The 71,426-nt window shown below is 48.5% G+C and overlaps 2 protein-coding genes across 2 annotated transcripts; one reads left to right on the forward strand and one right to left on the reverse strand.

Moving 5' to 3' along the window:
* Window positions 1-6,964: 6,964 nt before the first annotated feature.
* CAV3 (caveolin 3) lies at window positions 6,965-19,154 on the forward strand. The gene is made up of 2 exons (XM_047097662.1): window positions 6,965-7,084; window positions 18,813-19,154. The coding sequence occupies exons 1-2, from the start codon at window positions 6,971-6,973 to the stop codon at window positions 19,152-19,154; spliced, it is 456 nt and encodes a 151-aa protein (XP_046953618.1). The 5' UTR covers window positions 6,965-6,970.
* Window positions 19,155-27,037: 7,883 nt separating this feature from the next.
* OXTR (oxytocin receptor) lies at window positions 27,038-44,562 on the reverse strand. Its single transcript, XM_047097442.1, has 2 exons — window positions 43,641-44,562; window positions 27,038-27,285 (listed from the first exon to the last, which is right to left on the reverse strand). The coding sequence occupies exons 1-2, from the start codon at window positions 44,560-44,562 to the stop codon at window positions 27,038-27,040; spliced, it is 1,170 nt and encodes a 389-aa protein (XP_046953398.1).
* Between the last annotated feature and the right edge of the window lie 26,864 nt (window positions 44,563-71,426).

Raw genomic sequence — 71,426 nt, forward strand, 5'->3', positions numbered from 1 at the left:
CTGCAACCTTCACATCGCGTTCCCCCTGTGTGTGTGTCTGTCTCTGGGGCCAAATTTCCCCTTTTTATAAAGACACAGCCATACGGGATGAACACCTACCCTAATGAGCTCAACAAACTGGATCACCCCGAAAGACCATATTTCATTTTTTTTTAATGTTTATTTTGAGAGAGAGAAAGAGACAGCATGCAAGCAGGGGAGGGGCAGAGAAAGAGAGAGAGAGAGAGAGAGAGAGAGAGAGAGAGAATCTCAAGCAGGCTCTGCACTGTCTGTGCACAGCCCCATACGGGGCTTGAACCCATGAAACCACGAGATCACAACCTGAGCCAAAACTGAGAGTCAGATGCTTAACCGACTGAGCCACCCAGGCACCCCACAAAGACTGTATTTCCAACTACAGGCCACAATCACAGGTGCTGGGGGGTCAGTACTTAAACGTTGTCCCTAAAAGCAGCCCTTCTTTACAAAGCCCGGGGAAGAGGGTAATAATTCCTTCCCTGCAAAAAGAAGCAATCTCTGCTGCTGTCCCCTAGTTTCACTGCCACCGGCCTGAGAAGCAAGTGCTGGATACCCAGTATCCACCTATAACTCATCCTACTCTGCGGGGCCTGTAGGTGCTGGGGTGCCTCTCCCGGCTACGAAGTCCTCCCAGGCGGCAGCCGCCTCGGTCCCTTCTGCCGTAGCTCTTGCAATGTTCGCCTCCCATCCTCAGCACCTGCCACATGTCACACATCCAGTAAGTGTCTGTTGCAGGAACACACTCTTCATCTGTGTTTCCCGTCCGCTGAGCTCAGCAGAAAACACCAGCACTAAATCGATGTGTGTTGAATTAAAAAATGACCCCAGGAAACTTTCCGTGGACACAGAGGAGCTGACCTCAACCTGTTGTCAAACGCGGCATTGTTTATGAAGTGGTGACATTCTCTGAATCACCGAGACTCTGCAGGCAGCTCACATCTGCGGCTCAGGCGGAATTAAATTGGAGCCAATCCTTTTTGAAGCAGAGATTGAGGTCCTATGGGATACTAAGGAGACAGGGAGCAACAGACTTCTCTCTCTCATCCCGGCCCGGCAGAGCTCAGCACGGTGTTTCAGACAGACACATGGCCTTCAGGGCCTAGAACATCAATGGGGTTTTGGGTCAGCTCAAAGAGATGCGGAGACCCAGCCTGCAAAAGCACGTCCAGACATCAGGTGTCTATGCATTAACGAAGCCGTGCCAAACACAGAGGCTCCTGCTGTTCTCAGAGACCAAGGCCTGCTCCGGGGCTGAAAGGAAACAGTAAACAGTGCTCTCCTCCAAGGGCACACACAGCCCCTCCCCCGGAGCCCACTCCAGTGTGGTTTCCTAAGGGTGTTGCTGTTGGCCCTTGAGGCTGGCAAACCTTCCACCTCTTTTCTCTCACCAGCAGGGCAAAGTGGACTCCACCTACGCAAGGGCAGGGCTCCTAGTCTCCCCTGTTTTGGTAAGGACTCTGGCAGAATATGGTGACTTGGGTTCATTTATTTGCTCACTCTCATTCCCTGATGGAAAGGGAGATGAGGATTCAAGGAATCGCAAGGAGGTGTGGGACTCAAGGCAGAGACAGTCTTCCCTTGGGTGGGAGAATGAGGCCAGGAGAGCACATCTCCGCTGTGGTGCCATCCCGCTGTGGCTCCAATGAGCCTCTCAGCACCCTAGAGCAGAGTTAGCAAACTACATACAGCCTGTGGGCCAAAATCTGGTCGCCACTTATTTTTATAAATAAAGTTTTACCAAAACACAATCATGCCCCTTGATTTACATACTGTCTATGGCTGCTGTTGTGCTATGCCCGCAGAGCTGAATCATTGTGACAGAGACTATATGGCCTGCAGAGCCTGAAACCAGGGGCAACTTCATGGCCATGCAACCCCCAGGGCCCTGGGCTTAGAAGACACCTTAGTTTACTGTTCTGCTGCCACTGTCTTGAAATTCCTAATTATTTTTAGCAAAGGGCCCCGCATTTTTGTTTTTCACTGGATCCTGCAAATTATGTACCTGGTCCTGCCTAGAACATTTACTTGCTGGCCCCAAGTTTGCCTACCTTTGTCTGTACTTTTCCAACTCTCCCTTTCATGCCTCAACAATTCCAGCCTTGGGAAGCTCACTCCTTTCTGAAGCAGCCTATTAGACTTCTGGACAACTGAGAATGAGTGCTTCCTGGTACCCTCAACAGTAATCCCATCAGTTGTCATTATCAAGAAGCCCACAGTGAGCCAGGCACTGGTTTGAATGAAGCCAAAGTCTGCCACTTACTCACCAGTCCTTGGGACCATTCAGAATAAATCTCATCCCTTAAACGTGTTCATGGATTTGAGTAAGGTTCTTCTGTTCTTCCCCTAAGTCTTCTCTCCTCCAAATTGACATGGCTTTGTTTCTCATTAAGACATGCTTCTAGTTCTTGTACCATCTTACCCACCCTATCTAGATAGGATCTAGCTTCCCCAAAACCCTCTTAGAGAATGGAGCCTGAGTGCACAAGGCTCCAAGTGTAGACTGACCAGTGCAGAGTTGAGTAGGTCAGTCACCTCCATCATTCTGGGTATATATCTTTATTAATGCATCCTGACATCACATTGCCCTCTTTGGAAAGCATTCCAAGAATCTCCAAAATCTCTGGTAGGAATCAGTTACCAAAATCTGGTAAGAGGCGATGGTGTCATTATCCTCATTATATAGATGAGTACACTGAAGCTTGGAGGGGGTGGCCTGCTGACTGGCAGATGACCAATTACTTCCAGTTCTGTTTCCAAATGCTTACTTCTCCCGTCCACCAACCAACACCCTTTAGAGGGCCCACAGTTTCTTCATCGGTAGAGTGCAGAAACTGGGTCTCTTCCAGCTCAGGAATGCTGTGATGTGTCTGCTAAATGCAGACTCCAAAAGCCAAATAGTAAACAGAAAATAGATGCCCTCTGCCTAGATCTAAAACTCCTATGAAAAACTAAAAGGTTTCCTACTCTACTCATTCTAGCCTTATCTCTCTTGGAGACATCTGCAGACATGATCAATCTTGCCGGTTAATGTAGCCTTAAATCTAATAGTTATTTGAGTCTTCAGATTGTAGTGCTATGACTCTCCCGGTGCGTCTGTCTATATCATATTTCCCATTACTTCCTCTTTTCTTATTCCACAGATTTATGAGTTCCTGCACATCCCATTTGCAAAGATTTTTTTTTTCCCTCTCTCCCTTAGCAAGCCAAACAACAACCCTTTAAAATAAGAACGCGGCGTCCTCCATAAAACCCCGGACACCAAATGGGCTTCAGAAAATCACTCTCTCTGCTTTACTGGGCTCTCATGTCAGGAGCATTGCCCCAGGGTTGACTTGAAAGCTTCATCTTTCAGTCTGTTCTCTGTAACATCTTCTCTGTGGGTACAAGGGCCCACTGGTGCCCTGTGAGGTTTGTCCCTGTGTGTGAGGTACAGAGTCTCGGCGTGAGGAACGCGGCCGGCTTCACCATCCAAATTGGACAGGTGAGGACACTAGGCACAGAGAAGGTAAAAAGCCCACCCGAGGTCACAAAAGTGGCAAATGATGGGGCAAAAAAAGACCTCACGACGGACAGTTCCTGAGTTAAACGCTCTTTCGTTGCCACGACATTGCCTTTGGAAACAGGATCGTCATAAATGAAAAGAGAGACAGCTCTCTTTCTGCCTCTGGCTTCTAGCTCTCCCCACCCGCTTCTTGAAATCCAATCATCCTTCTGGTCCCGCTGAAGTGCCACTGCCTTCAAAAAGTGCACCCTGGTCACCTCAGGCCACAGCATTTCCTTCCTCGGACATCCAAATGGGCATTAGTTGCCCCACATCCTTGGTTCCTCAGCATCGATTGCCATCTCCAGGCAGCAACCCTTCCAACGTGACAAACAGGACAACTCCGTTACACCCCCGGTGAGGGGCAGCACACAGCGAGCCTCAACAAACAGCAGCTGCTGTTACTACCAGTGTCATTCTTTGTTCCAGTTCCCATGACTGTGAAACCAGCTACCCTCAAATTGAGTTCGTGGACTCTGTGGCTTCGGTATTGGGACAGGACACAGAACAGCTTGTCTGTTGCACGACGTCTGGGCTTCAGCCGGAAGGCACAGAGGTTCAGGGCTGACGTGAAGCCCGGGGCCTGGAGTCATCCAAAGCCTCAGGCATTCTCCCCTCTGACAGGCCGATGCTGGCTGACAGCCGGGGGGCCCTGGACCCTTCGCATGTGGTCTCTCCCCTTGGGCGAGTCAGGGCTTCCTGAAAGCGAGCAGCTGAGTTTCAAGGGTGGGAATCCTGTGAGGAGAGAGCCAGGAAGCTGTCTCCGTCCTATGGCCTGGCCCAAAAGCCACATAACATCAGTTCTGCTGTGCTCTGGGAGTCGCAATCATCTAACCCCCTGCCAGGATTAAACAGGAAGAACACAGACCACTGTGGTGGAAGGAGAGTGTCCTACTGGAAGAGCAGAGATGTGGCCATCTCTGAAAAATGCAAATGTCCATGATCTGTTACCACTGCTTCTACTTTAGGATGAGCCTCTTCCTGATGGCTCCGTCCCTTGTGAAATGCCATTGCCTCAGTTGCCCTAGCTTTTCACCGGGCATCTGGCCCCGCAGTGGACAAAACTCAAACTCAGGCTGAGCTCCCTGGCATATGGCAACACTTTCTTTGTCCCAACTCTTTACAGGAGAAGGTACATACTCCCACGAGCTGGGGGCCCAGGCAGGGGGATGAAGGAGAAAACAAACAGGTAATTCCTAAAAGAGTTAGTAATAGACTTTTCTAGTTGCCTGCCATTTACCCCTAGTGACCACTGTGGAGGCTACCAATGTGCTCTGCCCACAAATCTGCATTTCCCAGCCTCGTCTGCTGAGAGGGATGGCCGGTGAGAAATAAACAAAAGCTGTCAAGGGGGACTTCCAGGAAAGCTTTCGAATGGAGCCGACTCAGCTGGCCGATGCCTTTTCCTGGCGCACCTCCCCACATTTTCTTCTTCCATATGCTAGCTGGAAAAGCGACAGCCACCTTGTGCCCAGGAGTTGGCTGTAAGAATAGCAGGACAGAAAGAGGGAGGTCTGGGAGCCTGATGCCACAGTGGAGCTACCACAGTAGTTCTGTACTATGTGACAGGGGGAGAAAAGCCCCCACCTGGCACCAGCCACTAATATCTCGCATTTTATTAGCGATAGCCGAGCACAGTTACTTGCCGAGCCCGGCTTTTACGCCGTGGTCACCTTGACTGTCTTCCTGCCTCAGACTCACTCAGCTCTGATCACCAGTGATCTTCCTCGCACATCATTCCGAAAAAGACCGCCTGCTGTGCCGAGGTCTTCAATGGCTTCGCTTTTTATTGTTTATTTATTTATTTTGAGAGAGAAAGAGAGTGCCTACGCCTACGAACAGGGGTGGGGTGGGGGGGCAGAGAGAGAGAGAGAGTCCCAAGCAGGCTCCATGCTATCAGCAAGAGCCTGATGAGGGCTTCCATCCCACAAACCATGAGATCATGACCTGAGCTGAAATCAGGAGTCAGACACTTAACCGACTGAGCCACCCAGGGGCCCCAAATCCATACTCTTTAGTAGGACATTTGAGTCCTTCCCACATAGGCCCGAGCTGAGCCCCATCACCTGCCCTGCCCCTGCCAGACAACCCAGGCCCCAGCCACTGCACACGGCTCAGCATCCTAGTTCACACTGGCCCTCTGAAACTTATGGTCTTTCCACCCAAGAGGTTCTAGATAGTGAACTCCTGCTTACCCTTTAACAAACCCCAAAGGCACCTCCTTTAGGAAGCCTTCCCTGATTCCCTCAAAGTAAGCTATTGCCTCCTGTGGACCTCAAAGGCAAGTCCTTTGTAAAATATCTCTGATCCGTAGCACTTGCCACACCCTATTATAATTACTTATTTTTGAATCATACTGTCCTCCTAGACTGTGAGCTCCTCAAGGCAGGAACAGAGCCTGATTGCTCTGTTTATCCCCAGCTGTTGGCAAATCCTGAATGAATGAGTGGGCAGATGGATGAACGGATGCACAGCCCCTGGAAGCTGGGGACTCCGACTCTTCACCCCTCAGGCTGTAGAGGCCTTGAGTGACGGCCGAGTTGGAGGAGGACCCAGGAAAAGTGAGCAGGCACCTAAGACAGGTGCATCCCGCTGACACCCATGCAAAGTCTGGGGCCTATGGACACCCTGGAAGCCGTCACCGGGGGGGGGGGGGGCAGGACAAAGGGCAGCATGAATGTGGACCTCCTATCCCCTCCATGTGGTACCAAGAGGGCATGTGGTGTGCGCTGCCCCATCAACGGTCTGCTTCCCTGGAAAACTCCAGAAGTGGGAAAAAGTTAGCCCTGCTCCAGGCCACCAAACAGCAAGGCCAGGTACTAACTACCCCAATGAGAATCCCTACTGGACAGTAATTCTGTTCCCGAAGCCCTTTCCCGCACAGGAGCTCATCTCCTCCTCTCCGAGAGGGTAGGCAGAAGGTTCTCGCCACGGCCCCATTCCACGGGTGGGAACTTGGTGGACCAGAGAGGAGAGGTGTGCCCAAGCTCACAGTCAGCAAGAGGCGGAGCTGAGGACCAACCCCACCCCCTCCCAGAGAAGCCCAAATGCTGATGGCAGCCGTGCGAATTCTAGGACCCACTCCAACCGCCGAGCTGCCCCATGGCCCACAGATGCCAGAGCCTCTGCTCTCTCGGGTGAGGCCCTGCACCCTCGGCAGTCCCTGTAGGGAGTGCTGGGCCTTCCAGCAGAGCTCCAGTCTTAATTTTAGCTTGGAGGCCTGCCACGGAGGCTTTAGCGAAAGGCAGGCTGAAGTTATGTGGGACAGCTGTCAGCTGGCATGCTGGGTGGGGCCTGTTGAGCCGGCAGGGGCACAAGTCTGGGGACACCAAACCGTGTCCCTGCCCCAAGTCTTTTCAGCCCCGCTGGCCACACGGCTCAGACCTCCTCCTGCGGTCCCCCAGCTCCGCGATGATGGCCGAAGAGCACACAGACCTGGAGGCCCAGATTGTCAAGGACATCCACTGCAAGGAGATCGACCTGGTGAACCGAGACCCCAAGAACATTAACGAGGACATAGTGAAGGTAGGATCGGCGGGCCTGCCTGGGTGCCACCGCCAGGAGGGTGTCGGGTCTGCAGAATGTTTGGACGGGGGACGGGGGACGGGGGAGAGCTCTGTTCCACACACAGCCGGCTTCCCCGACAAGAGGCCCTGTTCCTCTGTCTTCTCCAAATCCTCCCTCAAAAGCCAGCATGTACACCCCCCAAGGAACATTTAGCATAAACAAGAGCAGGACCTCAGCCGCACAAACGTGACGCAGGTGTTGCCCAGGGCGGGAGACAAGTCACAGACCAGAGTGCCTCCCTACTCCTCTGAGCTTCTTCCCATTAGCGCCTGGCCCTTGTCCCAGGATGGAGAGCAGCGGGTGGCCGACTTGGGCTCTTTCTCACGCCAGGGGTCATGTCTGCGGTCTCCATGGTGGGCGTGGGGTTAATCCCCAAAAGGTGGCTTCCAGCAGGGCTGGCAGCCACTCGTGGGGGCACTCATCTCCCCAGAGTACTACCCCATGTCCACAGCCCATGGTGTGGGGGCTGTGCCCAGTGCTCATGCCAGGTCCTGCGGCCAGGCCAGGGCAGAGGCCTCTCAGACGCACCCAGGCCCCTGGAAAGGACCACTCGGAGGGTGGTTACCGGGCCTTTGGGGAGTCTCCCCAACAGCCACTGCCTGAGTCAGCCCCTTTCCTCATCTGGATGCCCCCAGCAGCCTGACTGCCTTCAGGCCCACACCCTCCCTCTAACCTCCAGTTGGTAGCCACGGGGATCTTCCTACAGCAGAATTCCTGGAAGCAGGGTGGCCAACCACTGGCATCAGAGTCACTGGAAGGGCTTTTAAAAGGGCAGGTGCCTGGGGCCTCCAGAGTCCAACTAAATGCATCAGAATCACAGATCAGCCCTGTCCAATAGAAATGTAATGCAACCCATCATACAATCACCAGATGTCATTTTACATTTACATTTTACATTTTTCTAGTAGCCGTGATTTTTATTTTTTCAAAAACAAATTTTTAACATTTATTTATTTTGAGAGAGAGAAACAGACAGACAGAGCACAAGCAGGGGAGGGGCAGAAAGAGAGAGAAACACAGAATCCAAAGCAGACCTCAGGCTCCGAGCTGTCAGCACAGAGCCAGACGGGGCTCGAACCCACAAACTTGTGAGATTGTGACCTGAGCAGAAGTCAGATGCTTAAATGACTGAGCCACCCCAGCGCCATGATTTTATTTTAAAAAAAAATTTTTTTTAATGTTTATTTATTTTTGAGACAGAGAGAGACAGAGCATGAATGGGGGAGGGTCAGAGAGAGGGAGACACAGAATCTGAAACAGGCTCCAGGCTCTGAGCTGTCAGCACAGAGCCCGACGCGGGGCTCGAACTCACGGACCGCGAGATCATGACCTGAGCCGAAGTCGGTCGCTTAACCGACTGAGCCACCCAGGCGCCCCTTAAAGGAGAAAAAACAAGCAGATGAAATTAATTTTCATGATATTTTTCTATTTAACCTAATATTTCCAAAATAGTATCACTTCAACATGTAATTGATATAAAAAACAATTATCAACGTACTATTATACAGTCTTTGTTCATCTTTGAAGTCTACCATGTATCCTTCCCTTACATTGCATATCAGTTCAGATTCCAACTTTATCAGAAATCCTTGTCCTGTATTTAGATCTCATAAACTGCGCGGCTGAAATCAATTCAACACACCCAAATTGTTCCAAAGATTTTAAAAAGTTTTCCAATCTCAGAATTAAGTATCACTTCTCACGTTTGAACTAAAATGAAACAAGATTTAGAATTCTTCTGTTGCCCTGGTCATAGGTCAAGTGCTCAAAACTCGTGACCGCTGCATTAGACAGCATGGCTCTGGGCTTGCTCTGAAACACAGCCCCTGCGTTATCTTCTTCTGGAGGAATACCTCCCATGCTGGATAAAGTCTAACTTCTCGGCCATGGCTTTCAAGCCCCAACTCAATCCGACCGCAACCTTCTTCCACCTTCCAGCCCTCAAGCCAGGAGCTGGCCATACCAACCAGAACATACTCCTGTGTCTGTACCAGGAGCAACCCCCACCCCCTTCTTCCCTGGGGTGAATGCCCTACTCAGCTTTGAAGACCCAGCTCAAAGGTCACCTCCTCGAGGAAGACTGCCTCAGCTCCCCCAGGCAGTCAGTAACTCCCTCCTCCATGCCCACGCTTCCCTCAAGTCACTTCTCCGTAATAGCTCATCTTATGCTGTGACTGTGTTTATCTGTATCATTAGTGGCAGAAATAGGGTAATTATGGCACAGTGAGAAGAGCTACAAAGGGGAAATTACTATACGCATGTAAAACAGTATTCATCGTGGTTTGTGCAGTGCAGTCTGGAGGACATAGTCCCAAACTCGGCTTTAACAGACCTGCTTTCAAATTCACTCTCTTCTACCTCAAAGCAGTGACCCTGGGCAAGTCACCTAGGTTTTCAGAACCTGAGTTTTCCTCTGTAAAATGAGCATAATATCATTTACTCCACCGGGTAAAGGACTCTCAGAGCAGCCCTGTGCAATAAAAGTATAATGTGAGGAGTAATGAAAATAAAGGATTTGAAAGTGCCTAACACAGTAACTGGTGTGCAGCAAGGGTGTGACAAGTGTGAGCGGAGTTGGAGCCTGGAAGAGCTTGCAGGACGGGACAGCGAAGCCATGGGCCAGCTTTTACAACCAGGTTCCCCCCTGGCGGTCCCTAGGCGGCTGCTGGGGTGGAGAAGAGAACCCCAAGGGAGAACGTGGCTTCTGAAAGAGACCCACAACAGGTGACAAGTGTAGAGAGGCTCTCAGGCCCTACTGAGCCTGGAGTGAACGGGCTCCAGGCTCCAGGCCCAGGTTATAATCTCAGTGAGGGATGGGGGCAGCCATACAGACATGGCTGTTTACACAACTCTCCCCTGGGGCTGAGACCTGTCTCTCCTGAACCCCAGAAAACAGCCCTCAAAGGCTAAGCTTTTAAAAGGCCCTGCAAATAATCTTGTCAAGAGGAGATTATTATTTGGTATATTTATTGGACGCTCCCTGGCTTGGGGAGTTATTCTGTTTTTAATAACTGAGAAATGAAAAAGTTTTGAAATTCAGGATGAGGATCATAAAACGGAGTTGGATAAATAGCACAAACAGGTTGAAGTAGACTTCAGGTTTGTGTATGGTCTGTGAAAAAAGAAAGAAAAGGAAGAAGGGAGACAGGAGAGCTGGCCAGGAATTGGCGGGGGGTGGGGGGGCTGGGGGGGAGGTGGCCTGGCCAGTCTGTCTGAACAGGAGCCTGGGGCATCTCGGCTTCTTTGGCAAAAGACAAGAAGGAGGGAGGAGGAAGGAAAAGGAAGTGAGGAGGCAAGAGAGACGGAGAGAAAGAGAAACAAGGCAGAGGCTGAGATGAAGGCTCAGGAGGGGCCTGTCAGGGTGGTCATGAGGACTAATAGGCTCCTCATGGCCTAGGATGGGAGACACAGTAAGATCCTAGAATAAGACTGAGCTACAGAGACCCAAGTTCTAGTCCCAGGCCTGACACTAGCTTGCTGTGTGACTCCAGGGAAATCCCTTTCCCTCTCTGGCCTGAATCTTGGTGTAGACACACGCTGGGTGGAGAAGAGAAAGACCTGTTCCCTCTGCAAACAGCTGCTGAGGTTTCATACAGGATGCAGAGCAGGAGACAGACCCATGGTGATGTGGATTGGACCCCCAGCAGATGGGAGGCACTCTGTTTGACTTTATCCAGAGTCAAAACTTCCCCAAACTTCTCTGAGTAAGGCCTGGTACTGCCCTTGAACCTGGGCTGGAAAATGAGTGCCAGATGCAGAGGGAGAGCCTTGTCCAGCCTAACAGACTTGAACTGTGGTCCCCAAGGTCCAGGGCTAGGTCTTGGGCAAAGGCTCATGGGGATTAGAGCTAAGGACCTGGGATGAACACACGCAGTTCCCTCCGCCCCGCCCTCCACGTCACCGCCACTCACAGAGTACCGCTTCCACGAATCTTTACTGAGCGCCTGCTATGCACCAAGTCCTGTGCTCAGAGGAGTTGGGGATGAGCCAGACAGACCCACAGCGCATAAACCCCCCATGCCAGGCTGAGGGGGGTGTTAATGTACAGCAACAGTCCCCAGGGTTCTCCACTGTTCCCTTTAGACCCATGTTGTAAACCTCCAGCCCTCTTTCCATGCATTCCTGCAGGACCTCAGTCCCAGCACAAAGGCCTCTGAGTTATTTCTGAGAGGGCTCAGGGCCGTCTCCCTAACCCGCACTGAGGCACTCACACCCTTAGGCAGGAAGGAATGCTTGAGCCCAAAGCATCACACAGCCTCTTCAGCCTCAGTCTTCAACTGCTCTCCCCTCGGCCACTCAAGGTCAAACAGGGGGACAGACCTGACCCCAGCCCATCCTACTTGTTCCCACTCCACCTGCAACTGACATCTGCCGCTAAACACCCTTCTCCCTTGGGAAAACACACACACACACAAACCACACCCTGTGCCTATCAGCTCAGGCTAACAAACAACCAGAAGACCCAGTAGCCACCAGCTCTGTGAACCCTGCTCCCATTTGGGGCCCATCTGGACATTCTGCTGCAGAAAGATGAAACTGACCTGGTACTTTCTCTGGAGAAGACTCCAACCCAACAGACAGGATGAGACTAAAATCATGAGAATATCTGGGAGAAGGTGCTAAATGCCATAAATAAGTGCCCGATGAAGTGTCACGGGGTTTAGGGAGGAAGATTTTACTCTCGTCTGGGAAAATCAGGAGCCACCTTCACGGGGAGGTGGTAGCCCAGGTGCATGTACAAATGGGAAAAAAATGAAAATGTGCAAAGGGAAAATAAGGCTTTTGAAGAAAAGGGAACAAAATAAGCAAAAGCCACAACATCAACAAGGATGTGGGTGGACAAGGATGTTGCGTGTGAAAGAAGAAAGAAAAGGAAGAAGGGAGACAGAAGAGCTGGCCAGTCATTCCTTATTGGTCTTACCCTCCGTCAAGTACCTCTAGAAAGGGCTACATTGCATGAACTCACAATGAAGTATTTACAATTTAGTGTTATGGGGACTCCTAGGTATTAACTGATCTAGTTTTTCAAAATGGCATCCTCTTTCTTGGGGACCTGGTTAAAATGCACATTTCTGGGCTCTGCCATCAGAAATTTTTATTCAGCATGGCTGGTGAATGTTTTGCACTTTCAAGTACAAACAGGTCTCTCTTGTCCGGTAGAAAATAAACCTGGAATCCAGCTTTCCTTAGAGACACGCTGTATAAGTTATCTATCGCTGTGTAACAAATCATCCCAAAACTCAGTGGTATAAAGCCACAACCAAGTGATGGTCTCCCACAGTTCTGTGGGTTGACTAGACTCAGCTGGGCAGTTCCAATGCTCTCACTGGTGGCCTCTCAGGCAGCGGCAGCCACCGAGGACCTCTGCTGAGCTGGAACACCCATGACGGCTCACTCCTATGCTTGGTGCCTTGGCGGGGATGGACGAAAGGCAGGGCTAAGCTGGGATGCTGGGCTGGCCGGGTCTCTCCCTCATGTGGCATCTCCCCCAGATTCTAGAGCAAGGTAAAGTAATGGACTTCTAACTCCACCAGTCTCTACATCAGGGCATAAAACCAGACTTTTAATTTGGCGGCTCGAGGCTCCCCAAGGAAGAGACTTCCAGGCCTTTGTAAGGCTTAGTTCCAGACCTGGCACATCGACCCTTCTACTGCATTCTAGTGATGAAAGCAAGTCACGGGGCAAGCCCACATTCAGTGTGGGATGAGAAGAGGCAAGGGCACAAACCTTCAGGGCCATGACTAACTGGGGGTCATCTTTGGAGACTGGTTAACCACCCACCAAAGGTGGACAGAACACTAAATATAAGATACATGGCCAGAAACCAACACCTACAAGGGCCAAATTGGGAGCAGTGCACTGGTTATCCCAGACTGTACACAATTCTATTGTTATTACCACTTACAACCCAAGAAGCAAAACTTTGCCATTTTTCAGCTGTTTTACAGCTAACACCTACTTTTAGCTTCCTACTGTATACGCCAATGCTTCTCAAATTATCCAGCTGAAGGGCCAGTTTTTATCATTATAATCTCAATCTGTGGTACACCAATACTTTTGTAAAATTCAACAAAAATGTATGACCAGGGAGGTGAAATGAAAAACGGGCATCTCCAGTGTAAGCCCCAATTTTTATTATCTTTAGACTTAACAGACCTAAAATTACTGGCTCAAATTTCTGTGACTGTTTTTAAATGCTTACTCTCAACTTCTATACATACCTTGTTGAGAAGAGGGTCACTGGCCATGGACCGCCCTTTAGGCAGCAAGGCAATGGGCAGGAAAAGGAAGACCCAGCAAAACTAAGCCTCCCCCTTGGGTGTTCGGACTCCAAATCTAACTCTGAGTCACTAGGAATCTTGGCCCAATCCTCCTGGTGTAGAGTTTAAAAAAAAACAAAAACAAAAACAAAAACCGGAGGCCCAGAGAGGGAAAGTACCATGCCCAAAGCCATACAGTAACTCAGTGGTCAAGTGGAGACTGGAACCAGATGTCTATCCCCCTGCCTAGAGCGATTTTCCTGCCCACAGATACTCTATCTGAATTGTCCAGGGCCAGGGCACCTGGGTAGCTCAGTCGGTTGAGCGTCCGACTTTGGCTCAGGTCATGATCTTGGGGTCAGTGAGTTCCAGCCCCGTGTCGGGCTCTGTGCTGACAGCTCAGAGCCTGGAGCCTGTTTCAGATTCTGTGTCTCCCTCTTTCTCTCTCCTCCCCCACTCTGTCTCTCTCTTCTCAAAAATAAATAAACGTTGCATTGTCCAGGGCCCCGGATGCCCAAGGACTGAGTCATACAGGAATCTGGGGAGGTATTTTTGACAGGGGGTGGCTGCTGGCCTTCCCCGAATCCTCCGGCAATGCCTGGACCTGCTGTCTTGCACCTTCCCCGCCCTCTTGGGAGACAGCGGGGGCCACGTTGGCTGGTTCCGATTAATCAACTGGCCCTCTTGCTGTTCCAAAAATAAATACGCCAGAGAAGGGGACACCAACTGAACGAGCAGCTACATTCACCCTTCCCACCCTTTGCCCTTCCCTCCAGCTGCACACCAAGCCCTGAGGCTCTTTTGATGGATCCAGCCCACACCCAACCACCTTCCCAGAAAAAGCCATCTCCTCTCCGCTTTAGAAAGGAATTAAGAAACGAAGTCACTGTGTGCTTCTGATACACTGGCATGACTGCCTAGCCCTGCCTGAGCCGGGTCTTATAAATACCTCCCCAAAGTAGGTGCTGTGGACAAAGCTGGCCCAGTGCTCAAACAGCTGGGCCTGACAGCACAGCCCATCCCTCTGATAACACATTTTCTGATTCCCAGAAAACGGAGCAGTCGTCCCATGCTCAGTGCCCGAAGGCGTCATGGGCAATAATTCAAACGTCAGCATCAATGTCTTCTGCAAAGTAATAATAATTAAACGACGCAACAGAGAGGTCCCTGGGAGTAAGATTACTACCGTAAACAGCAAATGAGGGAAAAGAGGCAGAATTATGCGTGCACACGCACACGCACACACACACACACACACATTTATGACTAGGTAGGCTGGAGAGTTACTATACTTAGGATCTGGGGTGTCAACAGATTTTCTGAGATATATTTGCATAGGAACTTCAGAACAATTGAACAAATAATTACCTTCACTGAGCACCTACCACGTGCTAGGGATTGGGCTGAGCGTTGCCCAAGAGGTGGTATGCCTAGCACAAAGTGGGTGCTGAATAAGTATGTGTTGGGATGGGGGACAGGCATGGGTGTCTGTGAATGGATGGGGAGATCCATGGATCAATGGATGGATGGATGGATGGATGGGAGATAGGTAGGTGACTAGATGGTGGGGAACAAATGGATGGATTGGTGATAAATTATTTCTATTCCTCATAACAAGATTGTAAGACATAGCAAATGCATTTTTGCAGTTGAGGGAGTGAAGCTCAAAGAGGTAAGTCATCTACCAAAGTCACTCATCAGAGTGGCACCTGCCCTGGGGTGCAAAGCCACCTTTGGGGCTCGAACATCCTCCCGAAGCAAGCACTCCGTAACAACCAACATGAGCTAACAGTTATGAACCAGGTATTCTGTGCCAGGAAGTTTTCTGAGTATTTAGATGTCTTATTTAATCCTCCAACAAACTTTATGAGATGAATCCAGGAAACTGAGGCACAGAAAAGCTCAGACACTTGCTGAAGGTGACAGAGCCAGTTAGTAGCAGACCTAGACTCCAGCCTCAGCAGCGTGACTTCAGACAGGGTTCTTTTCCACTCTTCAGCCTCTTAAAGGCCAGACACAAATACTCAAAGGTGTTGAAAGGCGGAATACGCTGGACTAGACCAACAAGACAGGCTGGGCTACAGAGGAGCAGGGTGGGTGGCTGGCTTTAAATAAGGGGCTGGGAGCTCTGCCATGGGGCAGGTCTCTCTGGTCGACAAGGACCAGACCTCAGATGCTCCACAGTGAGAATCCACCTTGGGGTCTGGCCCCAGCTGGGGCAGTATGCAGAGCTTAGATTAGAATCAGGACACCTGATTCAGTCTGGGCCCTGCTCCCTCCCACCTCTGGGCTGTGTGGCTTCCTGTGAGGTGAGGAGGCAGGCCTGGGAAATCCATGAGTCAGGGGTACACCATCCTATGGAACAGCCACAAGAAGGGCAGGGGAGGCCACAGGCACTGAGTGGGAAAGGGCAGGAAGGAGGAAGTGCCTGCTGGGACAAAGGCAGGGAGGCATGTCTCCGCCCTAATGTCTCCTTCTGCTGGCAAAGGTGCTGGGGCTGCACTATGCTCCAGAAGCCAGCCAGGGTGCTAAGAGGCGTCAGGCTGAGGCACGGCCATGATGGAGGAGGGGCAGGCTGCAGAGGTCAGAACTCCTCAATCCAGGATCCAGGCCCCAGGGATCTAACTGCACCTCCGTAATCATTATGGGTGTCCCCAGGTCAGGGCTGGAATGGTTCTCCCAGACCTATCCTCCCCATCTTCTCAGATTTGAAAGCTCTCTGGGGCGCCTGGGTGGCTCAGTCAGTTGAGCATCTGACTTTGGCTCAGGTCATGATCTCATGGGTTGTGGGTTCAGGCCCCACATCGGACTCTGTGTTGACAGCTCAGAGCCTGGAGCCTACTTTGGATTCTGTGTCTCCGCTTCTCTCTGCCCTTCCCCTGCTTATGCTCTGTTTCTGTCTCTCAAAAAAAAAAAAAAAAAAAGAATAAAAAAAAATTTTTGTTAAAAGATTTGAAAGCTCTCCCAAGAAACAGCAACTCTGAATCTTTGCCCCCATATAAGCCAGATGTAGAAGATGTCAGCCCTTTCCATCCACTGTCTAAAGCCATAAGATGTTCCCCAACCAACTTGGGCCTTGTTTTCCGCATATCCAGCACACCACTTTTCCATCTCTGCCTCCAAATCCCACAGTCCACCAAAGTCCCAGACAGCCACCACCTCCTGGGAGCCCTCCAGGAATAAGTGCGATCTTTCTGAGAAGATGAGGACCATATTTGTATTCTTCCTGCCAGCCCTGCCCTTTCACCCAGGGGGCCACAAATGACCTCTGCTGAAACCCCAGAAGAGAAAGCTGGAGGCTGAGACTTAGGGAGGTGGGGGTGGGGGGCGTCCTGGAAGGCCCTACTGACTCCCTGAGTCAGCTTTCCGCATCACCTGTAGCCTGAAATATCAGCACATCCACTCTGTTCTCCATAAACATACCATCCCCTGGGTGGGGCCTCATCCTCCGATGTCTCCAGGGGGATCTGAGGCATGGCACAGGAACTCAGAATCTAGTCACGTGAGAAAAACAGGACCCACCATTGTACGTGCAACATGGATATGTCCAACCCCTCCCCCAAAAAGTTACCCTGGAAAGGAAAGTACTAAAGCAATGACATCGTTAGTACTAGGGAAATACAAATTGGAGGTGCTTTTGTTTTCTTTCTGCTGTTGCCTGAATCTTCTGCAATGTGGCTATGTAATTTTATAACGAAAAGACTTTGAATCTCATGCCTAGATGAGAGGACCCCCTTCCTCCAGCAAAAGTGGGGAAAGGGTTGACCCTGGAAGAATGATGTTGGAGCTCTGCCCCCACCAGCCCCCACACGTGTCCCCTCCACCATTAGTCTGATTAGTTTGAGCATTCATTCAACCAACTTTTATTAAAGTAGCCCAGGAACATGGAAGATGGCCCATTTTACAGACACGACAGCTAAGGCTTAGTGACGCTAAAGGACATCACATGCGAGAAAGAAGCTATGATGGTCTTCAATGCATAGCAGGGACTCAAGAAAGGTTAGTTAAATGACTTGGCTGAAAGTACAATGTTTTTTCCCCCAGGTTTACTGATTATTTTTTCCCACTTCCCAAATGGGGCCTCAGTCACCATTTCAGTGGAATGTGTGAACCAGATTCTCTGAGCGCCCATGCTCCTCCCAGCTGCCAGACTTAGGAAAGTCTGAGGTTGCCACAGGACTAGAGTGAGGGAAGCACCTGTCTGCTGCACAAGGTGCTTCAGGCCTGCAGACACCTTTGCTAGCCAGGACGACATGGCCCTCACTTTGCCACATGCCACATCCTAAAATAGCTCTCAGACCTGTTTGCCTCTCTCTGGCCCCCCACCATCACCCCAAAACAGCCTGTCATCAGGTCTCACCTGGAATATTGCGACAGTTCCCTGCTGGACCCCACCTACATCCTCTCTCCCAACCACCACTGGCCCAACAAGCTGCTCAAAATTCAGATCAGAGAACAGAGAACAGACTGATGGTTGCCAGAGGCAGGGGTAGGTGGCGAGTGAAGGGGGTCCAGAAGAACAAACCTCCACTTATAAAATAAGTAAGTCACGGGGATGTATGGTGACTGTACCTAACAATACTGTGCTGCACATACAAAAGGTGCTGAGTAGATCTTAAAAGTTCTTGTCACACACACAAATTTGTACCCATGTATGGTGACAGATGTTAACTACACTTACTGTGGTGATCATTTCCCAATACATCAAAATACTGAATCATTATGTTGAAACTAATATAATATTATGTATCAATTATACTTCAATTAAAAAAAAATTAACTCAGATCTGGCTAAGCCAGTCCCTGTGCAAAAAAGCCTTCAGAGACTGTTTATCACAGAGTGACTGTCCCTCCAGGCCTCTCCAGCCCCACTCTGGCCACTCCGGGCTTGCCCTCGGCCTTACAGAAGCACCTGCATCACCCTGAGGGCACACACTGTCTATCTGGTTAGGTCCTAGCCCCACCCAACATGCTGTTCCAGCCCATGCCCCTGCCTCCACCTGGCTACCTTCAAGTATTGGCCTGGCTGGATGTGTCCTCTTTACCCCCAGGATGACTAGGACTGTCCAACTCTCTAGGATCATAAAATATCAGAATTTGAGAACCACACCTCTAGGTCTGCACCTGCATTACTGATGGCTTTAAGCAAGTCACTTAATTCCCCAAGGGCCTGCGTATCCACCTGTGAAATGAGGGGGCTGGACCAGCCCCTGTGTCTCACTGCTCTAGGGAAGCACCGGCAGCACCGGGGGGCTCGCTGGAAATGCAGTCTCAGGCCCTGCCCCGGCTGTGCGGGTCAGAAGGCCCAGCGGTGGGGCCCAGCCATCAGGTGCGACAAGCCCTCCAGAGGGTCCTGAGGCTGGCACCCCAAAGCCCGAGGAGTGGGTGGACGCTGTGACCCAAGGGTTGCCCCTCCCGCCCCTGCAGGTGGATTTTGAAGACGTGATCGCGGAGCCCGTGGGCACCTACAGCTTCGACGGAGTGTGGAAGGTGAGCTACACCACCTTCACTGTCTCCAAGTACTGGTGCTACCGCCTGCTGTCCACGCTGCTGGGAGTCCCGCTGGCCCTGCTCTGGGGCTTCCTGTTCGCCTGCATCTCCTTCTGCCACATCTGGGCGGTGGTGCCGTGCATCAAGAGCTACCTGATCGAGATCCAGTGCATCAGCCACATCTACTCCCTCTGCATCCGTACCTTCTGCAACCCGCTCTTTGCCGCCCTGGGCCAGATCTGCAGCAACATCAAGGTGATGCTGCGGAAGGAAGTGTGAGGCCAGGCGGGGCGGTAGGGGTGGCCGGGCAGCAGGGAGAGTCAGGGGAGGCTGGCCCCACCGTACTTCTCCATGGGCCTGCCGGCGAGCTCTCTTTAGGGACTGCTATTCCCCCCCCCCCAACTCCCACCCCAAGATGGGAGCACACCGTGTAGGGAAGCCAGAAAGAAAAGACAGCCCCGCCACAGAAGCACAGTGGCCCTTCGCTCTGCCCCCCACCCCTGCCCCGCCTCGATGCCCCTGTGACCGGGCACGAGGAAAGGTAATTTGCTAAGAGGCAGCTACTGTGCAAGTCTTTGCATTCACTCGGACTGTAACAGCATAAACCAGCACTCCGTTCCCACCCGGAGTCAACCTGTTGATGCACGCCGCCCAGGGAGGCTACCGGTGACTCTTGGCATTAGGAGGGTGGCTCCAATAAAGGGTTTCGGCTGCATTTTGGGAACGCTGTGTTTTTGTGTGTCCGCAAGGTAGGTGTGTGTCCTGATGAGCTCCAAAAATACAGTTCACTGCCCCGAAGAATGAGCGGGGCAAGTTGGTTGGTCCTTCTCTCTGCAAAATTGAAGAGCCAGAACAGAACTTGGTTTCTCTTGGGCTTCTTCTTGTTGTCTGGGTATCCTGCTCCCCTGTGTTTCTTAGGAGGTTATATTCCCACCGAGGTCTGCTGCCCTGGGCCAGCCAGTGGTCACCAACAGAAGAAAATGGCCCTTGGGCTGGAAGGGGCAGAAGACCCTCCCTGGGCACCACTGAGGGCAGGACTTGGGTTCAGAACCCTGTGAACCTCCCCTTTGGCTCACCAGACACCGAGCCCCTGGCATTACTGCTTGGCACACATATGCCTTCAGCCCTCAGAGAAGTGATGAAGGCATAAGGTCCAGTTTGTGCATGTGTGGACCCACTACGGACATAAAAAACAACAGCAGAGGCATGTCACCTAACCCCACTGGGGGGAAAAATAGCAATCTCACATTCTTCAGAGATGCTTTTCCCAAGAGTATTATCCAGATCTTAGTCCTCAAAAAAAAAAAAAAAAAAAAAAAAGGTGGGTACGGATTTTGTGATTAAATTTCTCTGGAAAATGCTATCTATTTCTCTCAGAGATTTTCAATAGACATGAGTACATTAAAGGCTCTGACAAGTCCTGCAGTAAAGAAATCTATTTAGGCCAGTGTGTCTCAATCCCACTTTTTTTTTTTTTTTTCATACAATACCCACTTACGTCTCATAAAATTATGGTTCCACAGCAGGTTTTCAGAGGCATCACCTCACTGGTGCCTGGCCATGAGCCCAAGAGGGCTTTGGGGGTGGGGGGTGAGGTGGTGGGCAGTGTGGTAGAGCGGATTGAAAGACAGGGAGCAGGCAGTCTCAGTTCCAGTCCTGTCTCTTCTCCTACTTGCCTCTTCTGGCCTCAATTTTATCATCCATAAAATGATCTCTAATGTCCATCTCAGCCCTTAAATTTTGCCTGTTTTTGTTTTTTCTAGCATCTTATCATGAAATTTTCAAACACAGAGGAAAGTTGAAAGGGTTTGCCATGAACACCCATACGCATGCCATCCAGGCTTTGTCACATCTCTGACACCCACCATCCTTGGTTTTTTTTTATGCATTTTTATAATTTTTTTAATGTTTATTTACTTGAGAGAGGTGGAGAGAGCAAGCACACACAAGCGGGAGACAGGCAGAGAGAGGGAAGAGAGAGAGAGAATCCCAAGCAGGCCGTTGGTGCAGAGCCCGACATGGGGCTCTAACTCACAAACCGTGAGATCACGACCTGAGCCAAAACTAAGAATTAGATGCTTAACCAACTGAGCCACCCAGGCACACCTCTTTATGCGTTTTTAAATAAGCCGCAGATATCAGTATTTTTACTTCTGAACACTTCAGTAGCCATCCCTTGGTTGTTTCCAGGTGGGGAAGTGACAGCCCAGAGAGGTCAGCAGACTTGCCAAAAGGCACACAGCTAGCCAGCATTCGAGCACAGCAGCTCTAGCCCACCTCTCTTTGCTCTATCCTGGGGCTCTTCCCATTCTCAGGGGGACTCAATGAGCCCAGCCTCGTCCTGCTTAAAAGGTTTAAAGTCAGTATTACTTACATCCTCCTCGGAGGGGCTGCCCTTTCAAACATTAGCCCATCAGTTTCAGACTTGGAATCTTGGGTTATGCAGAGATTTTTCACCATCTTGGCATTTTCTATAACCTGATTTGACTACAACTCCAATTTTTCAAGCTTGCTCCCTTTCTCTAGGGGCAGACTATAACATGTGCTCAACTATCCATGAAGTTCACGGAGCTGGAGAAAGGACACGCATTTAAGACGCACGTATGGCCGAGGAGTTCTGTTCCTTCCAGAATCTCCTTGAGAAGCAGCAGGAAGAGCAGCACACTGGGGGACCGTGGGGATAGGCCAGAGGAGGGAGGCGGAGTTTCACTCTCTGGCTACATTCAGCTCATCAGGGAGTCCTGCTGAAAACGCAGGTTTTAGGGTCCCAGCTCCAGAGTGTGAGTTAGTGGGCCCAGGAATGAACACGAACCCATCTGTGGTTCTGCAAGTGACCCCCATACCTCACTGGAAGAAATAGGTGTTAGGGTCCCTTTGAGGTGACAATCCAGAGTCTTCTTGTCTCCAGAGTTAGCCCCAGTGAGTGTGGCTAAGTCGTACCAGAGGTCCATGCCTGGGTCTTAGAACATCTTCTGATACGACTCTGACAAATCTTGACCGAAGACAATGGCACCAGGTCCCTTACCCCCATTCCAGCCACAACCCAGGTGCACCTCTGTCATCATCAGGAAGAAAACTCTGCTCCCCTCCCCCAGCCCCTGCAGGGGACTCCGGGTCTGCAAGTCATCAGACATGGTCACTGTTTCGAAGAGGGAGAAAGAGAGAAAAGCAATGTATGGGGGAAAAATGTTTATTCAGTGCACCTTTTATAAAGCAGTTAACGAAGCAGACATCTTGCTATTGGGCACATCATTCAGCGACTGGCACAGTCCACGAGGGTACCACAGAAAAGTCACCACAGGAGAACACAGTCAAGGAAGTCACATTTTGTATTCAGTGGTGTTTCGTTGCAATTAAATACAATAGGTGAAGCACTTTGAAACCAGGATCTTTGTAAAAGGCAGCCTCCTGCAGGTGTAACCCACAGATCCAACCCAAAAGGAGAGCAAATTGTGTGACACTTTTTTTTTTCAGGGCCTAAAGAAACAAGGCTCAGAGTCCTCAAGTGTTCACATGTCACTTTTGACCATCAGAATGAAACATTCCAGGAGAAAAATGCGCATGGTTCAATTTACTGGCACCTCCAGCCACGCGTGAGGTTTGTAAACAGGTCTGATGCTGTGGGAAAAGATGGTTCACAGACCCCAGACCTCGTGTCTGGACAGGAGGACAGAAACAACTGAGCTTCAGACAGCATTCTGGACCCCGCACTCATGCTTCCAGAGTTTGGTTGGGGAAAGCCCGAGATGATGGAAACTTCCTCCAGCATGAGATTGGGAGGGGAGCGGTGTGGAAGCCACGGGTGCAGCTGAAACCAAATGCCACTGATAAGTGGTATACATAAGACAGACTCTGGCACCATAATAAGACCCAAAGAACCATCCAGAGATACCATAGGAAGAGAATAAGGGAAGCATCCCAGCTGGTTCCAGTGCCCAAGAATCTTGCAGCTCCAGGGGTCTCAGGAAGGTTGTGCCCCTAGTCAGGAAAATCTGTGAGTTGCTGTCCCCTCAATCCCCAGTGGCCTCCGTTGGCTGCTAGGGCAGCAACTTTCCCAGGAACAGCAGAGGCTGGGGCATCTCTGGCTGGTGAGCAGATAGGCTCAAATGCCAACAGACCCCACCACGGGTGCATTTGCACCCAGAGTGCCCCATGGTCCTGTATGTGGCCACAAAGACCCCAAATCAGCACCCAAAAAGCTTTCCAAAAAGCAAGAACTGGCTGGTGTTGATGCTGTCAGTACGTGTGACAGCAACACTGTCTCTGGGTCCAAAGATGATATAGTCTTCAGTCCCCAGTCAGTACTGAAGGTCTTGTACTAAATGGTGAGAGTCTGAATACTGGCATTTCAGTGCTTGCCTCTCTTCTCCCCAAACATCAAGACTATGCCAGCTTCTTCTGCTGTGTGCATACGTGTGTGTGCACGTGTATGTGTGTGCATAATGCAGTGTGGAGGGAGAAGAGGACAGTGCATATAGAGAGTGGATCTGTGACTTTCGGGAAGTGCTCTTGTTTGTGAGTCCAAAAAAATATGTGTAGAAATTAAAAAAAAAAAAAAAAAAAAGAGTCCCACAGTGTCAATGAGCTGGCCAGTCCCAATCGGAAAACCTCTGATCCAGAATATCCTGTATTTAATAACCAAAGGTATTTCCTGGGCATGGTCACGTCCTACCTCAAGGCTGCGAGGACCCTTGAGAACATGTTTCCTAGGTAAGTAAAACCTTTGAGACCCCTGGTGAATTGCTCTTCTAAATAAAACACAACAGTGTGCAGCCTCAAGACATCGCTTGTGCCTTTACTAGAGCAGGAAGAGAGGATTATCACTGCTGGGAACCTTTGGCCAAGCGGGAAACACCATCTCTTGCAGAAAAACTGAAGAAGAAAACCATTCCTCCTAAATGATGAGTTACAGAGAGAAACAAACAAACAAAAAAAGCTCAGAGGGATTCTAAGGAATTCATCCTTCCAGCTGGCCACGTCTGAATTCAGCTGGTAAACATTTTGTTGTTGTTGTTGTTGTTGTAAACTTCTTTTAAAGTGCTCAACTCAGTGGTATTGGCCCTATTCTAAAAATCACATGCCATCATCACTAATTCCTAAAAACTGTCATCACCTCCCCGCCCCAAAACCCTGTATCTATTAGCATCCATGGCCTTCAGCCCCTGGCAACCACAATTCTGTAGACTTTATAGATCTGCCTACTCCAGATATTTCACAAAAATGGAACTGTACAGTAAGTGGCTTTCTGAAATGGCTGCTTTCACTTGGCATACTCTTTTCAAGGTTCATCCATGTTGTAGCATGAATCATGATTTCCTTTATTTTTAGAGCCCAATAATATGCATCGTACGGACAGACCGTGTTCATCCATTCATCTGTGGATACACCTCTGGGCTATTTCCATTTTGCACTATTATAAATTATGATGCCATGAGCATTTATGTACAAGTCTTTGTCTATGTGTACGCTCTCCTTTCTCTTGAGTAAATACTTCAGAGTGGCATATCTGGCTCATATGGCAATTCTATGTTTAACTTTTTGAGAAACAGCCAAAGTATGTTCTAAGTGGCTGGACCATTTTCTATTCCCACCAGCAACGTATGAGAGTTCCAATCCCTCCACATCCTTGCCAGCACCTGTTAGTGCCCATCTTTTTGATCATGGTCATCCTAGTGGGTGGGACATGGCCTTTCACTGCGGTTTTCATTTGCATTTTCCTAATGAAAAATATTGAGCATCTTTTCATGGGCTCATTGGCCATTTTTATGTCTTCCTTGGAGAGGACAGGAAAATATGTCTTTTTGTTTGTTTGTTTGTTTATTCAAATATCTTATGCCCCTTTTCTTAAAGATTTTTATTTTCAAGTAATCTCTACCCCAAATGCAGGGCTCAGACTCACAACCCCGAGATCATGAGTCACACACTCCACCAACTGAGCCAGCCAGCCACCCCTATTTTGTCCCTTTTAAAACTTGGCTTATTTGTCTTGTTACTGTTAAGTTGTTAGAATGCTCGATATATTCTGGATAGGAGTATATGATTTGCAAACATTTTCTTCCATTCTGTGAGATACCTTTTCACTTTCTTGATCATGTCCTTCAAAGCACAAAAGTACTGTACCCCGTTTTGATGGGGTTCAATTTATCTACTTTTCCTTTGTGTTTGCTTTTTGGGTATCATGGCTAAGAAATCACTGCCTAGTCCAAGGTCACAAAGATTTATGGCTATGTTTTCTTCTAAGAATTTTATAGTTTTAACTCTTACATTTAGGGCTGGAAGCACTTTGAGTTAATTTTTACATACAGTGTGAGGTAGGAGTCCAGCTTCACTCTTTTTCATTGAAGTATAGTTGACATACAATGCGATATTAGTTTCAGGTGTACAACATCGAATTCCAACAATCCCACCCATTACTCAAGGCTCACACCATGACAAGTGTGATCACCACACAACTTGATTACAATATCATTGACCATACTCCCTGGGCTGTACTTTTTATCACTGTGACTTATTTATTTTTCTAACTGGAAGTTTGTACCTTCACCAGCTTCATTCTTTTGCATGTGGAATCCCATTTTCCCAGAGCCATTTATTGAACAGATTGTCTTCCCTAGTGAATTCTCTTGCCACAGTTGTCAAAAATCAATTGGCCATAAATGTGAGGATTTATATCTGCACTCTCCATTCTACTGCAATGGTCTAGATGTCTACCACTATACAGTACCACACTCTTTTAAGTTTGAAACCAGGAAGTGTGAATCCCACTTTGTTCTTCTTTTTCAAGGATTATTCGGCTATTCTGGGTCCCTTGCATTTCTGTATGAATTTTGGGATCAGCTTATCAAGTTGTGCAAAGCAGCCAACTAGGATTTTGATAAGAGATTGCACTGAATCTGAAGATCAATTTGGACAATACTGTCATCTTAACAATATTTAAAGTCTTTGATCCATGAACATGGGATATCTTTCCATGTATTTAAGTCTTCTTCAATTTCTTTCAATGATATTTTGTAGTTGTCAGGGTATCAGTCTTATACTTTTTTTCTTAAACTTATTCCTATTTTATCCTTTCTTAAATTATTATATATGGAATTATTTCTTAATTTCATTTTCATATGGTTAATTGCTAGAATCAAGAAATACCACTGGTGGAGCACCTGGGTGGCTCAGTCGGTTGAGTGTTCGACTTTGGCTTGGGTCATGATCTCATGGTTTGTGAGTTCCAGCCCCACATTGGGCTCACTGCTGTCAGTGTGCAGAGCCGGCTTCAGATCCTCTTTCCCCCTCTTCCTCTGCCCCTCCCCTGCTCACACTCTCTCTCTCAAAAATAAACATTAAAAAAAAAAAGAAATACCACTGGTTTTTGTATGTTGATCTTGTATCCTGCAACCTTGATGAACTCACTTATTCGTTCTAATCGGTTTGTACAAGTGCACGAATTCCTTAGAATTGCCTACATACAAAATTATGTCATCTGCAAAGAGTTTTACTTCTTCTTTTCCAATTTGGATGCCTTTTATTTCTTTTTCTTTCCCAATTGCTTCATACAAATATTAGCTTCTTAAACATTTGTAACCCAGGTTTTAATCAGCTGCCGATGCCAAATGGTTTCATAAGGGAATCCCCTGTTCCTAGGGCCACCTTCTGACATGCTGTTGCTCCAGGATGCTGGGATGGGTCCATGCAAAGGTAAAAGCACTCTGAAGTCAGGAAGATATTGGTACCACCCTCCGCAGCTGAGCTCACTCCTTATTCTGAGCTCAGAACACTAGGCTTCCACACCCAGGGAATCACCAATCCTATACTTACTTTCTCGAGATCCCAGCATAAAGGAGTTAAAAGATACTGGAGTGAAATGACAGGTCCAGGAGAAAAAAACAACCCATCCACCAGCCAGGGGCAACAGTGGGGTCAGGGTACACAAACATCTGTGGGAAACCAGGGGAGATCCAGGGATTGGATGGATCAGTCACCCCATCATCTTCCACCATGAGGACTACTTCCCCAACCCCCATGTCAGAATTCCCCGCTCAAGCTACCCCAAGGTGTGGAAGGGTGCAAACTGAAAGGTACCTCAAATACACGCACACATGCCACCAAGGGGTGGACTGTCCATGTAGGCACAGGCTGAGCCATGGGAGGCAGTCCTGGCCCCGGGCCAGTCACACCGTGGATGGCTGCGAGGAGCTCCTCTGGCTGGAGCTGTGGCGGCTCAGGACGAAGGTGGAGGAGTTGCTCTTTTTGCTGACGCTGGTCTCTCCCGGCCGGCTGCCCTTCAGGTAGCTGGAGGAGCAGCAGAGGAAGCGCTGTACAAGTTCGTGGAAGAGGTGGCCGGTGAAGAGCATGTAGATCCAAGGGTTGCAGCAGCTGTTGAGGCTGGCCAGGAGCATGGCTATGATGAAGGCCGAGGCTGTCGGGGGGTGGGGGGGTAGGGGGAAGAGAACAGCCCATCACTACTGGAGGAGTCCCTACCATTTCCTGAGAACAGCCTTTCCCAGGTACCAGGTGCTGGGTCACAAAGTCTGTCTTCCTTCCATACCCTAGCTCTGGGCATGCACTCAACCTGCACACAGCCCCCGCCCCCAACACTTCCCAGGCTCAGCCCAGCCTAGAATGCTCTCTGTCCTTTCTCTCACCAAAAGCGTACCCGCCTCATGCTTCCGTCAGCAGGAGCTGCACTCGTCATGGCCACCTGTTCATTCATAACTCACCCAGCAAGTATCCAGTGCCTACGACTGGGAGTGCCCAAGAGCACAGGATCTGGAAGCTGCCAGACCTAGTTTGTATTTTCATGCCACCAGCACCATGTTCTTTAGTTCCCCAAGATACTGCTATTTGCTATCTTTCAGGGGAGCTCACAAGGGTATCCAAACCTCACAGGAATCTGCAAGGATTCAAAAACGCCTGGTATACAGCAAGTGCCCAACACACGGTGGCTGCTATCATGACCATGTGCCACACACCAGGCTAGGCAATGGGGACACAAAAACACAATGAGTAGCACCATAGGGTGGGCACGATGCAGGTCAGGGTGGGCACACCGAGGAGGGGTGCAACTCTGAGCGAATCACAGCCAGCCCCACAGAAACCGGCATTTGGGCTGATACCCGAAGGATGCTTACAAGTCTTCAGGCAAAGAAGGGAGGAAGGGTGCTCCGGGCAGGAGGAAGGACACAGGCAAAGGCATGGTAGCAAGAAAGTGTATGCTGTCTTCACAGTTGAGAACATGGAGGGTTCTGTGAAGATACCTCTAGGAGCACTGCTTCAGCACGGCAAATAGGACTCACACAGGAAAAAAGGTTACACTGAAATTATTTGAGGCACTGTGCAGAAGCTGTCATACTGCGGATTTATTGAGTTCCAGGCAAAATCAATGATCAACTTCTGACTGCTTGTCACAAATTCAAGCTTGAAGGGGAAAGAAAAATTCCTAATCCTGGGGCACCTGGCTGACTCAGTCAGTAGAGCATGTGGCTCTTTGATCTCGGTGTCGTGAGTTCAAGCCCCAGGTTGGGTGTAGAGTCTACTTTAAAATCAAAAGAAAAAGTTGGGGGGCCTGGGGGGCTCAGTCGGTCAAGTGCCTGACTTCAGCTCAGGTCATGGTCTCAGAGTTCGTGAGTTCGAGCACCACATTCATCTCTGTGCTGACAGCTCAGAGCCTGGAGCCTGCTTCAGATTCTCTCTCTCTGTCCCTCCCCACCACCACTTCCCCCTGCTAGCACTCAATCTCTCTCTCTCAAAAATAAACATTTAAAAAAATAAAAGAAAAGAAAAAAGAAAAATTCCTAATCCTATATACTTCCAAGTAGAAGGAGGGGGAAAAAAATCTGAGTTTCTTGCAATAGACTTCAATCTGACAAACTGCAGACCTCTCCTACCAATGGAGGAGCAGAGACCTGCAAGGAAAACCATGTACACGAGAATGCAAGAAGGGGAAATCTGCTGGTCTTGGTCTTTTCTGCAAAAAGTTTTCAAAAAATAACTCCAGAATTCGAGCTAAATCCAGGAAAGGATTTCTCACAGGGACAGAGGAGCCACAAGATCTCGATGCCACCACAGATGCAGAGCATGGAGACATTTGTAAGCAAAGTCGCCAAGCACCAAAAGGAGAAAAGTGTTTGGCTGCAAAACAAATGCAGTGGTTCTCAAGGTGGGATCCCCAGATCACCTGGGAACTTGTTAGAAATGCAAATTCTCAGGCCCCACCCTAGACCTACTGGATCAGACTCTGGGGGTGAGGTTCACCAGTGTGTTGTAGACAGACCTCCAGGGGGTTCACACACACACACACACACACACACACACACACGTTTGAGAACCGGTGGTCTAATTACTTGATGCACCTGTTGGCACAAAAGCAAACTACAACAGATAAAAACAAAAAATTTCACCAAAGAGAATGTTTAGAAAACAAAGGAGAAGCAGCTAGCTAATCCTTAGACTAAAATAGTAAAGAACAAAAAAGTGGAAAAGTGAAGGGGGGAAAAAGCCAGTACTACTGAATCCCTCATTTTCTCTAAAAGAGAATGAAAAAAATAAATATTTGATTTGGAGAGCTAAGACGATCAATTTAAGTTTAGAAACTCTGGTGAAAAGTGACTAAGCCTAAAAAGACTAAAAAGAGAATGTCCTCAAAATCATAATTAAACATATAAAATAAAGGAGGTAAAATTGACCTATAAAAAGTTAAAAGAGGGCACCGAGTAAACTATCAGACACAAAGGCAAGAATGTAGGTGTGTAAGGATATAAACAAGAGAGAAGGTCGTAGCAGGAATAAGTTCACCCTTGGACAGGAAGGCACCACTTTTGCCTAACTGTATACAGTTATAATTGTATCTTTTTTTTTCTTAAGCTACCTGCCCAACTCTTTACATTTGGATCATTTAACTCATTTCTCCTATTTAAAAAAAAAAAAGCATACAGAAACATCAACAACAAAAAAGTAAATAGTTAAAGGATTCCCAAGTAACCATAGGGAGATTTTCTACCTCTACATGGCCAGCCTGGGTGGAGGAGTTGAGACTAGGGCCAGCACCCGCTGCCCCCACCTGGTGGCCACAGACATGAATGACAGGCCTGGCCTGGCTCCTTGGGGGATGGATGAGCCTCTATAAACTGAACCTGCTTGTGTCAGGTTGCCAAATGTTAAGGGCACATTTGGACTTTTAAATTTGCCAATATCTTAACTATCCAGAGACATGAGTCCCCAGTGGTGGAAATGCAAGCCATCAGCAGAGAGGAGAGCTATTTGGGAATAAAAAACAGTCTATGGAGAACATTCCAAAGGAAGGAAGCAATAGGAATGAAGGCACATAAGAAAGAATGTTCAAGAACATTCAGGGACTTCCAGAGTTGGAGTGGGGGGGGGGTGTGGGAAAAGAAACTGGAACGAGCTAGGCTGAGGAGGATTTTGAATCCAGGCTGTCTGAGCTTTAATCTATAGACAATGGGGAGCCATTGATGGTTTCGGAGCAAGTAAGTGACTGACTGATTGCACCTCACTGGCTCTCTGCACTTATTGTACCTTGTTTAGGCCACACTGCTGCAACCTTCATAGGGTTTCAGAAGAACAGGAACAGAACAAAGCATGGAAAACAGTGTCCTCACAATTCATGATGTTGTTTCCAAGGGAGCACATAACAACAGCAATGCTGACCACTGGAATCACCCTCTCAAACTGGCACAGGACCATATGATTTTCAAATCAGACTCATCCCCATTTTATATGTTGAGGAAAGTGAAGGTCAGAGAAGGGACATGACTTCCCCAAGGACACACAAGTCACCCAGTGTTCCTACCTGAAATTAATAACTAGGTCAGCATTCACACATCAGGTTGGTACTAGTTAGCGAATCCTCTCAGTCCCAAAGCAAAGACACATGCTGGCCAGGCAATCACCCTCCTGGTGTGATCTGAGGGACAGAGACAGCAACTACCCTTTGCCCACACAGATATAATTGCCCATGGAGGCTAGGTACTGCCTGTTCCCAGTGATAGTCTTTAATATCTAAGTATACCTGGGACGGGAAACACATCGCTATCAGATCACCATTGTTCCTGGCAGAAATGTCTCCTGGTCTAGACTAGGGGCCAGCAAACTATATAGCCCATAGGCCAAAACCCGCCTGATGCTGATTCTTCTAAATAAAGTTTTATTGAAACACAGCCACACCCATTCATTGATATATTTTCTGTGGCAAATTTTGCATTACAAGGACAACGTTGAGTACCTATTACAGAGACCTTATACTCACCAGCCTAAAATAGTTACTGTCTGGCCCTTTACAGAAAAAGTTAGCCAATCCTTGATGCCTGTAGGAGGGGCAGATGTTAAAAAGCAGTGGGAAGGGGCTCAGAAGGGCAGGGGAAAACCCAGAGGGCACGCCCAGCACACTTCTTCCCATCTGACCAGAAGGAGAGCTGAGCAATGGCTTTGTTTCCAAGTTACCCAGACATGGCCCACGTCCTGGCTCTGCCACTTTGCACCTGAGTTTTCCAGGGCACGTCTCCTAACCTCTCCTAACCTCAGTTTCTCCATCTGTGACATGAGAGTAATAAAAAGAACTTCTTTACAGAATCACTGCCAAGTTTCATTAGACAGGAGATACCAAGTACCCACCACGATTCCTGGGGTTCAATAAAAGTCAGAACTTGGCAAACTTAGCTATTGTCATTATCACTACCATGATGCCCAATAAATGCTACTTCTCTTAACAATAAGAGTTAACACCAGCATGGGTGAAACAATGGGGAGAGGCCGCTCCCTGGGCTGGGCTGTGTCTCAGAATCTGAGACAGCTCAGGGTGGGGCACAGGACACAGTACACAGTGGCTGAGCTTCTGGAAGCTGCACTGCCATACGGCAATGTCTGTTCAGCGTGGCTCTTGGGCCAGACTGCATGGCCAAGAATGTCAGCTTATGGATTCGATTCCCGGCTCTAAATGCCTGTGTCACCAGTGGAACCAACAGACCTTATCTACCCTTCTCAGCTAGCTTGCAATTTCCTGATGGGTTTAAACAGATGAAACAATAGGCCATCTTCAGGGAGCGCTACGGGGGCGCCTGGGCTCTACAAAGTCAGAGGTGTGCTCAAACAAAGAACTAGCATTAGAGGAGAATGTTCTCACCTTATTCCACATTACTCGGGGTCCTGGGAATGTCTGATCTTGCCCAGCAAATGTCAGTGCTAAGATCTGTTTTAATGCATACGCCTGGCACAGCTGGGAGCAGCTGCCGTCTCTGCACTGTAAACTGCCATCTCTCCTTTCTGCTCGCTGCGTTCCAGCTCCAGGTTCTAGGACACGCCACCCTCCGGGTGTTCTATACTAAAATACTGTTTGACAGTCTTCTTTCAAAACACAAGCATCCACTGGGTAGCTGCTGCTGGTGGGACACTGAATGAAAAGGTGACTCAGAGTGATGCTGCCTCAGGCTGGCTCTAGCAAGTGTTCCTTGGATGCTGTGATGTCCCAGGCACAGGTCCTGCCCTAGGGGGCTCATCCCCCAGCTGCCAGGGAGCTGGCCAGTGTGGCTCACGGCTGAGTTCCTTTCAGGGCACTGCCTTTGGCCAGATCACAACACCCTGTCCCAGGGGCAGCTCGCGTGCAATGACCCATCTATGCAAATGTACAACAGTCTACCCTTTTGCCTAAATTCAGGCTACTCTGAAGGGCTGTCCCTGCTACCAAGCTCTGAGCCTGGTCCGCGGCCACACTTTCCATAAAGCAGAGAAATGACGAAGTCAGAGCACAGAAAGGAGGAGCTGGAAGTCAGAATCCACCAGACTCTTCAAAAGGTGTGGTCTATAGCTGCCAGGAGGATGGGGGCGAGTTCACAGAGGGGCCCCAGAGGGGCATGGGCTCAGTTGTCGGAAGGAGGAGCCAGGGACCCCGGATTCAGATGCAAATCCCTGGTGTCTGAACTCTCCTTCTCTGAGTCACATCTGCTGTATGAGCCTTAACATCCTTACCTATAAATTGGAGATAACACTCCCAAGGACTTTAAGAAAACTGGGGGAAAAAAGTATAAAAGGGCTTTGTGAATGGCAGTGTTAATTTAGGTGATTAGTATTATCATTAACAGAGAGGAGATATGACCAACTGCATACTTTTTTTAAAGCCCCAAGTTTGGGGGCTTCTGATCTCAAGTCGATTAAAGAAATTGTCCTTTGTCCTTTTTTCCAGAACTTCAAAAATTCAAAAAGAAAAAAAAATCAAAACCCAGAGCACTGGGATTGGATTATGTGATACCAAAGGAATTCCAGACAGTTCATTAGGAAAAACCTTCTCTGCCAGTGACATGAGAAACCCAAAAGGGAACGTGGTGGCAACCCCGGGAGAGGGCAGGATTTCAGGGTCTCAGAATCCTGTTTCTTCCACTTGCCCCCCATAAAAATAACATCTTTCCCCTGGATGGAGCCCTGAGCAGTGCAAACTGCTCTCTCTGGTCATTGCCGGAAAGGGAGGGTCCGTGGGAGGTACTGGGCCACAGACTGGGCCCTCACACCTACCTGGCCATGAGCTTGGGGCATTTCTCTGAGGAAGAGGATGTTCCTGCATTCTTTCCATGCCCTGTGCCCGCTGCTGCAGCAGCAGCCCTGGGGACCTGACCTCAAGGGAAAGACAGACGTATGACAGGCGGGCTGTTAAACAGGGAGGTGCAGCACTGGGGAACAGGCTGGTGGGTCCAAAGTTAAGGGTGATCTTCCAGTGGGAGCTCCTATGTGCCAAGCAGGGGAAGTGAGCAGAAATGGCCACCCACCAAAAGGCAACATACCCTGCTGGCCAACAGTACTCCCAGGAGACAGAAACAACTCTGCATTTCCACTCGGCACTGTGACTCATGGAGGGGTGGGCGGCAGAGGGCCACTTGAGGACGAGGACGGTATGCCCCAGAGCCTTCCACCCGCCTACCAGCCTGGCTTTACTCAAGCCCCAAGAACTCCCACGTTCGGATTTCCCGGTACCCCCTCCGCCCTGCCACCGAAGGCCCAAATTAGCCCAGAACAGCTGACGGGCAGCTGGCCACGGCCTCTCTGGGCTGTGTGTGCCTGAGGTGACCAATGCATTTCACGTACACTTCAAAGACGTATGGCTTATCTAATGTCTCTTATCTGGATCAAATCAAGCCTGTCAACTTTTATAAGAGGCCCTCACTCCAGAAACCAATTGCTTGGTACAAGGCCTCCTGGCCAGGGGATTGGAAATCTGGGTGTGAATCCCTTATTCCTATAGGGGCTGTGCAGGAATTTGAGAGTTGTATACTACCAAAGGCCTTTTTCTTTTTTTAATGAGTTTTGAATGTACAGTTACATAAAAATTGAATACTAATATGTATTACAATAGATCGCCTTCTTAGAAAAGACCACAATTTTACAACATTGGAATTGTTTTAAAATTCACAACTGTGTGATCTCCCCATGTATCCTAAAGTCAGGAATAGGAGCCAAATTCGTGGGCTATGGAGCTTTAAATGGGCTCCTATTGTGTCCCTGCTCAAATCTGGGAAACAAGTTGAACCGCCTTCTGGAAGCACAACCGCTGGGGCTTTCTTATAAATGACCAGCCCTTCTCTACCATGCAGGGAATGACAAGTCTTGCAGCCAATTTCAGCCTATGTGCAAAGGCAAACTGTGCATTTTGGTAACAGAGGTAAGATATTAAAGACTTACTACTCAGTACATAGTCAATGGGCCAGATGCACAGGCACCTGGATATTTGGTAAAAATGCAGACTCCTGGGCTCCCTCCCGGACCTCCTTCATTGGGATCTGCATTTTCACAAGATCCCCCACATGATCTGTGTGCTCGCTGAAGTTTGAGAAGTATCCCTCCAACAGGGAGAAAGATAGTACTAAAGTTACGTGCCTGATGATCTCAACATGTAGTGTGCTTCCTTGCATTGGCAGTTCCAACTGGCTCCCACAGCCCCCTTTTCAAATGTGGTTCCCTCTCTGAAACCCTCCAGGGTTTTTCACCAGGGAGTCAGAATCAACTGATGCCTCCTGGGGTAAACACTTGGGGTGGGAGGAGAATAAAGATCTCTCTTACTGCATCATCCCTTCGTGCTGTCATTATTTGTGTTTACAGACTGGTGACTGGGAATGGTGTGTCATTTGTGGCTCTGTCCCTGACTGCCAGCAAACACTGGAAAATAGGAAGAGGTCTGTAAGGGATGGAAGTGAACTGAAGCGTGAAATTAGCAGACGGGAAATCCTGATACGTCCAGCTGCCAATGGCAAGCTGGGAAAGCGAAAATGCAATTTCCCTGCTTGACCATAAGAGGTGGCTCTAATGTGATAAGTGGATTCTAACGTCATTCCTTGTATGAAAATGAGGTTCACACTCATATCCAGGTCAGGTGGAGAGAAAGAGAGAGAAATGGAATGACCAAGAGGGGCCATTTTGGTGTGAGGGGTGAGCCATGGAGCACAGGGCAACGGGCAGGAAGTGCCAGCTGGAGCATGACAGAGACTGGCAGAGGCTGCCCCTCCGTGGCCAGGAATCAGATCACAGGAATGGGGATGCTCGCACATGACTGCCTGGTTACACCCCCTCCCTGGCCACCCCCTATGCAAGTGTCCTCTGGGGCTTCTAAAATCCAGAGCTAGAACCTTTCCGCCTGGCTTCCTGCTGCCTCCTCCAGGTGGGGCTTTCGTTAGTCTTCACCTCTTCCCCTCTGAGCACCCATGGGCTTCCTTCCTCACCAGAAACCGCAGGCCTTCTGCTAAAATACTCCTGAGCTCACGATTCCCACCCCCAACTGCACTGACTCGGCCCAGGACCTGACATGTCTTGGAACTGCTCTCCTTTTTAAAGCAAATATTTATTAAGCACTTACTATATGCCAGGCACTGTGCCACGGGCACAGCCCACCCTCCCCACAGCCTAAACTCTATTCTTAACTCCACAAAACTGGGCTCCAGGCAGGTTTAGTCAATGGCCCAAGGTCACTGCTGACACCCCATCGTGCTACATACACCTCGGGACCTGAGAGCCTGACACCAGCCTAGCAGAAAATGGGGGTGTTGCCCCCAAAGCTCTGTAACCCACCTTGGCCTGGCTGTCCCATGTTTATGCAAATGTCAGCCGTTGGCCACAGGAGGGCAGGTGAGGAACTAGGGATTGGCTCCCTGCAAACTCTCCTCACTGGAGGACTGAGATACCAAGGCAGAGGTTGTATGGACAGGACCCTCGGAGGCACTAATGACTGCAGAATGAACTTCCCTCCTTCAGAGGAGGAAGGAGGCCTCCAGCTGGGGGAAGCAGGGAGGGTTTCATGGGAACACTGGATGAGGCTTCCATGTCCAGCTGTTCGAGTTGTGCCCTGCACAGCTCCTGGGAGCATCATTCTCACAGGCCAGGAGGTAAATGGTACCCACTGGAATTGTGCCACAGAGCAGCCCACGCTTGGACTTGGCCTGTGAAGGATGATGGGTCTCCACAGAAGAGACTCGGGGTGGGCATTCCTGTGGTGGGAAGAGAATCAGCGTGGGAGCAAAGCAAAAGGACCTCGTGGGGACTGACAAGTCATCTGGCCTGGCTGGGGGTATACTAAGCACACTGGCCAGAGCTCAGGGCAGATGAGGTTGCCCTCATTCATTAGATATCAGTTCAGGCGACACCTACATAGTGGGCCTAAACCACTGCTTCTCAGCCTGGGGCGATTCTGCCCCATAGGAGACATTCGGCAATGTCTGGAAACACTTTTGGTGGTTACAACCGAGGGAAAGGAGCCAGTGGCATCTAGTAGGTAGAGGCCAGGGATGCTGTGAGCCACCCCACAGTGCCCTGGATGGCCACCCTCCCAACAGAGATTATCTGGCCCAGAATGCCGTAGTGCCAAAGTCAAGACATGCTGCTCTCAACCAAAAGCTGGTGATGGAAAGGGAAGAGTCACCATGACAGGTGTGGTACTCCTAAGATGGAGGGGTCAGTGGGTAGCAGGAGTAGCTGAGAAGCACAGACTTTGAACCCAGGATGCCAAGAGGGTGGTGCTATGAGCGGACGTGCAGCCAGGTGGGTGTGTGTAGGGATACTGGGGCTGCAAAGAGCGTGCAGGGCTCTGGGGCAGGGCCAGGAATCAGCTTTTTAACAAGCACCCAGGAGATGCCAAGGCCGAACATGGTGGACCACCTTGAAAATGCTGGCCTGGGGAGGAGGGGCAGTGCAGTCTGGCAGTCTCTGGTGTGAGAGGGCTTGGGTTCAAATCCCAGCTCCACTGCTTACTCAACCGCATCCTCGAGCAGGTCATGCCTCTCCGAGCCTCGGTTTCCCCCTCTGTAAAATGGGGATGAAGCCCCCTCACCTTGCTGTGTTCAGGTGAGGATGAGAGGTGGGGCTGGGTACTCACCCAGTGGTGGTTACTGTCACCAACTCATCCGACTCCTCACGTCACCGAAGTGGATGCCCAGAGAGGGTGTCATGTTCTATCCCCATTGTTCGGATGGGAGTGACAGAGGCCCAGCCATCACACAGAGACGTGCCCCAAATCACAGAGATGGTGACAAGGCCAGGTCTCTGAAGGGGGCTGTCATCAGTGCTCACTGCTGTCTTCTGGGACTGACACAATGGGGTCTGGCAGAGCACAGGTCAGCCCCCACCCAGCCTCAGCCCCTGGGAGTGAGCCCTGTGGGGTTCCCTCTGCTTCCAGTAGTTGCCAGCACAAAGCAGTGGGGGTGTCAGGTGGACCAACCCCTCAGACAGCTGACCGGTCAGCCCAGGCTCTCCAGAGATGCCCTGAAGCCAGGGGCAGGCCTGCTCCAGGAACTGACCTCCTGACCCACAGCCCCCCACAGCCTCCCCACCATCCCAAACATCCATCAAATGGGAAAAAGTATATAGCAAAGCCTCATCCAACAGATCTTTCTTCTCTCTCTCTCTCTCTTTCTTTCTCTCTCTCTCTCCCTTTTGTTCTCCCTCCCTCTCTCTCTCTCTCTCTCTCTTCCTTTTCTTCTCCCTCTCCCTCTCTTTTTTGCCGTTATTAATCAAACCTTTTGGGGGGAAAAAAGGGTAAAGTCACCTGGGGCAGAAACTCAAAAGGAAAGCATGAGCATTAGCCAAGAACATAACTCACAACTGCTTAATGCCAAGAGTGTGATCGTTAACTGTCCATCTAATTGCAATTTACACCCAGAGGGGCCAAGTTTGAGAGCTCTTCAGGGCAAAGAATGATCTGTCCAATCTCCACCTGCCTGCCCTCCCTCCCCCACTGCTCTCCGTACCAGTGGGTCACCTGGAGAGCAGACCCCCTCTCCCCCGCAAGGTGTCTGGCCCACCCAAAATTTGGGCACAATATCCTCAGAATGGTGAGGTGGGCAGGGCCACATCGGAGGGACCACAGTTCCATAGAGAAAGGGAGGAGCTGGGCAGCTCATTTTCAGGCAGGGAAACACTTAAAACCAAGCCCCTGGGCATTTCCACCTTCCTCCTAGGACAATACCCCTGATAGATGTTTGGTTGCCCCCAAGTGACCACTCACTTCTTTCCCAGGTAGCCAGTTCTGTTGTTGGAAGGCTACTTAGAAAACCCTTATTTCTAAGGCACCTGGGTGGCCCAGTCAGTCGAGCGTCTGATTCTTGGTTTTGGCTCAGGTCATGATTTCACTGTTCCTGAGTTCCAGCCCCGCATCGGGCACGGGGCGGACAGCACTGAATCCCTACTTGGGATTCTCTCTCTCCCTCTCTCTGCCCCTCCCCTGCTCATGCTCGCTCGCTCTCTCTCTCTCTCTCTCTCCCTCAAAATAAATAAAAAAATAAACTTTAAAAATTTAAGAAAACAACGACAACAACAAAAGAAAACCCTTATTTCTCCCAAGTCCAACTCCACACATCCACTGCAGCCCGTCTCCAGCACCTTCCTCCTCCCATATCCTTCCTATTTGTTCAGCAAGCATTGGCTGAGCTCCCAATGGACGCCCTATGCTAGGCACTGTCACACAAGGTGTCCCTGTTGTGACAACGCTCCTAGTCCAGCCCTAACAAGTTTCTCCCCCACATACCAACCTCCCTATTGTCCAGCAGGCTCGGCTTCCACCCCCACCCCCTTACGCTGGGCTCTCAAGAGAAAAATGCCCACTTCCTCCCTCAGGAATACCTGCCAAAATTCTCAAAGTTGGTCTCAAGAATGCAAACAAAACTTTTAACAAGTCGGATGGGGGGAGAGGAGGAGAAGGGCGACACGGATCACATGGCCCCAGGTGCCACGGGTCCTATCAGGTCATCTGCACAGCAACCCCACAAGCAGGCTCTGCTTCCTTGATTATACACAGGACGAAGCTGAGGCCCAGAGAGATAGAACCACTTGCTCAAAGGACACACAGGAGAAAATGGCAGAGCCAACTCCAAGCACAGGCCAACCGTGTGGTTTTCTCTGCACGTGTGATGTGGGATTCCACAGTGCCTGTCTGCTGTCCTGGCCCACCAGATGGATCTCTTGGTTCTTCTGCAATCTCCACGCAGTGGAGGTCCCCACCCTGTTCTCGGGGCAGTTTCCTGCTCTCACAGAAATCGGCCATTTTGAGAGAATTCTGAAAGAACACTTTGGCTCATCTATGAACTTTGGCTCACTATGAACTGTGAGATTTTTTTTTTTTAATTCAAAAGCTTCTCCTCTAGCTTCCAGGTACCTTCTGCTGAACAGACAGGAGCCACAAATAGTGTTTGGTATGTACAGATAGCACACCTGTCCAACCCGCCCCCCCTCCTCTCTCATTTCTGCCCACTGGACCAGGCATTTCACAAACACTAGACACAGAGACTCAAAATCAGCTCCACTATACCAAGCAGCATTGACAAATCCCTGGAAATACAGATATGCCCCCTCTCCACCTCCTCTCTCAGAACTACTCCAGGGTCCGAGTCCTTGGGACCAGCAACAAAGCAAACCTACTGAGTTCAGCGGGGAAAGGTTGACCCAATCTTTGATACTGGGATTTGCTTATGAAGGATACATCTGGGGCTCGTCCAAACCTGCCATGGGTGTCTGGTCTCACTCCTACCTCTGTGGCCTCACTGGCCTCACCAAATCGGGGCTCCAACAGCAGGTGGCTGTTTTGGGTGGGGAGGAGTTCAAACATTACCATGATGCTCCTCTTCCTTTCTTCTTCTCTCACTGTTTTTTCTTGTGAACAATGGAAATACTGAAATTGAGAGTTTCCTTCTTTCCTTTGGCTCTTACAAAAAGGAAGCCCTGTACACAGCTCACCTCTACCCACAGAGCCTTTATTATTATTATTATAATCATGTTATAATCTTCCTATGCCTCTTCCCCTTTCATCCAAGTCTCCCCATATCTACTTTATCTCCCTGCGGTGCCCGAATCTTTGTGGCCTACCTCTCATTACTTTTGGAACAAGGAGAGCTCTAAACCCATGAAGGCGGCGCTTGGTGTGAATAAAGGGGTATGAGGTAAAGAAGTCCATCAAGAGCGATGTCCAAGAGAGCGATGTAAAAGAAGCATCTGGGTTTGGAGAGAATGCCAGAGCACACAACCCCTACAGGAGGCAGAGACTTGGAGCCCTGTGAAGGACCACGAGGCCAGCTGCCAAGACAAGCATGGTTTCTCCATTCACTCAGCCCATGATCTGTAGCCAGTGGTTCAGGAGTTTCTTATTCTCTCAGAGGTGTTCATCATGAAGCTATTGGCAGGAACAGACCCCACATTTGCCCCACTCCCTCCACCTCCATCTGTAGCTGTCTGCCCCTGGGCTTCCCCGAAGGAATGTCATGCTGCTCTCAACGGGTTTCCTGAGCTTGCAGCCTCCACTCCCCAGGAGATGAGCAGAGTGAGGGGCCCTGATCTCGCTGTTTTGCATCTCTTCTGAATTCCCTTCCTCTTGGAAAGTGGGGGCTGTGCATTCATGCTGCGGTGCTGATCAAAATCTGTTGAGTAGCTCAAGTGTACCTTTCTTTTATTCCTTAACACTTATGATAGCCTTGGGACAGAGTCATGTCTCCAAAGTGACTGTAAACACCATCATTTCTGATGGCCCAACCTGCTACTTGCACTTATCCCAATTAATGCCAAGCGGGCACAGAGTTTACGGTCCAGCTGAGCCCATGTCCACTCAGACCCGCTGCAGCCCTGAGGCCGAGGCACGACTTGGCCAGGCTGGTGACCAGAGCCCAAGTCCTTGATGCTTGATGGGCCTGGCACGTGGGGACTGGGCGCTGGCTCGTGGCAGCGGTGGTATCATGAATCCCCTGCTGTCTGCACTTGTTCTCTTCTCACAGTACCCAAGACAGAGTGTCGAGGAAGACCAGGGGGACCTACGCTCTCCGTGTGACACCCACCTTTTCCTCTGAACTGGGAAAGAAGCACAGGAACACAGGGGAGATAGGAGGTTCCTAGAGTCTGTTTCTTTCCCCACTCCTGGAGCCTGAGAACAGGGGTCCGGCTCTACTGAAGGTCTTGCCCGGAAATCCTCAGGGGACCACATGTACCCAAAAGGCCTCTGGCCCCCACTTTAGCTGAGGGTTCCCTCTCTCTCTGTGTTTTAAAACAGAGAAATGGACTGTCTGGTGTACTTTTAAAGTGTAGAATTGGGGTGCCTGGGTGGCTCAGTGGGCTAAGCATCTGACTTTGGCTCAGGTCATGATTTCACAGTTTGTGAGTTCGAGCCTCCCATCAGATTCTGTGCTGATGGCTCGGAGCCTGGAGCCTGCTTCGGATTCTGTGTCTCCCTCTCTCTCTGCCCCCTCTCCCCCCCCCCCCATTCTCTCTCTCTCTCTCTCTCTCTCTCTCTCTCTCTCAAATATAAACATTAAAAAAATAAAAAGAAAATAAAAGAAAAGAAAACAAAATAAAACAAGGTAGAGAAGAGGACCCTTCACCTGAAATCCCACTAGTAAGCACTGGAAGGAAGACTCCCCAGTATATCTCCCCAGGATCTGCTCAGTATCAGTCTCACTTCCTCAAGGGCTAGTGTCTGAGCCCTCAAGACTCAGGTCTGAATCTTCAGCTTCTGCCCAGGAAACAGGTGTAGCCTGATGCCCTGATTAGAAACACCCACTGCTGGCTTTTGCCCAACCCAGCTCCATACTCATGTGTCCTTCATAAGAAGTCTGGCACAGGACAAAATAGCTCTACTCTGCCTCCGATTTGCTGTGTGACCGGGAGCAAGTACCTTCCCCTCTCTGGACCCCTGAACCCTTTCTTCAAGGCATGACCACAGGCTGCACCTTGGAGCCAGGCTGGCTTTGCTGAGTCTTCATAGCAATCCTCACCCCACACTGCCCCAGCCTGACATCCCACAGGTGCTCAGTACATGTCGAATGATAACTGCCCTGGCCACTAAGGCAAACACTAGGTTAACGGGGAGGGCTGGTTAAAGCCAGGAGTCTGTGGTTTCTGGAAGAGAGCAAAGCTAAGTGATCCAGCTGAATGAAGGGAGACTTCTGCTTCCATGGGAAGGTTGTATTTTAGACTGTTGGGAGCAGGAGTGATTATATTTAAAAATGGGACATTTTTGCAGAAAGGGTGAAAGCAAACCCCTCCATGTTTCCTTATAAGCATCTGACTCACCTGCATCCCAGTGTAGTGTTACGAGCTTTTACCCTCAAACAAAAAGGTGTAAGTCAGTTGCCACCTCGGATCATCCCTCCTACTCTTTGCAAATGAGCTGCTGGAGACGTGTGCACTGAAGGCCAAGCTGCCAGGAGCCTGCAGCAGCCCAGTGGTGGCCACAAGCCCCAGGACCCAAGGTGCTCTCTGCTCTCCCAAGCTCCCTCCGCACAGACTACTCCATTCTACGCTCTCCTCCGGGCCTTCCTGACAGTGGCCAAGTTCAGACAACAGCCTCTGGCCACCCTCAGCCCTGACCTCCTCAGTCCTCCAATCTGGAAGTGCATTCCCTGCCTACAGAAACCACCCAGGCTCCCAGGTCAAATCAGAAAGTGTGCATCTGGGCTCCCTTCCTTTCCCCCACCCCCACTCCTCCCCAGCACAAGCAACAAACAGTCTCTAGTCTCAGGCATCCCCAGCCCCTCTACCTTCTGGGGCACCCACCTCTCTACTTTGAGGGTTACCACCTCCACCAGGGAAGGGGTTCAGGGACTCTACGTCACATCCCCCGAAGCCCCAGCCACCACATACTGTGTGTTTGGGCTGACTTGAATTTAAAGTCAAGTTCAACGCAAATTTAAAGCGGTGGAAGCTTTAGACTTGAGTTCTTCTTTTTTTTAAGTGTTTATTTATTTTTGAGAGAGCATGCAAGCGGGCCAGGGGCAGAAAAAGAAAGGGACAGAAGACCTGAAGCAGGCCCTGGGCTGACAGCAGCGATGACGATGTGGGGCCTGAACTCACGAACTGTGAGATCATGACCAGAGTCCAAGTCTGGCGCTCACCCGACTGAGCCACCCAGCCGCCCCACACCTGCGTTCTTAAGTTTATTCCACCACTGGCTAACCATGTGGGAAAGTCACCTGAACCTCAGTTTTCTCATCCATAATAATGAACCATACGCCCCATATGTAGCCCAAGGACTGTGCTAAGGACTTGGCGTGCATTTTCTCATTTCATTCCCTTACTGCCTGATGAGAGCTGGCAGTTTCATCACGGTCATTTTACAGAAGAGTAAGCCAAGGCTTAGGGAAGTTAAGCCCCCAAATCCCTTGATAATGGAGCCATGACTCAAACCCAGCTCTGCAGGATTCCAAGGCCCACCTCCCCGGCATGAGACCCCTAGAGCCCTGGACGTGCAGAGACAGCGAGGCAAGGACGCCGCACTCCCCACCCCGTCCCCCGCCAGTTCCCCACCAGCGCTACCTTCCTTGGGCGCATTGGCGTCCCAGACGCTCCACATCTGAACGAAGAAGAATGGCGTCCAGCACACGATGAAGGCCAGCACGATAATGAAGGTCATCTTGACGGTGCGGATCTTGGCCTTGGAGATGAGCTTCACGCTGCTGACGCGTGCCAGAGCCGCGCGCCCAGCGCTGCCCGCCGCCGCCGCGCCCTCCTGCCCCTCCGCCGCCGCCGCCGCGGTCTTGAGCCGCAAGTTCTGCCAGATCTTGAAGCTGATGAGGCCGTAGCAGACGGCGAGCACGATGACAGGCACGATATAGACCGCGAGCGTGATCCACGTGATGTAGGCCTTGGGCCCCCAGGGCTGGATGAAGACCGCCCAGCAGTCGAAGACGCCGTCGGCCACCTCGCGCAGCGAGAAGATGTGCACTTGCGGCGCGCTGGCCACCAGACACCCCAGCCACGTGGCGAGCACCGCCAGGCGGTCCGCGCGGCGACGCAGCGCCCGCAGCGGCTGGCAGATGGCCAGGCAGCGGTCGAGAGACATGAGCAGCAGCAAGTAGGTGGAGGCGAACATGCCCACCACCTGCAGGTACTTGACCAGGCGGCACAGCAGGTCGGGCCCGTAGAAGCGGAAAGTGATGTCCCAGAGCAGTTGCGGCAGCACCTGGAACACTGCCACCACCAGGTCGGCTATACTCAGGTGCTTCATGAAAAAGAAAAGGCGCGAGTGCTTGTGGCGCGTGGTGCGCAGCGCCAGTAGCACGCACGCGTTGCCGCTCAGCGCCAGGAAGAGAATGAGGCACAGCACGGCCACCTCCACGCGCGCCAGGGCCTCGTTGCGCTGCGGGGGCCCGGCGGTGCGGTTGCCCTCGGCTCCCGGCGGCGCCTCGCTGCCATTGACCGCCTCCGCGCTCCAGTTGGCCGCAAGCGCGCCCTCCATGCCCGTGGCTGCCGCGCGCCCCTGGCCTTAGAGCCCTTTAAGGAATGGCGCTGCGGGACGGGACCCGACGCGCAATCCGGCGTGCCTGGGGGCTCCTCGGGTTCCACTGCCTGAGACCCCTCGGACCGATCTGCTGGGTCGGAGCCTGAAACAAACCCAGAGGGCCGTGAGAAGACCAAGCACTTCTCTCCCGACGCACTTGCGGTTCAGTTGTCCCCTTCCCAGGAAGCCCAAATTATTTGGGACTAGGAGCACAACGGCCGGCCCGGGGGTTGTTCAGCCGCCACCCCAGAAATCCCCGCTTGAGGTACCTCCTCTGAGCCACTGGAAATGAGCGGGAATCTACCAGACTGCCAGCTCCTTGAAAAGGGAGGGTCGGAATCAGCCACTGTCCTCCGGGACTGGGCCTCCCAAAACAGTCTACCTCTCCCAGAGATTCCCAAACTAGCTACCCGCCACGCCCCCCGACCCCAGCACATCCATCTTCCGCGAGACGCCCCAAACAGCCATCTCTCCCAGTAAACGTTACTGCAGTTATTTCCCCCCGGAGATCCCCCAAACAATTACTTGCCTGGGAAACCCCAGCTCAGGACCACCCCTCTCCAACCTCCTAAGATCCCTCCTCACCCCGGACTCCCACAATAAGTGCTTCCGTGGAACCCCAATCCAGCGGTCCCTCCTGGAAGAACTCCGGTCTCAATACCTACCCCTCAGGACTCCCAACTGCTGTTCCCACTACCCCTCCCATGAGGATCCTTCAGAGCCCAGCAGCGTCAGCAAGCCAACGCGCGCCTCAGCCCTCGACAGTTAAGGGCTGTGCATCTTGCTCCTGAGAAGTCTCATTCCAGGCTCTGGGAGCAACGGGCGTGCCTCCAGGTGCCAGAGTCGCGAGGCACCCCACCACCTCCACTAGGGTTCCAATGGCTCCACCAGCCCCAGTCAACCCGTCCACCCGTATGCAAGACCCAACTACCTGCACCCAGTCCTCGAGCTGGCCTAAAGTTGGCTCCCTGGGGAAACTGCACCGCCGCGGACAGCTCCAAAGACGCGTGCGCTCCCAACCCAGACTGGGGTGGCTGCTGGCGGCACCCAGTCTGATACTTTGGTGAGGTCTCAGATTCTGAAACCTCAGCTGGAATCCCGTCGCCCGCACCTAACCGGTCCCTGGATAGGGACAGAAGGCGAGCGAGGAGAGCAGCCGAGGCTGTGCGCGCTGACAGCGTCAGGATGAGGCGCTGTCTGCTGGTGGCCCGCTTTTCTGCAGCGGGGACCCGGGCTGCACCACCACAGGAGTCCGCTGGGAGGCGCGGAGGGCCGCCCCCCACGACCCCCGCAGAGCCGAGTTACTCGCCCAGCGATTGCCCCAGAGCGGTAACAGGCTTATTTCAAAGTAGCTTAAAACAGCAAGAGGGACGGAGCTCGTAAATAACCTGCTTGGTTTCTTCCTTTCTTGGTTTATAAGCTCTTGACTCTCAGGCAAATGGGAGGTTTGAATAGCGGTGTTTTCCCCTGAGTGGATGGTGATGAAGTTACAAAAGCATTTAACTGATACTTCCCAAACATCAGGTTAATTTCGGCGCTTTTATTTTTCCCCTCCCAGGAACTTGTTCTACTGGATTTAGCAGTGAATTCAAGTAAATCCTTAGTTTGCAATACTTTTGTTCCTATTCCCATTCCTGAGGAATGAGAAACGCCTTCTATTCTAATCAACGCTGGCAGAGGGCTTCATTCTTTAGGTAGCTTTAAGGAAATATCTCAAGAAAAGAAAAGAATCTATCTTCATTTCAAAGTGCTTTTCTCAGTCTGTGGCCAGAAGCCATTTCTGCCTCTTTGCCACACTTCAAAATTAAAACCCAACATGATGCCAAAGGAAACTGAAATGGTAAGGACAGCTTCTTCTGACTCCAAACTCCTTTCCTATTCTAAAATCAGGCTGTTGTTGTTGTTGTTGTTCTTGTTGTTGTTGTTTCTTTCAAGTGACTTTACAGAGGCCAAGAATGAAGACAGGGAAAACCAGGTGAGGATTCAAAAATGAACAAGGCTCTTTAAAATTTAAATGCATACTTCGTCCTGACATTTCATTTCTCTCTCTTTTAATTATGTGGAGAGAATTGAGTTAGCCAAGGACTGGGTTTGCCGAATCCACAATTATAGCCCTGTGCCAAGACATCCTAGGGACAAACCATTCCTCTGTACTGGTCCCAAGGTTCTTAGAGTTGAGTGAGCATTCCAGGATGGGCCTGGGGATTCCAGCAGCATTGGAAAAGGATGATAGCTGTCTTTCTTGCCCTTTGGGAGCTAGCTGCATCATAATGTTGTTACAAAACAAAATTCAAGCGAATAGATTGTAAAGATCTTACTGGCTTTATTCAGCAATTTGTAAATCAAACGGCCTCCCATATAATAGATGAAAAGGAGCCAGCCCCAAGGAGCTTTACAAAGTGAAAGACTTTTATAGGCAGAAGGAAGCCCCGGAACACAGAATATGGAAGTTTTACAGGCTACAGAGTGACTGGTTATCGCAAGGTTACTTTCCCGACAGGGGACGGCAGGGATCTGTTGGACAGATTGTTCTCTAGTGCCCATCAGGCAGTTCCTGACTGACTGGTTTGAAACTCCATCTCTGGAAGAGGTGAAACTGAAACTCAGTTTGGTGATGTGGGGCTTAGCATATGCAACTCCATTTTGGGTCTGTTGTCTTTTTTTTAATGTCATTTATTTTGAGAGAGAGAGAGAGGGTACATGGGGGAGGGGCAGAGAGAAAGAGGGAGAGAGAGAATCCCAAGCAGGCTCTGCACTGTCAGCAAAAAGCCGACATGGGGCTGGATCTCATGAACTGTTAGATCATGACCTGAACAGAAACCAGGAGTCACTGACTGAGCCACCCAGGTGCCCCATGGGTCTGTTGTCTTGTTTTTAACAACATTAACAACTAGCCTTTGTCACACAAATTACAGATTAAAGTTACAAACTACTCAGGTGAGCATTAAGTGATCTTGACTTGTTCCCTGGGCCTCAGTTTCCCCATATGTAAAATGAGAGGGCTGTCAAAAGAGCCAGTCTCTGAGATCTCACCCTTCTGGTTTTCTGGAGTTTGATGATGTATGCCATCTGAGAACCTTATTCTAGAAGGTAAACCACATCTGCCCCACCCCATGATGGGATGAGGAAGGGTTTGCCCCAAGCACCCCTGATGGGATATATTATACTTACCCATCACCTTTCTTATAGTACATACCTATCTATAAAATGTGTTGAGAAAATGATTAATGGATTCCCCAAGAACATCCCTCAGTAAATTGATCACTAGAGTCAGACCCTTGCTTCCCAGAATAGTATTTGTGTAAATCTGGCTGAAGGGGGGGGGGGCTCTATGTGAGAAAGCATGTCATTGTCACTCATACACATGGCCCATTCTTCCTGAGAGAAAGCAATGACAAAGATAAAGCATGATACTTCTAATTCCACAAACATGACAATTGACAATGGATGTGACAACACACCCCCTATTAAGGAATTGGCATAAATAGATGCATCTTCCATTTGTAGATGCTTTTGGCCTAGGTGAGGACACAACAAGACATAACCAGAGAGAAAAAGCATTTGGGGGATATAACTGAGCTTGGAATAAAAGCAGACTGTTCTTTTGCAGAAGAAAAGGTTTATTGAGAATCAGGAGCTTTGGAAGCTGTGACTGACTTTTTTTTGGAGAAGTAGGGCCCTGAGGAGCACAGAGTCATTTCAAAGTGGTTGTTAGCCTCCAAACAAGCAGAACAATTGGAATTCTCATGTTGTCTCTCTTACAGATGAGGAAACTGAGGTTCAGAGAGGGTGAGGGGCTTGGTGCAGGCACACAGCTGGTTCAAAACCAGCATGGCTGCAAGAAAGCATGAGGCAAACCTAGAGAGGTCTGCCAGAGTCAGGCCACTGAGCCTGACAGCCTTGTTAAGGGACTTTGCGGTCTCTGAGTGCAGGGACACTGGGAGCCAGGGAGAGGCGGGCGGTTACTGGTTACCCGGTTACCTGATGGAGATGCGATAAGAGATAATGCATTTGCATCAGCTGGAGGAAGGACTGGAAGGGGGCAAGTGGCAGGAGGCAAATGGAATAAGAGCCCACTGAGAATGGGGCTCGCCTGAACAGCAAGATGTCCAGGTTGACATGGCAATGACAGGTGACGTGCCCAAGGTCCCACTGCCATCAGAAATGAAGCCAGACCATGGCACCTGGGTGGCTGAGTTAGCTGAGCGTCCAACTTTGACTCAGGTCATGGTTTGTGAGTTCAAGCCCCACACTGAGCTCTCTACTGTCACACAGACCCTGCTGCAGATCCTCTGTCCCCCCTCTCTGCCCCTCCCTTTCTTGTGCTCTCTCGAAAATAAATAAAACTTTTAAAAAATAATAAGATAAAAGAAAATAAAAAGAAATGAAGCCACACCAAAACTCTAGTCTTTGCATAGACCAAGCCACCTCCTGTGTCACGAAAGGCCTGACTGAGCAGCACTGAAAAGGTTCTGGAGATAAAAACTGGAAGGATCTTTTGGGGAAGGAGAGGGCAAGGGGGTGTGGTCTGAGGAAAGGAGATAGACATGGGACTTGAACCAGTCCCTAGGGACACCCTAAGAAAACCAAGCTTTCTTTTCCCATCTGCCACCACTGCCTGGGTCTATCTGTCCATCTCTGGTAGGAAGAAGGAACCTACGGGAAATTCCAGTGACTCAACAGCCTCCAAACACAAACACTGTCCCAAGCCCCAGGCAGCCCCATCTCTCCTCCTCCTCCACCAATTCCAACAGCCTACTTGATTCCTTTTTATTATTATTATTTTTTTTAAAAAGGCATTTCTTCCCAGAGGGGCACCCAACAAAACATCCTTTCTTCTTGGAATGTTGACACGTTTTGACAAAATGTACTATTTCTTGAGCTATGTTATGCACATTCATTCAGTAAGTATTTTCTCAGCACCTGCTATGTGCCCAGTTGGTGACCCTGAATCACAGCACCCAGAGGCAGTGCTGAGTCTGGAGTTGAACTCTACCCACCAGGGCTCCTGAGGAGGATGAGAAAATCAAGACAAGCATGACAGGGATTCCTGTCTGAATTCAGAGTTCCGATTCCACCAGGAACACGCTGCCTTATACGACCAGGGGCAAGCCCCCACCTCCCTGGTCTCCATTTCCTCTCCTTAAAATGAGAGTACTGGACAATCTCTAAGATCTCTTACTGTTCTATCTGAAACTTTACTTATTATTTTTTGAGAGAGAGAGCAAGCAGGGGAGGGGCAAAGAGACAGAGAGAAAGAATCCTAAGCAGGCTCCAAGCTGTCAGCGCAGAGCCCAACGTAGAGTTCGAACTCACAAGCCGTGAGATCATGACCTGAGCCCCAACCGAGAGTCAGATGTGTAACTGACTGAGCCATCCAGGCGCTCCCTATCTGTCATTTTCTAAGTCTTGGCAGCAAAACACACACAGCCAAGCAGTGGGCACAGAACAGATTGTGTGGTGAGCATCCTCAGGGCACAGAGGTGACTGTGTGCACACAGTCTGGTACTCAAGGAAGAGTGATTATGGACTGTACCGGAAAGACTATGGTGCTCCGCCAGGACACGAAGTCTTCAACAACTGAAATACCATTTTTCACCTATCAGACTGGTGAGAATGAACAAGAAAAAGACCCCGGGGGGTGGGGACCTGATGCTCTCACACACTGCTGACGGGAATGCATTTCGGAATAGCCTCCTTAGAGGCTGTATGAAAAGCCTTGAAAACTTGGGTACTCTTTGACACAGTGATTAATCCTCCTAGTGACATAACTTAAGGACACAGTTGGGCAAGAAGGCAAAGAAATATGTATACAGATGTCAATCAAACATTATGATAACAGTGAAACAGGACAAATGGAACAACACTGTTATATACCTCCAGTGAAAAGTGACAGAAAGGTTAAAAATGACAGGGGGGATCTGTGTTAGTTGACACAGAACGGGTGCGTGTGTGTGTGTGTGTGTGTGTGTGTGTGTCTGTCTGAGAGAGAGAGGAAGAAGATGGTGGAGGAGGAGGAGGAGGGGGGAGGGGAGGGAAGGAGGAGGGAGAGAGGGGAAGGTGAGGAAGGAGGAGGAGAATTCTCTCTAAAGGATGTTACAAACACACCAACAGCAGTTATCTCTGGTATTTGCAGCACGTATGGATTATTTTTGCAACATGAAAGGGAATTCTATTCCCAAAAAGGCTTATCCCAGACTGATGTGAATAACTCCAGCCTCCACTTTCTGCTTCACCTTTGCTGTGCAAAGTGTTCTCCCTAACATACTGGAGAAGTCAGGGTTCCCTGCAAGCCTCCAGTGGGGGCTGAGCAGCTAGTTTGTGTCCTGGTCCTGCAGCAGGGACCCCCTTGGAAGGCCACAGAGGGAACAGAAGAGCTGCTTCTTCCTGCCCCACCCCCAGCTCTTCCCGTAGCTGTCAAGCACACAGCACTTTCTCTCCACCTGTAAGGTGCTTGTGACACTTCATCAACAGCATCCTAAAGGGCCATGCTCCAACAACATGTCCTCACAAGAAAAATGCACCATCCAGGACAGAACAGCCGGGGTCCCTCAGCCCATACTCTTGGAGGCAGCCCAGGTGCAGGAGCTTTTCCCTAAGAGCAACATCCCAGAGCTGAGCCAGGAGACCCGATGAGGGCAGGACCCCAGGATTCCAGGGCACTAGGACTAGGAAGAACAGACACACATCTACGTACATTTCCACAGGACAGGTCTGAGGCGTGGAAAGGAGGAAGGGCTTACCTGATGTCACCCAGTGAAACACAGGCTGAGCTGCGACCCATACGCCAGGCTCGGGGTGCTGAGTAAGCTCCCTGCTGACCAGACTGTCTCTCCAACATGGCATAAACACCACATAGTTCCAGTCCCCAGTACACTCTTAATTCCACCCCACAGTCCCTTGCAAGCCCCTGGCCCACCCGCCTGCCTCCTCTGCTTCCCGCAGTAGGCCCAGTTCCGTGCACAGGACCCCCGACACTCCCTGCCCTCAAGCAGCCTGTCCCTTCCTGGTAGTACCCTTCCTGCTCATCCCCTTGTCAAATCCCACACCTTACCCACTTTGCAAATGGAGAAAATGAGGCACATGACAAAAAGCGACTGCCCAAGATTGCCCCGTTAACTGGTGTCACAACAGATCTCTGCTCCTTCCTAGTCTGTTGCTCCTTTTCTGAGAACTGAGTTCTGGAACTCTGGACGTGGGTGCCAGAGACTGGACAGCCACTCCCTCTGCTACCTCCCAAATGGATGCTGCTAAACCCCCAGCTCTCCTGAGGTCTCCTCATCTCTGCCTTTGGGTTCCCGTAAAGTTCAAGGCTGGCAGAGGAGGACTCAATGAACTGTCTCACGCAGGCTCACTTTAGGTAGACGCATGGCCCCTAGAACCAGCGTTGTGTGGAGGGACGAGGCAGGCCTACATTCAAGTCTCGATGCTGCCACATACCCACGGTCTTACCCTGAGAGACAGCCCCAGCCTCTCTGTGCCTCACTTAACTCAACTAACAAGCGATGATGGAGATAATAGCCATGTGCTCCAGTGACTACGGCTACATAACAAATTGCCCCAAAAGGTAGCGCTTTAAAACAACATTTATTTTGCTCATGATGGTTTGGGCAGCACTTGGCCAGGATAGCCCAACTCTGCTTCATTCAACATCGGCTGGAACAACTCAAAGGCTGGGGTTGGAATCATTTATGGCTCATAAAGGCCAGGTCTCACGCGGGTAGCGGTTGGTTCTGGAGGGTCATAGCTGGGGCTGCAGTCAGAGCGCCTGTGAATGAGCTCCTAGGCTGCCTCGCACATGGTGGCTGAGTTCCAAAGGCAAGTATCATGTGTATGAGAGAGAGAGAGAGACAGAGAGAGGGAAAGATCCAGAAGGCAGCTGCAGCCGTGTCACCAGAAGTCACAGTGCATCCCTCCACCACATTCTTTTCAATGAGGCAGTAACAAAGTCCCACCCACATTCAGGAGGAGGGGAACTGGGCTCTGCCTCTTTCAGGGGGAGGCGCCGGGGGCAAATGAGACCAAGAGTATTGCTGTGCCATTTGTGGAAAATATACAATCACACCAGGTTACTAAGTTCTTCAAGAAGATCCGATGAAACAAGAGCTAGAACGGCACCTGGCCCGTGGTGGGTACCAGCAGCTGTCAGGGGGTCGCTGCCTACAAGGATGCCCAGAAGTCTGGACACTGCAGCTTAGAAACCAATGGCCGCGTCCAGAAGATCAAGCTGGAACCTGTCCTCTCTACCCCAAGCCAAAATGCTTGAGGCTCACTTCACAGTCCCCTTCATTTGAGTGAGCCAGGGCCTGCTTATGACAGGAGCACCAGAAAACCCTGTTAGTGAGAATTTCCTCCATGTGCCCCTACCCCACATACCCATAACACCCCAAAATTTTTGCTGAAGGTCCCAGATTAGTAGCCAAGGGTACTGGTCCTCAAGAAATCACACAGTCCAAAACAAGACACCAAGTACTGAGGCAAGCCGGTTAGAAGAAATGAGAACAGAAACTTCTGCAAGCTGAAGGGTCAGTGGAGACCACAAGGCCACTTCTGCAGAGAGAGGTGCACATGCGTTTTAGGCCAGCAGAAACAGTCCCCAGCACTGTCACTCCTGGCCCACCAAACTGTGATTATGGGGGCGGGGGGGCTCTGTCCTCTCTTAATGAGTCTCCCCTGCCCCTGCCAGTAAAGATCACATCACTCAAATTCCAGCTGAAAAGAGCCATGAATATTACTGCTCCCAGAGTGCTTTTAATTTGACCTCACAGTGCATTTCTAATGGGGGAAAATCTGGCAAGTGACAGAGAAGACCAGCAAGGGCGCTGCCTTACCCCTCTGAGCTGGCATGGAGACATCCCAGCAGTCCCGAGCACCTAGCTCAGCATGGAAAGGTCAGCAGGAACCAGAACAAAGACAGCATGCTGGGGCCAGAAAGGACTCTAGAAATCCTATCTTATATCCCCTTTATTTCTCAGAGAATGAAAGTGAGGTCAGAATAGGATAAAAAATGGCCCTGGTTTCTGCTAACTCCTTGCAGGGTTGGGGCCCCTAGGGCTGAAGCTGTGATTCATGCTCAGCAGGACGGCTCTGGGCAGTGAGCCCTATGGGGCCTGGGGCTGGGCACCTACTCCACATGAGTTGGTTCTGAGATTGCCTGGAACTCAGGGGGCAGGGACCCTGAAATCCCTGGGTCCAGCCCTAGGAGGCAGGCCCAGTTACCTAAGTTGCAGGACCCAGCACCAAGGGAAAATGCAGAGGCCCTTGGTCAAACACTGTTGAGAATTTCACGACAGTGACACAAGAGCATTAAAGCAGGGGCGGGGCCTTCTGAGGACGGGGCCTGTGCTGATGCATGGACTGCATGCCGGTGAAGCCAGCCTTCCCAGAGGCTCCTCTCACACCATCTAGTCCTCTATGCCTCTTCAGTATCTCTTGCAGCTGTCCCCATCCCCGGTTTCCATGCCACCACTCCACTCCAAGCTGCCGTCACACACACTTCCCGGGCAGCTGCAAAACCTTCTGCCCCTCCCACCTGCTCTCCATACAGCAGCCAGAGTTGTTGTTTATTTTTTATTTTAATGTTTTTTTTTAATTTACTTTTGAGAGAGAGCACATGAACAGGGGAGGGGCAGAGAGAGGGGGACAGAGGATCCCAAGCAGGCTCTGTGCTGACAGCAATGAGCTGATGATGCGCGGATCGAACTTGTGAACCATAAGATCATGACCAGAGCCCAAGGTGGGCACTCAACCAACTGAGCCACCCAGGAGCCCCCAGAGCTATTTTTTAAAATGTCACCTGTGAGGGGTGCCTGGGTGGCTCAGTCGGTTAAGCATCTGACTTCGGCTCAGGTCATGATCTCACAGTCTGTGGGTTTGAGCCCCATGTCAGGCTCTGTGCTGACAGCTTGGAGCCTGGATCCTGCTTCAGATTCTGTGTCTCCCTCTCTCTCTGCCCCTCCCCTGCTCACGCTCTCTCTCTCAAAAGTAAATAAACCTAAAAAATTTTTTTTCAATGTCACATGTGATTGATGGTGTTTTGGGGTGATAGCAGGACGTTCGGAGCTGACGGTCAAGAAAGAATTCTTGAAGATGTCTTTGGCGCAAAAAGGTGATTTTATTAAAGCATGGGGACAGGACCCATGGGCAGAAAGAGCTGCACTGGGGTTGTGATGAGTAACTGATTATATACGCTCAGGTTGGGAGGGGTTTAGGAACAGTGTAAATCTGTAAGGAATTTTGGAAGCAAGGCCTCCAGGACCTCAGTCATGAGACCCTTCAGATGTACATCAGGGGGCCATAAGCTTAGAGTATGATTGCCAGCATATATCTTGGAGGAATTGAGATAAAGGAAGTTTCCAAAAGAATTTTCTATATGTTAAAGTAGATTTACAGGATCCTGGGGGGTCAGCATAATGTTAAGCCAAGATTCCCTTTCGCCCCTAGAAAAGTGTCATCATCAAGGCAGCTGAGCTAGAAGAAGGTCACTCTGCCTGTTTCTAGGACTTGTCAATGGGTGGTAAGGGAATTTAATTTTTCATTTGCCTTTGTTTCCCACATCACCATGAAAACACTTAAACCCCCTTGCATCTTGATGAGGGTGATATTCGGACTCCAGGAAACAGAGTCTATAGGTTTCTGGAGATTAGGCTATGGATAAGATTGCCTTTTTCTTGCAGTACTAATTTATCCATAAACTGAAGGAGACTCCTCTCCTGCATGACTGTGATCTCTATCAGTCAACCGTCTGCTTTCTTTCCTTTCCCTGTCCTTGGGCAGCCAGGAGTGTCCGAAGAATGTCACATCTGTCCCACCTCGGGGGTGGGTGTGCTGGCTTGTGCTTTGCCCCCAGCTTGCCTTATGCTCCCTCAACATGATGACATCATCCTCTGTTGATAACAGCCCAGTGTCCTCCCCCAGCCCCAGGGATAAAGATCAGATGCTTTGCCACAGCCTGTGGCACCTGAGTGGCCCAGCCCCTGCCACCAGGCCGCCTTGTCTTGAACCACTGTCTTTCCAGTTCTCTGAGCTTCAGCCACTGCCAAGTTTGCTCCTGCTCATGCATCATACCCCAGCAGACCCACCACACCCTCCTGACCCCATCAGGACCTCGTGTGGTATTGCAGACCTCTCCTTCCCGGCACTTTGCACAGGTGTGATTTCACATGGGTGCGTGTGTTGGGGTGGGGGGCTGACCGATGCCTGTCCCCAAAGGCAGAAGCCAGGTCTGGTTGCCTTTACCATTGTCTCCCCGTACCTAGCATGTCATGTGTGCGCAAGTCACGTGATTAATGACCTGCCTAATACACCAATGGCCACAGACACGGAGGTCCTGGGACTGGCAGTAGGCCTGGCATTATGCAGTCTTCTCGGCTGCAGCAAGGAGACAAGGATACCTTCCCTTGTCGAATGTTGTAAGGATGCGAGAGTGTACAAAAAGCACCTGTCATGAGAGAGATTCTCAGTAAGCGCCTATTGAGTGTTTGTGGGGGGACACAGTAAGGCCTGGGGCAGGGTCAATTCTCTCTTGCATCCCTTCTCCCAGGTGTCTGGGATTCTAGGAAGAAGCTCTTGGAATCCCTTATCTCTACTGCCAGGTTAGAGAGTCAATGCCATTTTCCTTCTCGAGGAATATGCATTTAAAGAGGGACTTCTGGTAAATGAACTTGAGTCGCAGAAGTCCCCTCAGTCAAGCATAGTATGTGGGTGGGGCAAGGGAAGTTCAAATCCAGCCTGGGCAGTGGGGGGAAGCTAGTTCCAAACCCAGGTCATATTCTACATCAGATTGCCTCTTGGGGTTAATGTTTAACCCAAATTAAGTAATTTTGGCCTCAGTTAGGTTTAGCCTAAACCCTACCTCGAATCTAACTTATCTAACTTCCGGTATGGAGTGCAGCAGGGTGGACACCCGACCCTACCCATGTGCACAGAAATACCCCAGGCTTCATCCAGCTTTCTTGCTCCTAAAGGGCTTTCTGCAGTTCAGACTCAATGAAAAGATTATTAAGTGGCCTGGTCAATTCAAACGTAAGGGGAGGGGTTGCTCCCTGACAGGCCACCCACCAGGGAAAAGAGGGGCAAGAGTGCTGCTGCTGATCCTGTCATCCGGCCTTACCTTTGCTCTGCCCTCCCAGGCAGGGTTTGCAGCTCCGGGGAGTCCATCTGGCCTGGAAACAGCTGGGCATTGTGTCGTCCCCTCCAACAGCTGCCCACGGTGTCCAGACAGGGAATGGCCACCACTTGCGTCCAAATGAGGCTCCGGGCAGGGGGAACTGAGCCCCAGCAGCAAAGCCTGGATCCTCCAGCTGGCACAATTCAGAGTCTGCAGGGAGCCAAATATCCTTTATAAAGAAGGCCAGATCAGAACAGCCTCCCACATTTGTCCTGCTTTTGTTCTTCCTCAGAGCACATTCCGGTCTATTAGCTTGTTTGAGCTTAAAAAACAACTCCGTGAGGTCCTTATGCAGGAATCCCCACTCCTCAGAAGAGGAAACCGAGACTAGGGAATCATTATCCTCAGTGGCAGCATGGAAGTCATTACTGAGTGCTTACTGTATGCTTACTGAGAGCTCTGCATGAACTATCTCAATTAAATTCTGGGAAGTATATCCTATTATTTCCTTCATTCTACATTTAAGACCTGGGGGCTGGGAGAAAGCTAAGTAACTTGTTCCAGGTTACAGAGCTAGGGTTTGAACCCGGGTTTGCCTGACTGCAAAGCTTGGGCAATGGACAAGTATGCCAGATGTTTCCCAGAAATGACCCATTTTAGAGGTTCCCACAACGAGTCCAGAGCAGTGAGACTCCTTTCATTTCTGGGCCCCAGCCGTCAACTAGGCTGCACCCCTGACCACACCTGGTCCTAATGCCTCTCTCAGAGCCAAAACTGACCCTCAAGTCTGAACCCATGGCTCTCAAAGAAGTAGAGCCCAAAGCATGATGTCCAACCCACCTTTCCTGGAAAATGCTCTGCCACAATCAAAAATAACCTCTAAATACACAGAGGTCCTTGAGATTCAGCTGTGAAGAAGGCAGGCAAAGTCCCTGCCCTTGTGAAGCTTCATTCCAGGGGGGAGAAACAGATCATAAACCAGAACACACATAGAACAGTAACATAATAGCTGGAGGGAATAAGTACTCTGAAGAAGAAAAAACATCCAGGGAAAGGAATGGAGAAAGACTTAGCTGCTATTTTAGATGAGGAGGTCAGGGAGGGACAATCTGAAGAACTAACCTTGGGGAAAGACTTGATGAACAGGGAGTGTGCTATGGGAAGATTTAGGAGACAAGCATTTCAAGCAGAGGTAACTGTAAGTGCAAAGGCCCTGAGGCAGCAACAATGTGATGTAGTGTGAAGGACACTGTGGCCCGAGTAGTGACCTGAGGGTACAATAGGAAGAAATGAGGTCAAGCAGGTCAACATGGCCCAGATCATGTAGGACCTGATGGACTAGCAGAAGAGTTTGGACTTCTTTCTAAATGTCTAAATGTAATAGAAATTTGAAGGTTTGAGCAGGGTAATGATATAATGCTACAGATTTTTTTTTTTTTTTTTTTTTTTTTTTTTTTTGCTTGAACAACACAAATTTATTCCCTCATACTTCTGGGCACTATACATTCAAGATTAAGGTGTTGTCAGGTTTTTTTCTTTTTTTTTCTTTCAGTTTAATTGAGATGTAATTGACATACAGTGTAAGTTTAAGGTATACAGCATAATGACTTGTATATATTCTGAGATGATTACCACGATAGGTTTACATAACATCCATCATATATAGATATCAAAAAGAAGGAAAATGCTTTTTCTCTGGTCATGAGTGATTTTGGTATTTACTCCCTTAGCAACTTTCAGATAGAACATATAACAGTGTTAACTACAGTTATTATATAGGATATCATATCCCTAGTAATAACTTATTTTGTAAGTGGAGTTTTGTACCTTTGACCACCTCCATCCAATCCCCACCCTTGGTAACCACAAATATGATCTCTATGACTACGGCCTTTTTTTTTTTTCTTTGATTCCACATATGAGATCATACAATATTTGCCTTTCTCGGTCTTATTTTGCCTAGCATAATGCATTCAAGGTCCATCCATGTTGTTATAAAAGGAAGGATTTCCTTCTTTTTTTTACGGGTGAACAGTACTTTATATATATAAACATATATATCCCACATTTTCTTTATCTGTTTATCTACTGATGGAATGATGCATATTTTCTTTTTTTTTTTAACGTTTATTTATTTTTGAGACAGAGAGAGACAGAGCATGGACAGGGGAGGGTCAGAGAGAGGGAGACACAGAATCCGAAACAGGCTCCAGGCTGTGAGCCGTCAGCACAGAGCCCGACACGGGGCTCGAACTCACGGACCGCGAGATCGTGACCTGGCTGAAGTCGGACGCTTAACCGACTGCGCCACCCAGGCGCCCCAAGATTTTATTTCTTTAAGTAATCAAAACTTGTTCATTAAAACCACTACATTTTGTTAAAAGCACTGCATCAAAACAAAAAAATTAAAGCATTGCTTATATGCTTGCAAATCTCTTAAAAACCTGGCTTAATAGAAGGCAACTGATTTAGAGTATCTGTTTCTACATTCAGTCAGTTGCAATATAAAATTTTAGTTGAAGAATAGGTTGGAAAACAAGCCTTACTTGGATATGTAGTTAGAAAAAGGAAGAGTATTTTTACACCTTTTCAGTAATTGTGGATTTTCTTTGGTACTACACTAAAACTCAACAAAGCCATAGTTTCAAAAAGGTTAGCAGCATTGTGGAAACTGAAACCATATCAATGAACTTCTAACACACTGATACATCAAAACTCATTAGGTGATCTTTCCTGTTAAATGGATATTTTACCCATGCATGATGTCATAACATCCTGCACTCGTTGGCCATTTGAAAAATACTAGTTTACTGAGTTATGCAGATGTTCCAAATGTTGGTAAATTTCATCAAACAACATTTTAAAACTCACATTATTCATATCACCAATGATCCCATTGGGAGTATTTTTAGGTATTAGGAAACCATCAAGCTCAGTGAGGTATATACAAGTTTTTGGAAGTTATAATTTTCCCTTAAAAGCTCTAATTTGGGGGCGCCTGGGTGGCTCAGTCGGTTGAGCATCTGACTTCAGCTCAAGTCATGATCTCACAGTCTGTGAGTTTGAGCCCCGCGTCGGGCTCTGTGCTGACAGCTCACAGCCTGGAGCCTGCTTCAGATTCTGTGTCTCCCTCTCTCTCTGACCCTCCCCCATTCATGCTCTGTCTCTCTCTGTCTCAAAAATAAATAAACATTAAAAAAAAAAGCTCTAATTCGATCACTGTCAACAGATACTGTCAACTCTTTTCTTTGGAGTGACAAGTCTAGTTCATTCATTTTTGAGAAGGGGTCTGACAGATACCCAAATACGGATACCCATAGTTTGTTTTCACTAGTTCTTTCCAGGTAAAAACTATGTTCCATGAAAAAAGCAGCTAGTCTGGGGTGCATGAGTGGCTCAGCTGGTTAAGCGTCCAACTTTGGCTCAGGTCCTGATCTCATGGTTCATGAGTTCAAGCCCCATGTTGGGCTCTGTGCTGACAGCTCAGAGCCTGGAGCCTGCTTTGGATTCTGTGTCTCCCTCTCTCTATGCCCCTCTCCTGCTGACGCTCTGTCTCTGTCTCTCTCTCTCTCTCTCAAAAAAAATACATAAACATTAACAATTTTTTTTTAAAAAAAAGCAGTTAGTACAACTCACACTCAAGCACCTAACTGCACAAGTGCTTTTCCTTGTCACAACCACCATACTTCATATGCACAAGTGCTTTGTGCCTACTTCCTATCTCATCATCCAGACTTTGAAAGTCTCAAAAATTGATACTTCATAAAATCAGCATTTTTTATGCTTCATCCAGAACATTTTTAAGTGCCACTGGCATTGTTTACTCTAAATGTGTAGCAGTGAAGAATACAATGACCGCTCCTACAAAGTGTTAGAGCCTCAAATCATATTCAAGTCCCAGCAGTACTTGCCACCTGAGGTAGGCAAGACATCCATGACCTAATCCTTCGGACCTGTGAATCTCTTCTGCTGCACAGCAAGGGGTAATTAGAATCACCAGTCAGCGAACCTCGAGATGGGGGACATTTTCCTGGATCGTGCAGGTGGACCCAAAGTAATCACAAAGTTCCTTACAAATGAAAGAGGGTAGGGAGCAGAGTCAGTGTCAGAGTCAGAGACAGGCTGTAAGATGCTACACTGCTGTTTTTGAAGATGGAGCAAGAGAACACAAATCAAAAAGTGCAGGTGGCCTACACGCTGGAAAAGACAAGGAAATACACTAGAAAGAAAGAAAAAGAATAGACTAGAAAGAATGCAGCCATGATGAAACCTAGATTTTAGCCCAGGGAGATCCATTTCCCATTTCTGACCCCCATAACTGTAAGATAACAAATTTGCAATATTTTAGGTCACCAAGTTTGTGAAAGTAACACACCAACCATCAACACTATTAATTATAGAACATTCTCATCAGTTTATGATGAAAGTTCATATCCATTAGCACACTTCCTGTTTCTCTCCAAACCTCCCAGCTCTAGGCACCCAGTAACATACTCTCTGTATCCATGGGGTGCCTGGACATTTCATGTAAGTGGAGTAATGCAATATGTGGCCATTTCTGTCTGACTTTTTTACCTTGTATAATGGTTTCACAGTTCACCCATGCCATAGCATGTGTCACAGTATTACGTTTCTTTTTATTGCTAAATACTATTCCATTGTGTAGCTATTTTGCCATTCAGTTGATGGATATTTGGGCTATTTCCACTTTGGGGCTATACAGTAACCCCCCCTTATCTGTAGGGGATAAGTTCCAAGACCCACAAGGGATGCCTAAAACCATGGTTAGTACTGAACCCTAAATACATATACTATGTTTCCTCCTATGCAAACATACTTATGATGGAGTTTAATTTACAAATTAGGCACAGTAAGAGATTAACAACAATAACTAATAGAACAATCATATAATGTACTATAATAAAAGTTATGTGAATGTGGTCGCTCTCTCAAAATATCTTACTTTACTGTACTCATCCTTCTTATGATGGTATCAGATGATAAAATGCCTGTGTGATGATGGGGCGCCTGGGTGGCTCAGTCGGTTGAGCATCCGACTTCGGCTCAGGTCATGATCTCACGGTCCATGACTTCGAGCCCCGCGTCGGGCTCTGTGCTGACAGCTCAGAGCCTGGAGCCTGCTTCAGATTCTGTGTCTCCTTCTCTCTCTGACCCTCCCCCGTTCATGCTCTGTCTCTCTCTGTCTCAAAAATAAATAAACATTAAAAAAAAATTTTTTTTAATGCCTGTGTGATGAGATGCAGTGAAGTGAATGACATAGGCATAGTGATGTAGCATTGAGCTACTACTGACCTTTTGACCGTATGTCATAAGGAGGAATATTTGCTTCTGGACCGTGCTTGACCATGACTAACATGACATCATGGAAAGCAAAACCACAGATAAGGAAGGACTGCTGTAATGAATACTATTGCTATAAACATTTGGGTACAAGTTTTTCTATGAACATATATTTTCAGTTTTCTTGGGTATATATCTGGGAGTGAAAATGCTGGAGCATATGACAACTCTGTGCCTAACATTTTAAGGAATGTCCCCACTGTTTTCCAAAGTGGCTGCACCATTTTACATTCCCACTAACAGAGCATGAGGGTTCCATTTTCTCCATATCCTTGTTGACACTTGTTATTATCTTTCTCTTTTGGTTATAGCCATCTTACTGGAGGTGAAGTGGTATCTTATTGTGATTTTGATTTGCATTTTCCTGGCTAATGATGTTGAGTATCTTCTTGTGTGTTTACTGACCATTTCTTGTCTGACCATATCTTGTCTGAATAAATGCCTATTCGTCCTCTGCCAATTTTTAAAAATTTTTTAATGTTTATTTACCTTTGAGAGATAGAGAGAGAGAAAGAGTACAAGTGGGGGAGAGGTAGAGAGAGAGAGAGAGAGGGACACAAAATCCAAAGCAGGCTCCAGACTCTGAGCTGTCAGCACAGAGCCCGATGTGGGGCTCGAACTCACGAACCGTGAGATCATGACCTGAACTGAATTCAGACGCTTAACCAACTGAGCCACCCAGGCACCCCATCTGCCAATTTTTTAAATTGTGCGATCTTTTTATTATTGGATTATAAACGTCCTTTATAGTTTTTTTAGAAACAACTCTCTTTTTAGATATATGATTTGTAAATATTCTCTCTTATTCTGTGGGTTGTCTTTTCATTTTCTTGATAGTGTTCCTTGAAGCACCAAAGTTTTCAATTTTGATGAAGTCCAATTTATCTATTTTTTTTTTCTTTTGTCACTTATGATTTTGGTGTCGTATCTAAGAAACTACTGCCAAATCCAAAGTCATGAAGATTTACGTGTATGTTTTAAGAGTTTTAAGGTATTAGCTCTTACATTTAAGTCTTGGATGCATTGAGTTGATTTCTGCAGTGGTGTGAGATAGAGGTTTGAATTCATGAGCATTCGTGAGCATGTGGATATCCAGTTTTCTCAGAACCATTTGTCGAAAAGACTATTCTTCACTGAATGGTCTTGGAAGCCTTGTAGAAAACCAACTGACCATAATTACGATGGCTTATTTCTGGACCTTCAATTATAATCCATTTACTTATATGTCTATCCTTATACCAGTACCACACTGTCTTGATAACTACAGATTTGTTGTAAGTTTTGAAATCAAGAAGTGTGAGTTCTTCAACTTTGTTCTTTTTGGGTTTTGGTTGTCCTGGGCCCTTTACATTTCTCTATGAATTTTATCAACTTATCAATTTGTGCAAAGAAGCCAGCTGGGATTTTGATAGAGACTGCACTAAATCTGTAGATCAACTTGGAAAGTACTGCCTCCCTAGCATTAGTAAGTTTTCTGATCCATGAAAATGGGATGCCTTTCGATTATTTAGGTCTTCTTTAATTTCCAGTGAGGTTATATTATTTTCAGAGTGTAAATTTTGTACTTTTTATTAAAAATAATTCCTAAGTATTTTATTTTTATGATAATGTAAGTGGAATCATTTTTCTTAATTTCATTTTCATATTGCTCACTGCAACTATATAGAAATAAAAATAGTTTTATATACAGAGCTCGTATTCTGCAACCTTGATAAACTCTCTTATTTTTTCTAATGCTTTTTTAGTGAGGTGTCTAGTGAGGTGACTAGAACTTGCTATATGATGTTGAATAGAAATGGTGAGAGTAAACATCCTTATCCTGTTCTTGCTCTTAGGGGAAAGCATTCAATCTTTTACTATTAAGTATGAGGTTACCTGTGGGCTTTTTATGTTTGGGGGAAGTTCCTTCTATTCCTAGTTTGCGAGCATTTTTATCATGAAGAGGTATTAAATCTATCAAATGTTTTTTCTGCCTCCATTGAGATGGCCGCTTTTTCCTTTATTTCCCTTTATTCTATTGATATGGTATATTACATTATCTGTGGTTTTCTTCTCCTGTGACATCTTTACCTGTTCTTGGTTTCAGAATAATGCTGGCACCATAGAATGAGGTGAGAAATGTTCTCTCCTCTTCTATTCTTGGAAAAGTTTGTAAAAAAAAAATTTGGCATTAATTATTCTTTAAATATTTGGTAGAATTCATAAATTAAGCCTTCTGGGTCTGGTCTTTATGGGTAGTTTTATTTCTAATCATTAGTTCAATATCTTGTTATATGGTTCTATTCAGATATTCTGGTTTTTCTTCAGTTTCAGTAAATCTTGTCTTTCTAAGAATTTGTTCATTTCATCTGTGTTATCTCATTTGTTGTCATACAATTGTTTATTGTATTATCTTATAATCCTTTTAATTCCTGTAAGGTCAAAGGGTTTGTAAGATCTTACATTCCTGATTCTAGTAATTTCAGTCTTCTGAAATTAACTCTTCTTTAATTGGTCAATTTAGCTAAAAACTTATCAATTTTATTCATCTTTTCATGTAACTAGCTTTTGGTTCTGTCGATTTTCTCTATTATTTTTCTATACTCTATGTCATTAATTCCTACTCTAATTTTCTTTATTACTTCATTCTGCTTGCTTTGAGTTTAGTTTGCTTTTCTTTTTCCAGAATTGTGAGGTAGAAGATATTGATTTGACAGCATTCTTCTTTTTAACATAGGCATTTACAACTATAAATTTTTCTCTAAGCCGTGTTTTAGCTGTATCCCATAAATTTCGGTATGTTGTACCTTCATTTTCATTCATTTCAAGGTATTTTCCATTTGTCCTTGTGATTTCTTCTTCCACTCATTGGTTATTTGAGAGTGTGTTGTATAATTTACACATATTCATGGCTTTTCCAAGTTTCCTTCTGTTACTGATTTTTAACCTCAGTCTATCATGGCCAGAGAACACACTCTGTGTTATTTCCCTCCTTTCAAATTTATTAAAAATGTGTTTTATGGCCTAACATTTGGTCTATCCTGGAAAATGTTCCATGTGCACTTGAGAAGAATGTGGATTCTGCCGTTGCTGGGTTGAATGTTCTATAGATATCTGCTATGTCTAGTTCATTTATAATGTTGTTCAAGTCTTTTATTTCCTTGTTGATCTTCTGCCTACTTTTATATTTATTGAAACTAAGATATTGAAATCACCAATGATTATTGTTGAATTGCCTATTTCTACCTTCATTCAGTTCCATCAGTTTTTGCTTAATGTATTTTGGGGCTCTGTTATTAGGCTTATATACGTTTATAACTGTCACATTTTCCTGATGGATTTACTCTTTAATCATTCTAGAATGTCCCCTTAATTTTTAGTAATTTTTTTTGTTTTAAAGTCTATTTGATATTAGTATAACCATTCCAGCTTTCTTATGGTTGTGGTTTGCATGATATATTTTCTACATCATTTTACTTTCAATCTAGTTTACCTGTAAATCTAAAGTGTGTCTCCTGTAAACAGCATATAATTGGGTCTTGTTTTTGTATCCAGTCCACTAGATGGAACATCAGTGCAGATGTCAACACTATACAAAAGACATATAATGTCCTCATATTATTATAAAAATACTTTTGACCTCATATATGCCCTGAAGGGCATCTTTAGTCCACCCTTTGAGAAAACTTCAATAATAGACATTTATTTAGCTTATGCATGTGTGAATTAGCTGGGAGTAGGCTGATCTAGGCTGATCTGGCTGGCTACCTCTCCTGGGACCAGCAGGCTATTGCAGACATACCGTTCTGTTGATGACAACAGAAGCCCAAGATGTCAGGTGAAACAGACCTTTTAGGGATCTGCCTTATTGCATTAGTCAAAGCAAGTCACATGAGGCAAGAAAAGTCAAGAGGCAAGAAAACATTCCGCCCCTTTAATAAGAAGAATTACAAAATCAATGCAAAGGGAAGGAATACAAGAATAATGAGGCCAATGATGCAATCTACACATGGGCCAAGAGTGGGAGCAGAGGGGCCAGCGAAGAGCTACGACAGCAGCCTGGGAGGGAGGATGGTGCCTTGCACTCAGGTAATAGTGGAGAGAGAGGTCAAAAGCAGGTAGATCTGGGTACAATCTTGGGCAAGTCAGTTCTTCCAAGTCTTCATTTCTTCCACCATGAAATGGTGTTATTATGACACCATTAAATTAAATTAATAACAATTAAATGAGATAATGCACACAAAATTTTGCCCGTAAGAGGCATTTGCTCCATGAATGCTCTTACTATTATCTCTAGTGGGGAATGGGGATGACTGAAGACCCTCACAGCCTTCTAGTCAGGATCAAAGCACCAGGAGCAAAGGCTGGCACATAAAATATCCTCCAGTTGTTCATTACTTCTAGTCTGTTAGCTTTCTAAAGAGATTTGAGGAGATTTACAGTAAAAGACCCCATTCTAGCCATGCTATTCAAAGTAGGGTGAAGAAATAAGAAAAAGGACTTGCTTCTTTGACTCAGTCCTTAAACTAACAAATCCACTTAAAGGATTTTAGCCATTGTAACTCAATATGGAAAGCATTCTGGTATTTCTGATGGAGTTAACCACACTTCCCAGGGATCTATTTGACTGGGTTTGAAGTTTGGAGGTCAGATGGAGTTGGTGAGGGTGCTTCTAGACTAACTCAATTTCAATACTATTTCACAGGATTTCCTTTGTTTGATGTTCCCATCAGCATTCATCTGCAGGAAGAGATGATAATTTAGCTAGATGATCTCAGGCAAGTTCTTAACCTCCCTCTACTTGAGTTTCTTCATCTGTAAAATGGGGGTGTTCATAATAATACTTCCTCTGAGGACAAACTGAGTTAATATACATAATATGCACTCAGAGCAGGAACTGACACAGACAATGCTACTAATTCTTTCATATTATTACTATCCTTACTTAATAAAAACTCGGATGTTAATGTCCAGAAAAGTTGGGCATGATTTCACAAAGTCACTCTGAAACTTCATCTTATTGCTAAGGAAAATCAAGGTCTAAAATGTCTTCAGGAGACGAATGCTCTGCTCCTACTTTTAGAGCAAGAATCTACATTTCCTCTCTGACTGCTCCTCTCAGCTCTGAAGACCACAGGTAATCAAAGAGAAAGCCAAGTCCTACAATTTTCTAAGACCCACACTGGGCTTCCCCACCCCCCACCTCCCACCCCAGAGCATCCAGCCTGGCTGTGTTCATGGTGCCTCCAGACCTGTCACTAGGAGGTAATAAAGAATAGACATAAAGTTAGGTCTACAATGCTCAGACAAGGGCTGGCCTTCACAGTCACATCTGAAAGTGCCTTCTTTTAAGCCGAGGAAACTAGCTCAGAGAACATAAGCAAATTGTTCAAGGTCACAACGTTAGTGACAGTACTTTCTTCCTGGCCCCAGTATCTACGGACTTTACTACAATACCTTTATAGATTCTGCAACGAAGCTCCCTCATTCAGGCTACATATCTTCAGGGTCCTGGATCCACCCTCAGGACACGGTCTGTAGACCCTTTTATTACCATGTCATCCTGCTCTGCTGTTGATAAAGCATAGACTAGAGATGAGTCTATTTCTCTAGATGATGTCCACTGAGCCCAGAGGCTGTCCCCTCCTACATCCTAAATGTCATACTTCCAATAATGTGGTTGGATAACAAACTGGCTTCCTTGGAAGTTCCCATGATGTTGACTCACATGCTGCTTACCATCTACTGAAAACTGCTGGCCCCTGCAGATGCTGTTGTTAAGCAATGCCTCTCTGTACCCCAGCATCCTATTCAGAGTGCCTGGCATCTAGGTTGGTGGCTCACTCTGAGAGACTCAGTAGCCAGCCAGCCTGGCTGCCTGGCTACACTTCCTTCTGCAAGGAAGGGGACTAGGATTGCAACCCAAGAATAGGACTTCCAGGTGACCCACTCCAGCCAGGTGACTTACTAGGCAGGACCACTGCTGAATTCAGGGCTGGCCCTGCACTGCCCTGGGCAGAAAGAAACCAGTCTTGGTGCTCCCAGTCTTGCTTCCCTGATACTTTTTCGACCTTTTCTTGGGACTCTCAAACAATCCAGTTCTGCTCATCCCCTCTGAGTCTACGTAACCTCTAGAGATCCATCATGAAAACTGTCCATCCTCTGCGGTGGGAAAAAAGCAGACTCAAGAATTGAAGTGTGCTTCTAACATATGGAAAGTGTGGTATGGCATTTCTTTGCAAAACCAAAAACTCTTTTGTGAATCATATTTAGTCATATTATCGTAGAAAAAATACCAGATGGTTAACGGTATTCACTTATTTCTGAGAACTAGGCTGGTGTTAGGTGGGGTGGGGTGGGGAGCTACAGCTTTTTGCCATATACATTTCAGCATCTTCTGAATTGGTGAACATGTATTAATGTTAAATATGTTAGGTAAATGCATGGATGCATGGAAGGAAGGAAGGAAGGAAGGAAGGAAGGAAGGAAGGAAGGAAGGAAGGAAGGAAAGAAGGGGAGTGGGAGGGAGGAGGGAGAAGAGAGGGAGAGAGGAAGGAAGGAAGGAAGGAAGGGAGGAAGGAAATGTAGTTTAAATACCCAGAACAGCACTGGGCACACGGGATGAGCTCTATCAAGTATTAGCTCCTCATTCAGTTTGAAGCAAGGGTTGGTCCCCTGCCCAGCTGCCAACCTTTAGCTCTTATCTCTGAATGTTGCCTCTCTTCACCCCTGCCATCATGCTCCACTCCCACAGATAACGCAGGAAGAGCATTCCTCCCTCTCCACCTTCCACTCACCAGTGACCACGGCCTCCTGTTTCAGAAATGGTCTGACATATACATTCCCAGGGAGATATTACCAATGTAATATCTCTACAAATTTAAGTTGGACAGACCCACAGAAAATGGCTTACCCTACAGAAAGGAGTAGTGAGGAAGGATCTGGGGGCACAGGCTATGGATGAGTGGGGTTCCCTAGTGTGGGCATGAGAACCTCTGCATAAGGCTGCCCCACGGGAGACTCCCCAGTGTGGCTGGCCACCAGTCCCCAGGAAATGCTGCTTTGGGTCGGGAGCCCCGAGCAGCCTCAGCCCCACAGCACTGGCCTTGGAAGAAACAGCTCCTACCCTCAGCAAAGCTGTCTGCATCCTGTGCCTCCTACAAAGAGCAGCCTCCTTCCTGGCCCTGCTGGCCTCTCAGCTTCCCATTCAAGCCCTACAACACAGCCCTGGCTCGGCAGAAGAATCTCTTCCCCAGGAGACCTTGTCTGATCACACGTACCATAAAGTAGGAGCAGCAGCTTTGACCGGCCGTGCAGCAGGGTGGGGGAGAGGGGAAGGAGGGTACCCCCCAGTCCTGGTTCTACCACCCACCAGCTGTGGATCCTGGGTAAGCCACCCGCCTCACTTGCCAGCCTCTTCCTGAGTCACTGTCAGGAGGAGCGGGAGACGTAACAGATGGATGACTGCCCAGCACAGTCTTGGGCAGTGAATGCTCAGAAAGGTATGTGGGGACACTGAACCCTAGCACATGCCCTAACAAAGACTGTCTTCTCCGTGCCTCCCTTCCCGAGCCCTGTTGCTAAGGCCTTACTGTAGGGTCTGGCCATCCTGCAATTCTAATGAGCACGAATGAACACTAAGGCTAGAGGCAGAAACATAGGCACAAGTGATTGCAGTCAAAGCCACAGGGCCCAACCCAGGAAGCAAAGGAAGGCACAGTGCCCCAGACCCACTTGACATCACTCTTTTTGCCTCAGGAAAGAGACAGGCAAATCCTGGCACAAGAGGCAGAGGCCAGACAGCAAAGCTGCTTGAGGAAACTCAATGGATGCAGATGGACCCTGAATCACCAGGAGCTGGTGATTCAAAGTCTCAGAGACATTAGCTAATTGCTAAAGTGATTACAGGCAATCGGGGATTAGAGTCTCCCACGCCAGGCTGACATGGTGCTCAGGACATCTTCAGATGTCCCTTCCTTGTGCCACAGCAAGCCAGTGGCTATGGAAAGCAGTGGGTAATTGAATTCTGAGAAACAGCCTTAGCTATTAAAGGCAGGGATGCAACCCACTTGAAAAACAAAAGAGAAGCGAAACATAGCCCTGAGCATGATAGGTATCGACTACAAATACCTAGAAAGATGGTTGAACAAAGTGTGAGGATTAGGAGTGCTCGTTTTCACCACCGGGCAAACAAATACTGTTTGTATGATCATGGCACACAACAGCAGGCAGAAAGGTCTAAATGCCTTGCTGTGCAAAGTGTGTCCTGTGGACCCGCTGCATCACCGTCGTCTGGGAGCTTGTTAGCAATGCAGGCTCCAGAATCCTGCAATCGTGGAATCAGAATCTGTATTTAACCAGACCATCAGGTGAGGGGCGCCTGGGTGGCTCAGTCAGTTAAGCATCCAACTCTGGATTTTGGCTCAGGTCATGGTCTCATGGTCTGGGAGTTTGAGCCCCACATCGGGCTCTGATCTGACAGAGAGGAGCCTGCTTGGGATTCTCTCTCTCTCTGCCCCTCCCCTGCTTGTGCTCCCTCTCTCTCTTTCAAAATAAATAAATAAACTTAAAAAAAAAAAGAGACCATCAGATGATCTGTATGCACACTGAAGTTTAAGCAGCACTGGTCTAACACATATAATCATTTGCCTATGGTCAAATATTGAAGTTGTTTCCAATGAACACCCATCTTGCAGACATTTACTAAAGGCCTATGATGTGTCAGCTGGTCAAGCCCCAAGGATGCTGGTGTAAATGGAAAGGACAAAATCCTTCTCTCACAGAACTCGTGTTCTCCTGAGGGGAGACAGATAATAAACAGATGCCATGAATAAGATAGTTCTAGACTGTGATAAGTGCAAGGAAGAAAACAGGATAACGATTCAGACTGATGAGGGTGGTCAGAGAAAGCCTCTCAGAAGAGATGGCATCTGAGACAGGTGTTGAGGAACAGAAAGAATTCAGTGTGCCAACAGCCACAGAGAAGTCCTGGTGGGGGGCAGGGGAACAGGAAGTGCAAAGCCCCTGAGGCAGGCACCCCTGTGGGATGTCTGAGAAACAAAGAGGAGGCGTGTGGCCACCGCGTGGTGCTTAAGTGGAAAGTGGCAGGCAGGGAATGGATGTCAAACACCTACAAACCAAGGAATTTGGATTTTATTCTAAGTACAACAGGAGGTCAGTCGTGAGGAGTAATTAGGGGAGTGTCAGGAGCTTAAGACAGCAAACATTGTGTTGCTCGTGATCTGTGGGTCGGGCATCCAAGCAGGTCTCAGTGGGACAGCTCATCTCTGCTCCCTGGGACATCTGCTGGGGAGAGTGGACAGGGGTAAGGACCAAGAGGGACTCACTCGCACATCTGGAGTTTCAGTATTAG

This window comes from Lynx rufus, unplaced genomic scaffold (assembly GCF_022079265.1).
Source record: "Lynx rufus isolate CCGP_SWC_20201006 ecotype Redwood Valley unplaced genomic scaffold, mLynRuf1.p SCAF_4, whole genome shotgun sequence".
Lineage (NCBI taxonomy): Eukaryota > Metazoa > Chordata > Mammalia > Carnivora > Felidae > Lynx > Lynx rufus.

Coding starts and splice junctions, on each gene's coding strand:
- CAV3 (XM_047097662.1), top strand. CDS start 6,971: ATGATGGCCGAAGAGCACACAGACCTGGAGGCCCAGATTGTCAAGGAC. Junction 7,085..18,812: donor TTAACGAGGACATAGTGAAG/GTAGGATCGGCG, acceptor CCGCCCCTGCAG/GTGGATTTTGAAGACGTGAT.
- OXTR (XM_047097442.1), bottom strand. CDS start 44,562: ATGGAGGGCGCGCTTGCGGCCAACTGGAGCGCGGAGGCGGTCAATGGC. Junction 27,286..43,640: donor CGCCAATGCGCCCAAGGAAG/GTAGCGCTGGTG, acceptor ACCCCCCGACAG/CCTCGGCCTTCATCATAGCC.